Below are 72,089 nucleotides of genomic sequence, written 5' to 3' on the forward strand. Positions count from 1 at the left end.
GATCTTCAACTAGCACAAATTATCAATCAAGCATGCATCCCCTTCTCCCTAGCAACTAATCTACTCACTAATCATGGTGTAACTCAAGAATAAATCACTAGAATTAGCATTGATCATCATTCTAAATCAAAATCAAGAGAAAACAATATCAACTACAATATCCAAATCAAATCCAAGCAATTCAAACAATCAAAGATGAAACTAAATCAATCAAGTAAAGGGATGAACTAGAAGAAGAAATTCTTACTAACATTAATGATTGAAAATGAAGAAACCCAAGCACAATTGATCCAATGTTGAAATACAAATCCAATACGAAGAACTTCTCGCTAACTGCTCTCTCTAAAACTAAGCTAATGAAAATTATCTAAAAAGTTATCTTCAAAAAGGAATTACAAGTGTATTTATAGGCAAATAAGGAAAACGGGATCCCCGCGCCCTCTCTAGTAAACCCCGCGCCCACGGAAAAATGGGTACGGAAACCATAACAAACTCCGCGGGCTTTCTGGGCAACACCCGCGCCCGCGGGTCTTCTAGCCCGCGCTCGCGACAAAGGCCTCCGCGCCCGCGGCAAGAGCGCGGCGAATCCCCTACTCACAAAGGGTGATCAGAGTGTCGCGGTCTCACTTGTATGGAGCGGACTCTCCAGACTACCCGCGCCTGCGAGGATCCTACGGCCAGACCGCGGAGATTTCCTGGTCGAAATTTGCCAACTTGGTGCATACGAGCCCGCGCCCGCGACCTTTAGTACCCGCGCCCACGGCAGACTGGCAGGGTTTGATGTCCTCTCCAAGCCCTCTCCATGCCCTCTCTGAGCCCTCTCCAAGCCGATTACTTCCTCCTTGCTTAGTCAATATAGCCCATCTTGATCCCCTTTCAAAGACAAATCCTAGGTACCTGCAAGAACAAACAACTGAAAGGAATAAAAGGGAAAAAGAACCAAATAAAAGGAAAACACGAAGAAAACACGAAAAACACAAGGAAAGAAAGAAAGAAAGAAAGGAATTAAAGGAAAAAGGACCAAAAATAAGATAAGAAAGCATAAAAAGGAGATGAAATCATCCTTAAACACTACCCTATGAGTGCCATAAATGACACTCATCACTCGTCCACTGAAAATGCGAAGATATCCTTATTCTTCCTTAGAACCTCTATGAGGTGCACCCCCACTACTACAAAAATGGTCAAAGAGACCCAAACAAAGAGACCATTTTATTCAATAACCGGTCTCTTTGATTCAAGAGACCCAATGTTATAAATAACGGGTCTCTTTGTTATTACCTTTGGGAGGGGAAAATTAACTGAGACCCTTGATTGAAGATAACAGGTCTCTCTTGATTTTTTTTTTTAAAAAAAAAAAGATATTAAAAGAGGGACCTGTTTTATTAAATAATCGGTCTTTAGATCTAAAACTTAAGACCACCTATTAAGTTAGGTGGTCTCTTGCCTGTTTGTTTTTTTTTTTTTACGACATATATCATTTCTCTTTTAATCCCCTTTACTCCATGAAATCTGCTCCGTTAGATATGACCTTTTTTCTTTGAAATCAACCGTTAGATATGACCTCTTATTTATTTAATTCGCTCTCCTCCTTTAACCCTAGCTTCCAGCCTCCCCATTCCCCCCTTATTTTTCTTGTATGGTTGAAATCGCTCCTTCCCCTAATTTTCATATGCAACCAACTATCTCCTTCATCCATTCTCTCTCCTCATCTCCGCCCAACTGTTGCGAACAACTCCACCGCATACCTCCTTCATCACCGCCTCGCGGTGGTAGCTCGCCATTCCCTTCCGATTAAAACACTCAGTACTCTCTCTTTGGGTTCTAAGGTTTGTCTCTCTCTCCCTCCTTCATCTTATATTTCTGTATATTTTTCTGAATGTGTTGATTTTGGATTTGATATTTGTGTGTAATTTTCTTTAATTTTGTTTGTGTAATTTATTTGGCAAATTGTTCTAAAGTTCGAATTTTAAATTTTGGAGAAATTTTGGTGATAAGTTTATGGAGCGGACTGATGAAGTTTTCACTTTCTTTATTACAAAACTTATATTTTCGTTTGCAATCAATTATTAGATCAAAATCTATCTCAAAGTAACATACAAGTAGTTTTAAAATCACAATAGATTACCAGATCTCATCTTGAAAAGTTGTTTTATACTACCATCCATAGTCTATACGGAAGATTATATTGAAGTGAAAGTCTTATTTCTTTTCACAATTTATTTAATTTATCTTATTAATTTAAGAAATTTGTTTCAGTGAATTAATCGTATTTTTTTCTTAAGAAAGAATTTTGTTTAGCTATATACTTTTTCTTTCATTTTCTGTGTGTTACTGGGTATTAATGATTTTATCAGTTCAATTGGAATGAATAGTACTTTTTCTAAGGTTATTTAATTTCTGTGTGTTTTGGATTTCTGGATTTGAGGTTTTTTTTTAGGCGAAGAAGGTAGTTGTTGTTAACAAATTTTTAGGTTAGATTTTTGAGTTTTTCAGCTTTTTTTTATGCTAATTGCATCTTATGAGTATATGAAACATATGGATCAGTTCATATTCGAAGCTAAAGACATTGCCCAACACTCCAACATGATATGAATATTTAAAGCTTTCGCTGAAGATGCGTATTAGGATTTTTTTTTTACTTCGTACATATTTATGTAGTCTTTACCATATACTTGTATAAAACATTAAATGCAATAATAATTTTAAATATTAAATACGAGTATTAAATTAAATAAGTTTTTTTTATTTTAAATTGTCACCAAGAGACCCGTTAAGTTTTATAAACGGTCTCTCTTTTATCAAAAAAGAGACTGTCTAACTTTAATAGGCGGTCTTAGTTTTCTCAAAAAAGAGACCGCTTTTCTTCAGTAGGCAGTCTAACTTTTTCCCATTCTAGAGACCGCCTCTAATAAAGCAGTCTCTTAGCCAAAGAGACCACTTAGCTAGAGACCGCCTCTAAGGCAGTCTCTTTGGCTTTTTTGGACGGGTCTCTTTGGCCTATTTTGTAGTAGTGCCCTACTCCTGGATCAATGTCTTTTCCAATTTTCACCGTTCTTGAAGGGTCTCCTTCCGTGAGTTCAATGGTCACATGCTCCCCACTAGGAAGCGGTCTAACAATCTCTTCTTTTGCGGGCTCAAAGTTTTCCATGGCCAATTTCTGCTTATCCTATTCCTTATAATATTCTTCGCATTACCTCTTCCTTAACTTCCTTTCAGCATGCTCGGCGGGCCTTGGCTCTGAGTTTGGCTACTGCCTGGCCTTGGCGGGCTGCTTTAGGGAGGTTATGTAACATTGTTGAGCTGTTTTCTAACCCTCTTAGTTTCCTTGATTGCCCTTCATTAGTTGTATAAGCCATAACAAAGTGATAGGTGGAAACCAACCCGCATATCTTGTGGATGAGCGGTCTTCCCATGATCACATTGTAGGGTAAAGGAGAATCTATCACTAGAAATTCTGCTCAAACATCACGTCTTCTTGACCTTTCCCCTACTCGGACAGAAATTTCAATTATGCCATCTAGGTTAGGCCGGACCCATTAAACCCAGTAACTTCATAGCCTACCCTTTTCAGGTCCTTCCTGTCTAGCTTCAGCTCTTTGAACGCGCTGATGTATATGATGTTGGCCGAGCTGCCCCCATATATTAGTATTCGGTCTATCTCCTAATTTGCAATCCTCATTGTCACCACCAAAGGGTCGTCATGAGGATAGATTATACCTTTCTGATCGTACTCATCGAATGTAGCTCGTGGCTGCGGGGGAAGGGGTGGTCACCTGCGCTTCTCATTGTAGTTTATCTGGTGTATCATTGCTCGTAGGTCTGCTCGCGCTTTGTTCACGGTTCCGCCATGCACTGGCCCCCCGCTAATCACATAAACCCTGGCCTCCGGCTTACTATCTCTGTCTCTATCTTCAGCGGGGCCTCTATGACCCCCTCTGCGGTCACGGCCTGCCCTGTCTTACTCTCTTTTTCTGGAGGAGTCAAAGTGATGTTTGAACTGATTTATGTATCCTCTTCTTACTAGATCCTCTATGTTATCCTTCAGGTGCGTGCATTTGTCGTCAGTGGTGTGGTCGTGATCCCTATGGAAGTCACACCACTTGCTGGGGTCACGGTTCCTATTGACCATCCTTGGGGGCCTTTTCCACTTGTCGTCAGCTTCGTTCATGCTGAAGAGAGACCTCGAGTGAGTGAGCAGGGTGTATTGATCGAACCTTCCAGGTCTTCTCCCTCTTTTCGGGTCTAACCTACTCACCCCCACGGCTATATCCGCCTCTCTGCGACCTTGTTCAGCTTTGCTGGGTTGATCCACTCTGGTCGTGTTTTCATCCTAGGCGACTTCTGCCCGCTTAACTGGGTCATTTGGCGCCTTCCTGCTCGGCATTTCTCTGTCAGTCTCATTCCCCTTTATGAACTCATGCGCTTTTCCTAGCGCTTCAACCAGCGTCTTGAGTCTCTTGTGTACCATATACGCTCTGAACGGCGGGCTCGGTAGCAAACCGCTCTGCATCGCCAGTAATCCTACCTCCTGGCTCATGTTTAGAATGGTTGTTGCCTCTTTGTTGAACCTGGTGATGAACTCTCTTAGGGGTTCGTCTTTCCCCTAAACTAACGACATCAGCTTAGTGGTCATTTTAGTTCGATCCACCAGGGTAACGAAATGCTCCATAAACATCCTTTTCAGTTGGTTGTAAGAGTACACGGACCCCTTTGGGATGGCTCCGTACCACTCGGATGCCAACCCCTCCAAGGTTGGTGGGAACGCTTTGCACCAGACTGAATCCGTCATAGTGTACAGTACCATATGGTTTTTGAATGCTGAGACGTGATTCTTAGGTGTGGTGATCTCATTATATTTGCAGCTAGGCATCTTTAACTTCTCCATTGGTTCTTCTAGAATCTCCCTACAAAATGAGGAATCATCTGGAACGACCTGGATCCGCACTCGCTTCTCCCTGTCCAGACTTGGTCCTTGCTCAGAGGCTGGTGACCTGCTGCGAGCGACCCGTGTCTCTGGACTACCCTTAGCCCGGGCTACCTCCTCCACACTCCATTCTCAGTTCAGGTTCGGAGCCTCCAGCTCTAATACTTTCTTCCTCAGCTGGACGAGCTCCTTTTGCTCTGGGATGAGAGCTATGGGTACTACCTTTTTCACCGTTGGCTCCGTAGCTATTGCTGCTGGCGATGAGATCGTTCCCTTACCAAGGTTGGTAAGGACTACCGTCATCGCTGCTAACTGCTCTTTACTGCACTTAGAGAGGTTCTGCTGAATGGCTCACATGTTGACGGGCTACGATTTCTCGGTTACTTGTGTTGAAATGATAAGTTTGTTGTTCTTTCCTGTCAATGGCATTTCGAACTTGAAAGAAGAACTGGATCCCAATGGATCGACTGGTTTCGCCGCTACTTTGGTTGCAGCAGAAGTCGGTCCCATGGGGTTGGATTTTTATGAGATGGTGGATTTAGGATTCTCGACAGATCCTTTAAATTGGATCGGCTGTTGCTACTGGTGTTTTTTGTGGTGATTGGTTGGCGTCATTGGCCTTAGGTATGGGTGTTTGCATGGCTTCATCTCCGGCCATGGTAGTTTATCAACTAGTCCCTTACTCAGCTGGTGAACCTCAGGTTAGATGATCCTTTCCCCTCCTTCTAGCGCCAATGGTTCTAGGTATGGATCCAAGGGTTTTGCTGGGTAAGTTGGGTCCCGTTCACAATCTACTCAAGGCAACACACGTAAACTGCCCTCGGTGGTGGCTCAAGGAACCCCCCTCAAATGCCTAAGTTAGAGAGTGTTTTAAGAGAGAGAAAGTGTACTTGAAGAGATATAGAATGTGTAATAACTTGTGTTTCTTACCCCTTTCCATTGTACTTTTTCCTCTATTTATAGGTGTACGATCTCCTTTATGAAAAGTCTTGTCAGGTCAGCTCTGCGGGCTAACTCTATCGGGCTGGTGAGCCCCTCTTAGTCTTTCCTTTGGCAATGAGTGCACACCCCGGGAGCTGGATGATAGTTTGGCGGGAGCTATCCTATACAGTTTCATCAGGGAGCTAAAAATCGAAGACATCAACAGAAGGACTTGTAGCATCCTTAGTAACAACAGTAGCATCGGCATCAGAAAAAAAGAGCAGAACATGCTTAGCAGAAGTTATGGGCTTCGCACCCCAGTAGTAGTAGTCTCAACCTCCTTAGAGGGAAACTTAAGAACACTGTCTGCAAAATCATTAGCATTATTTTTTGAATCATCCAAAGCTTGATTAAGTGGTTGCTTTGCCACGGAGGTCTGAGGTACCTCCTGGCCGAAAGTCGTAGAAGGTTGCTTCTTAGGAGAAGCACCTTGCGCCACTAACGCCTCAGACCCTGAAGTAACTTCCTTGGGTGCAGGACGAGTACCACGACAACTCCCAATAGTAGAAGAGGAGGGTTTAGTCTCAACACGGTTAGCCCCTGCGCGGTCAGTAGTTGTCTTAGTACCGAAGACAGCTCGTAGCTTAGCTAGAGCTAAGCGCACCTCCTTCCGAGAGATAGCATAAACCTCCAAGTTATCAAAAAGCTCTGGGGTATTATTAGGGGTGGCGGTAAGTGGGTCCTTCCAGTTGTCAGCCAACTCAAGAATACGCCTATCCAGCTTGTCATAGCCTTAAATTCAGGAGACCAAGAGACAAAAAAGCATAAGGAAAAAGAAAGAAGAAAGAAGAAAGAAGATAAAAGAAGAAAAGCATTCATAAAAGGCACAAAAAAGAAAAACAAAGCTTACCAACCTCATGTGTGGAGCACAAACGCATGACAGAGAGCTGCTCATTGCCTACAATGTACAGGGAGTTAGGCAGCCAAATCTTGGGAAACTTTGCATCACCCGCTCCCGCTCCCTACAAAGCATCAAAGGCTTCAATCTCACAAGTAGAATTAGAGGGGGAAGCGGTAACCCCAGCCATGTTGGTGCGAATCTTCCAGAATTTGTGTGGCATAGCAAAAGAAGAAGGCACCTTAACTTATAAAAACTTGCCACTCCAGTCCCGAAAACGACCAAGCTTCGGGTAGGATAGAACTCTGCCCTCCTTGGGAGCCACATAGTACCATCCAGACTCATAACCAGAAGTAGACCTTTTCAGGCTCATTAAAGACATAAATAGGTCCAGAGACTCAGGATTCCTCTGAAACCGCAGAAACCACAGCAAGCATATCAAAGTATGCAGAGAAGCGGGGTACTACATAGCAATGCAGAGGTTGAAAGCGCGAAACACCTTATCCAGAGTGGGGTCAAGGGGAAACCTCAAACCCAAGTCTAGATGGGAGGCAAACACTGCAATATGATCCCCGGGGGGAGAAGACTGCTTTGCACCCTCAGTAGGAAGAACTAGCTCATAGCCTTGACTAAACCCATAAAATTTCTACCCCACAGATGCAAGATTCAACCTCCTTGCATCCTTACACCAGTTAGAATCCAACACACAGTTCTTGGGACCATGGCATTTGTCATCCATATAGAAGTCAAATTTTCCCTCCTCAACAAGCTCAACCACATAAGTAGGCTGACAATCATAAAAGACGCACTCACTAGGAGACTCAGCCATTCTGTCCGAGGCAGCAGTCGGAGAGAGAGACAATGAAGTTGTAGCAGCATTCCCACCATGTACTACATAATGGTCAAACTGATGCATGTCAGCCATGTGATCAAGCCAAGCAAAAGAATTTAAAAGCTGAACATGGGGAATGAGGCTAACAAGGGAAACATCAAGGGGATTAGCCTTGACCATGTCAACCAAAATCTCATGGCGCATCGCGCACCTCCTCAAACGGGCGACTACTACCCGGCTTAGAAGGAGAATAAGAAGTCATGGCAGTACCCGCCCTGCTCGCAGCGGGGGGACGATCAAAAAGCATAAACATTTTAATAGGAAGTGGGGAAGAAGCAAAAGAAGTAAAAGGAGTGTGCGCAGAGCGCTCACCTGAACGAGAGGACTCGGAAGAAGAAGAGTCTGACTAGGTGGCCGCGCGAGGCTCACTCATGTTCAAACTGTCAGAAGTGTCAGACATTATAAAATCTACAAAGACAAAAAAGCCCCCAAAGAAGAAGAAGAAGATAGGGTACCAAAATTAAAGATTAGTTTATGGGACAAAGACAATGGAAGAATAGGAAGAAAGAATTGAGAATATAGATACAACAACAATAAGGAGATAAAATTGGACAACGGCAATTAGATAACGACAATAAAAAAAATGCAATTTTGTGAAGGAAAATGCAAAAAGAAGCAAAATTGGGCATCTACATACAAGAAAAGGTACAAAGTTAGTACCTTTATAACAAGAAGTTGTAGAAGAAACAGAGTACAATACCAATGACGACCCAAGAAACCCAACAGAGAACGGAGTTTCAAACTACAATTAAAAAAAAACAATTCAGCGAAGAAGAAGGATAAAAGAAAGAAAAAGCAAACGCAACAGCAAAGTAAAGCAAGGACAAGGATGAAGAAAGCAAGAACTTACCAAAACAATGGAGGAATGACGCGCGTCTGAGAAGAAAATGAAGAGCAAAAAATTTTAAGTGAAATAAAGAAGGCAGGGAAGATGAAAAAATGATGATGGTAAAAGAAATGAAAATGGGGGACAGTGAATTTAATACGGAGTAAATGGGCGGTTGGGCAAGAAGTAAAGCCAAACCGCCATGTCACTTCAGTAAAATTAGTTTGATGGCCCGAATGATCGACACGTGTCCCATGCATGCAAACATTTTTCTCGTCCAAAAAAAAATAAAATAAATAAATTCAACGGGAGTGATTGAAATTCCTCTCTGCAAGCTCGTCATTTCTCAGACTTCAGCGGGAGTGATCGAAATTCCTCTCCGCAAGCTCGTCATTTCTCAGCCTTCGGTGGGAGTGATCGAAATTCCTTTCCGCAAGCTCGTCATTTCTCGGACTTTAGCAGGAGTGATCGAAATTCCTCTCCGCAAGCTCGTCATTTCTCAGACTTCAGCGGGAGTGATCGAAATTCCTCTCCGCAAGCTCGTCATTTCTCAGACTTCAGCGGGAGTGATTGAAATTCCTCTCCGCAAGTTTGTCATTTCTCAGACTTTGACGGGCGTGATAAAAATCCCTCCTTGCAGTCTCGGCATGCCACCAGACTTGATAAAAATCCCTCCTCTAAGTAGCTCACCAGTCACCAGACCCACCACCAAATACATGTAGTTGATTAACCAATAAGTTAACTGAAGTGTTTGGTGGTGAGTCGGTGACTGGTGAGCTAAAAGAGTGGGATCCGTATTTCCACTAAATAAGGTCAATTTAATAAGCTACTTAGAGGAGTTTTTGGAGAAAATACGAGTTTTTGTAATAAACAATTTTTGTCAATCACATACATTTTCGTAAATAAAATCAATAAGTTTTTCCTTAAAAATAAGCTTCGCAGCCCAATGATGACTGGATAAGGTTGTTAATTTATTAACCAAAATGTCATTTGTAACCCGGGCTTCCTCGAGTTTTTGTCATTTAGCTTATTGAAATATAATAAGTGCATTGATAAGTAAACCCTCAATTGAACCAAAAAATTAATATAATAAATATGTCAGTGTCCTTATTAGTCATTTTACACATTCCACAACTTTAAGAAATTAATTATTAGCGAAGCACTTTTATACAATTAATTAGTCAAATAAGACAATAATTAAGTTAATGATTTAGTACAATCAATTAGAGAAAATCGGCTAGCACATTCGAGTTCAACTTTCAGCTTTTCACCCTTCATGACCAGTAAAAAAATGCATAATTAGAAGTTGGGCTCATCTCAATACAACACTTTTTATACACACTCGGGTGGTAGATGCACCCAAAGGTAGATTTTTGCTCATTTGTTCTTTTTTTTTTTCTCATATTATGGTTTTAAAATCTTAGTATGATTTAGGTTGTCCTAAGCAAGTGTGTACGATTAATCGAAGAACAGAGATTATCGATACTCTTGGTATTAGAGAGGTAACGAAGCAGGAGAAATATTTACGCCTTCCGACTATCTTTGGAAAGTCGAAAAAAACTATTCTCTCCGTCCTTTTATTACATGCCTATTTCTCATTTTGCACGGGAATTAAGAAAGTTTAAGATTCTTTAAAGCTAATAATTGTTAGTATAAATATGCATGTGGGGTTAGAGAAAAATAGAGAGAAAGAAAAGTGGTTGAGAATTAGAAGAGAAAAGTATAGGAAATTGATGTTAAAGTACAAAAAAGAAAAAGAAAAAGGATGACAAATTATAAAAAAGAGAACAATATTGTAACAAAATACAACCTATAAATAGAAACAGACATTTAATTTTGATGACCGGAAAAAGGAATACACATGCATGTAATAAAAGGCCTAAGGGAGTATTTTGCATATAGCCTCACTTTTAATCCCACTAATACATTTTTAAGCATTTCTTTCTCCTCATGGTCCAACTCCTACTTCCTTTATTATTTCTTCCTTCACATCTTAATATTCCATTATCCGAAAAACCACTCTACCTTACTACTATACATACACTCTATGTATTTTAAACTTCCAACATGCAAAAGCAAAAGTGCCCCTTAAACAGTGGGTTGAAATAGTACTTATATAAATATAATTATGTGGAATCTTATTATATAATTGTGTGTATGCATGTTTTCATGATATTAGATAACATTTTATAATGTTTACTTACTGTTAGTTAGATATTTTGATTGTTGAAATGCAAGTAGGCAATCATAACTCCCTATTCTTCTTTTTCTTATTATCGCATCACTTTGACTGTTGCTTGTTAGCAATTGTAGTATTGATGCGGATCAGACCACTAGTCAAAAAGGCACCGAGTTCTAATAGTAAAATAGCAAAAACGGTCGTTAAAAATAGCAAAAACGATCGCTGAAAATAATTGCGACCGTCGACGGTCGTAACATGACTGTTGTTATTCTCTTGGTCACAAAAAACATAATTACGAACGCATAACAGTCGCAGATTAATTGCAACCAATTTTATTAATTTCAACGACCGGGTATTAAACGGTCGCAACTAATATTAATTGTGACTGTTATTCAAAACGGTCGCAAATCCGTAAAATAGCGACGGCCTAAAGCGGTCGCTAAAAACTTTTTTAAAAAAAAAATCATAGTGGCCAATGTTGCAGTACTACATGTATCACAATTTCCCATCCACCACCACTTCCCAAACTTCTCCACCCACCTCGCATTCTAACCACCGCTGCCTACACCCTTAAAACCTTCTACCCACCACCACCGCTTACCCAAAGCAATCCTTAAACCCAAAAAAAATTTAAATTTATTAATAAAATTACACCCTAAAATTAACCAACAATCAAACTCAAAATCAACAACAAATTTCATGAAAATAATCCACAAAACTAGATCCTAAAAGCCCACGAGGTTCATGAAAAAACCCGAAAAATTCACGAAAAGCCCACACAATTCACAGTAATTATACCCTAAAAAAACCCACAAAGTTCACAAAAATTCATAGAAAATAATCGAGAACTCAGAAACAAATAAAAAATCTAAAAAAATTGAACAAAAAACGAACAAATTCTAACAAAATCAACGAAATAACTCAGAATAAAACAAAATTCAAAGAAATTTGAACAAAATTTCGAACAAAAAAAGATAAAAAAAAATTCAAACAAAATTGAAAATTCAAACAATAAACGAAATAAAACCACAAAATCGAAAATAATAAAAAACAAACAAAATTTTCAGAAAAATCAACATACATTTCCCAATATATCTTCCTCTTTGGGTTTATATAGTCATATTCGACCATGAAAAATCTAGATCTGGAATTTTTATGGTTGAATTTGACCATAAACACCAAACTTCGCGTGTTTTTCATTACAATGGGCATGCTTGTAACGGTGGCTACTCAATTTGTTCATGTTGAAAAAAGGAGATGAGAGAGAATAAAAGAGATGAAAGAGAAGGAGATGAGGGTCATGAGAAAAGAATAAAGAAAGAGAAAGATGGAGCTAAATGAGGAGAGAGAAAGAGAGAGGAGGGGCGTGAGAAACAAGGAGATCAGATGAAGGAAAGAGAAAAGAGAAAGAGAAGAGTGTAAGAAACGGCTATCAAGTATCAACAACATAATTAGGGTTAGGGTGGGTTGGGCACCGCCCTTTTATACCCCATATTAAGTTAAAAAAAATAACTCTTGCAAATTGCGAGATTTGCGACTGTTATAAAAATTGGTCGTAATCTGCGACCGTTTATAACAGTCGTAATAGAGTTCTTTTTTATATATATATAATTATTTTGGACATGCATTTTTTAAAATAATAATGGTTCAAATACCTTTGTGACCATTTATTTGGTAAAAAACGATCGCAATCTTACGACTTCTTAAAAAACAATCGTAATATTGCAACCGTCTTAATCGGTCGCAGATTTCAAATTTTGCGATCGTTTTATTGATGGTCGTAAAAATACGGTCGCAATTTGACTGAATTCTAGTAGTGAAACCAACTCTTAAAATTTTGACATTTTACATATGTAAACTAGACAAGAAAATATTCAAATTCACAAAAAGAATTATCTCAAAAACCTTTGTTTTGAAGGAGAACTAAGCAAAATAAATCTTTAATTTGGACAATATTTATTTGCGTTGCAAATTAATTCATAATCTTTGGGAAATTTTGATTTTTGCTACCTATCAGACACATCAAATTGAATTTTGCTACCTATCAAAACTTTTATTTTATTTTGGTACCTAACATATGCCCTTTTTTTAAATTTTGCTACCATTGATCGGAATCCGTTAAGTGGGTCCATAACGACACGTGTCGTGTTATTATTGGCCAAAAAATTAAATAAATAAAAAATAAATAAAAAAGAAAAAAAGAAAAACCTAAACTACCCAGCCACCACCCCCGCGCCACCACCCCCTTCCACCCAACTCACTGCACCCCTCCCCGAAACCACCACCCGCGTCGCACCATCAGCCCCAACCCACCTGAACCCTCCCCCTCCCTTTCCCGCAACCGCGTCGCCCCCAAAAACCCAAAACCCTCGTCCCCAAAAAGGGTCAAGAATCTGGCCTTAAAAGGCCGAAATCGGCCGGTTAAGGCCACTGAGCCCCTAAACCGACCGATTTCGGCCATTTGTGGCCAGATTAGTGGCCGTGGTGGGATCTAGGGTTTTAGTTTTGGTGGTTTTTGGGGGCGACGTGGTTGCGGGAAAGGGAGGGGGAGGGTTCAGGTGTGTTGGGGCTGGTGGTGCGACGCGGGTGGTGGTTTCGGGGAGGGGTGCGGTGAGTTGGGGGGAAGGGGGTGGTGGCTGGGTAGTTTAGGTTTTTCTTTTTTTTTTTTTAATTTTTTTGGCCAATAATAACACGACACGTGTCGTTATGGACCCACTTAACGGATTCCTTAACGGATTCCGTTCAGTGGTAGCAAAATTTAAAAAAAGGGCATATGTTAGGTAGCAAAATAAAATAAAAGTTTTGATAGGTAGCAAAATTCAATTTGATGTGTTTGATAGGTAGCAAAAATCAAAATTTCCTAATCTTTGTGAGTTATACAGGGGATTCAAGATTTGAAGGTGACAAATTTGTAATACTTTTAAATGAAATAGAATGTTTGAAAAGGATATGACTTTCAAACAAAAAAGAAAGTCTAAGCTAAAACATTAAATTGCAACAAGTATTTGTATGGTTTACACCACCATGAAAGGCAACGCTAAAGAAAAATAAATTTTAGGAATTTTTTGTCAAAAACTACCAATTCAAGCACGTGTTTTGAAAACAACTACATATTTTATTTTTTAATTAAAAAACTACCTTAAAGTTGTGAAAAGTTTAACTAATACTACCACTCTAACAATTTTGTCTAGAATCTCTAGCATTTGGGTAACACTTATTATCATTTTTTTTTACCTTTATGAAGGGTAATATAGTCAATTTAAAGTGGAACCTACATACCTTTCTAGCTTTTCTTCATCCTTTAGAGTATTCAACAGAGACACAACCGAGCTTCCACTTTATTTCTCTTACCCTGAATCAAGGAGGAACGACTTCACATATTTTATTTTCGGATGCAATGTGGGATAAATAAAAAGTCAAGCATGTGTTAAGATGGTGTTTGTTTAAGAGTAAATTACTGGCCAATGAAGGTAAATGTGGTTACGATAACATTTCGGTGGTTCTAACCATTCATTAAGAAGCTTTCACTTGTTTAAATCGGGTTTTTGGGACCTATGCTCAATGGAAATGTACATTGATTCCTTTAATTTGGTTAGTCTATTACAAGAGGGGATTTTACAAGACATTCAACTCACATGGACAATTCAGGCAATTCATGACTATAGTTGTACTCTTCGCAAGGTTGATAGAAATTTGGTGGCGGATGCTCATAATAGGGCTCAACTAGCAATCCGACTTGCGGTCACTTTTGAGGATGTTTTGTAGTGTAAGTTAATATATTTCTCTATTTTTTTTAATGTAAAAAATAAAAAATAAAAATCAATAAAATAAGGTTAAGTGAACAAGCGTTAAACTAGTATTTGAATGTTTAAAAAAAAAACACACACACTTGTATTTGAATTTAAACCAAGAGATAATCAATGGTTTTGATCCAAAATGCTTTAGAAATAACCCCCGGCCAGATTAGTCCCTTTAGATGGGGTTGAACAAGTTTTTTTAGACTCTTTTCCGCAAGGGATTTTATCTCTTGTTGACTTGGATGTAACTTGATTTCTCTTAATATATTCCCCATCTTGTCTTCAAAAAAAAAAAAAAAAAAAAACAAACCCCACTTGATACTTTTAACATTAAACTAGCTTTTTAGACCGTTCAATGCACGGGTTGTTACTTGGGTTTATTATTTCATATATAGGTATGCTTTTATACAAAGTAATTGTTTCATTTTAAAACTTAAAAGAAAAAAAGGGTGAGGGTAGAAATGTGAAAGAACATGAAGGAATTTTGTTAGATATATATACATGAAGAATGTGGGATATGAAATGACATACTCCGTATTAGTTTAAATTATATTTAAAGTCTAGGAGATGAAAAGACAATTTTTATAATAATTCATATATTTATGTAATGTGTATTAATTAATTGTGATTTGGGTATTTTTATACCCGGCCAGGTGGCCCAATCATAAAGTGCCACGTGTCCTTCGTATAGGTGCCATTTGGACCTATGGAATGATGACACGTGGAGGGTGGACTCTTCTCCGTCCTACGTGGACTGAAGGTCCAGCAGGGACCATTCAGGTGGCGACACGTGTCACACAAAAAGTGCTTCAAAATCCTTTGGGCACAGTGACACGTGTCACTCAGGCATTGGCCCTGGGATGGCGGCCTTCTAAGGCCCAAATCCCGAGGCGCCGCAAAACGGCGTGACCTAATTACTAGGTCACCAGATTCTAGGAAGGCACACTTTTCAAAAGGACCCTATAAATAGGGACATTATGTCATTTATGACAGAGAGAGAATTTTTGACACGCAATACGAGACAATACGTCACTTACCACAGAGCTGTCGTTTTCAAGGAACACACAACACTTTACCTGAGCTTGGAATCCAAGCAGATAACTTTACTTTCGCACGTTTTATTTCCGAACGTTTACTGACTTAATCTTCGGAGGCGGACCACCGACCATCCGGCGGCCCGTTTGCTTTGCAGGTATAGGCATCCTCAGTTGAATCCAGTTTCAGTGTTGTAACTCTCCCGAGGGACAAAAACCTCCAAAACATTTGGCGCCGTCTGTGGGGAGAGTACCTCTGAAATGGCTTCACAAGAGCTTGTACCAAATTCGGAGGCCATTCGGCCTCCAAATGATGTACTGGTCCAAACGGACCATAACTCAGGTGACGACGCTAATGTCGAAACCTATGTGGATCCAAATGGATCCCTCATCTCTAAACGCATCCGCAGTAAGGAACGGCTTCCCCATGTTTAGGCAGGACCAAGCAAAGCTGCTGGTCAGCCAAAGAAGCCCTCGGGGCGGCCGGTTGATCCTTCCCAGGCGGCAGGATCAACTCCCGTCACTCGGGATGAGCTAATGTCACTCATGAGCAGTCTCAGGGGTGAAATCAAGCAGCTCGCCTCAAAGAAGTCGCCTACTCCTAGAAAGGAGCAGTCGGCCAAGAAGCCAGCCCAATCTGGCAAACAGAAGTCGGTCAGGGACCGTCAGCCGACTCCTCATCCTGCTCCTAAGGAGAAGGCCAGGTCCCAATTTGACCTTAATCAGCTCCGTTTCCCAGAAGCGGGCGCAAGAAAACCCATCCGGCACATACAGCCGGATGGTAGCAAGAAAACGTTCTCTGACGCTCGGCAATATATTGAGGAGAGGAGAACTCAGCAATCAGAGTCCGCTTCGACGTCGACTTATCATGATAGCTTTCGGAATACCTCTGTGAGGTGTTCCCAGTCTGTACATGAGACTCCAGCAAGCAGCCAAAGGGTTCAGTCTGGGCCGCATGTTATTCAGTCCGCCCAGTACATGGCACCGCCACTGTACCAGGCGCCAGTAGTACCTTACATGCAGCCTACCCTCTACGGGGGACAGGCGGCATACGGCTATCAGCCGATGGACTGGCAGCTTAGGCTGCAACACCTTGGAGATCAACCCTCTGCTTTCTCCAGAGAAATAACTGAAGCCGTGCAGCCGGCTAAAGTTAAAAACGTTCTGGTTGGGGCCTATGACGGGACCTCCAACCCAGAGGACCACCTGTTGGCATACACCCACCTCATGTATTTACAGGGGTTGGATGATGCCGCATGGTGTCGTTGCTTTCCAGCCACCCTGAAGGGCATAGCCCAGCAGTGGTTTGGCAACCTGCCGGCTGGCTGCATAAATAGCTTCAAGACGCTTGCGTTCTTGTTTGCATCAAACTTCTCTATGAACATCCCTGCCAAAAAGACAAGTCTTGACTTGGGCAATGTACAGCAGGGAGATAGAGAAGGTTTGCGATCCTACGTCAGGCGGTTCAATCTGGTCCGAATCCAGATTCATGGGCTGTCTGATGAGGTCGCCTTCACAGACATCTTTAAAGGTCTGAAGGACGGGTCTACTTTTAAGTATGAACTCGTCCGCAAACAAATCTTTACCCTACAAGGAGCCTTGCGAGAGGCGGAAGCCTACATACAGGCGACCGAACTCTGCTCCTCCAATAAGCAGTCGGACCATAAGAAGTCCGACCGGCAGAAAGAGAGTCGGCCTGCTCAGCCGGCTCCTAAGCCAGAAGAGAGCAAAAAGAAAAAGCAAGTCTGGGCCATTGATAACTCTGATCAACCGGCCCAGAAGAAGAAAAAAGAGTGGAAACCGTACGTCCCAAGGTACGAATTCCACAAGGACTGCTGCTCCATCCTTTTGGAAATTACGGATCGGCTAACTCTTGAAAAGCCGACTGCTATGAAAGGTTCCGCTGAAAATCGGAACAAGAACAAGCATTGTCATTTCCATGAGGATGTTGGCCATGACACGAACGACTGCTTTAGTCTCAAGCGGGAGCTCGACCGTCTGGCCGATAAAGGACAGCTGAAGTCCTATGTGAAGTCCAAAGTGACTTCAAAAGCAAATCCGGGGCAGTCCAAGAAAAAGACTCCCCAGCCTGCTGTGAGTGCCGAAACAGATGAAGAACCGGTGTACACCATAGCAGGCGGATTTGCCGGTGGTGGCCCGACCATTCGGGGTACCAAGGACCATCTAAGAAAGATGGTCAATTCTGTTGAGGAGGGGGATACAGCTAGCACATCCACCTTCCCTAAAGTTGTCATCACCGAACAGGACAGAGGCAAAGTCCGTCGGCCGCATGATGACCCTGTTGTCATTGAGTGTAAAGTCGCCAACCAGCTGGTTGGCCGAATTCTGATTGACACAGGAAGTTCCTCTGACCTCATCAGCCTCAAATGCTTGTCCAATCTCAAGTACAAACCGGATAGCATGATGGAGGTCACCCACACCTTAGTTGGGTTTGGGGGAGGACTTGTGCACCCAGTCGGACGAATTGACCTACCTGTCCGCCTGGGAAGCAGAGGAGACGGTCGGCACATGACCATCCGTTTCCTAGTGGTTGAAGAGCTCATGGCTTACAACCTCATCTTTGGCCGACCCACTCTTAATGAGTGTAAGGTCGTCATCATCCCTGCTCTCATGCTACTCAAGTATGAGAAGGATGATGGAACAGTTGGTTCCCTTAATGGGGACCAAAAGACGGCTCGAGAGTGTTATCTCTCGGACGTCAAGCCTGCGGCCGCAGCATCCGGCCGGGGCAAGCAAATGATTGACCTCGACGATGTCGAGGAAGAACAGTCGGCCCCACCAGCCGAAAAGAAAAGAAAGACTGATCAGCTGGTGGTGGTCAAAAAAGAAAAGCAATAGCAATCACTGACTGGGGAACGGTCGGATGATCTTCGTCCCCAGCCTGCTGGTGAACACATTGATATCCCTCTGGATGACAGCCGTCCAGAGCGGACTGTTAAGGTGGGGACGATTGCCTTTGCAAAGCTGGGTGAAAACCTTCACCAGCTGCTCAAGGAATTCAAAGACATCTTTGCCTTTGAAGTGGAGGAGATGCCAAGCATCAGCCCGGATCTCGCTGTCCACAAACTCGCCGTGGATCCTAAAAAGAAGCCCATCCGGCAAAAGAAAAGAAACCACGGCGAAGAAAGAAGTCAGGCGGCAGCTGCCTAAATAAAAAAGCTGTTAGATGCCAAGTTCATTCGGCCGTGCAACTTCCCTGAGTGGGTAGCTAACGTTGTGTTAGTAAAAAAGCCGAATGGAACTTGGCGGATGTGTGTTGATTACACAGACCTCAACAAGGCATGTCCAAAGGATAGCTATCCACTTCCTAAGATCGACAGTCTGGTCGACTCAACAGTCGGACATTCCCTGATGAGTTTCATGGACGCCTATTCAGGCTTCCATCAGATCCCCCTGTGGAAAAAAGATCAAGAAAAGACGGCATTCGTCACTGATCAGGGGTTGTTCTGCTATACGGTGATGCCGTTTGGTTTGAAGAATGCGCCTGCTACCTTCCAACGAATGATTAATACGGTCTTCATTAATCAAATCCAAAAGAATGTAGAGGCGTACATTGATGATATGATAGTCAAATCCAAACAGCAGGCGGATCACCTTGCTGATCTCCGAGAAACATTCGCCACACTCAGGCGGCACAAGGTCATGCTTAACCCAAAAAAGTGTGTCTTTGGTGTTGAGTCTGGGAAGTTTCTCGGATTTTTGATTGACCAAAGGGGAATAGAGGCCAACCCTGAGAAAATACAGGCGGTGATCGACATGCAGTCGCCCCGTACTATGAAGGAAGTGCAAAAACTAACAGTTTGTCTGGCGGCCCTGGGGAGATTCCTCAGCCGTTCAGGTGACAAGTGTCTCTACTTTTTCCAGGCAATCAAAAAGAAGACAAACTTTGAATGGGGGGATGATGCAGTGGCGGCCTTTGCAAGGCTAAAAACTCATCTACACTCTTTGCCGAGGCTTGTCAGCCCTTTGCCTAAAGAGAAGCTCTTCATGTACTTAGCCGTCTCTGATCATGCCCTCAGTGCTGTCCTCTTAGCTGAAAGAGACGGCATCCAGCTCCCGGTGTATTTCATAAGCCATGTTTTGAGAAATGCGGAGCTTCGGTACCCCATGGTTGAGAAATTCGGCCTTGCCCTTTACATGGCCATCAAGAAGCTTAAACCTTACTTCTTGGCGCATGCGGTAGAGGTCTATACTGACCAACCGATCAAACGGCCACTCACAACCTTGGAGTCTTCTGGACGAATGCTCAAATGGGCGATTGAAATGCAAGGATTAGAAATCACTTACGAACCAAGGAAGGCAATAAAGGGACAAGCATTCGCTGACTTTATTGTTGAAATGACAAGGCCGGTTGTTCAGGACAATACTGACCAGGTTTGGAAAGTGTATGTGGATGGGAGCTCCACTGTGAACGACTGTGGTGCGGGGATTATCTGTCAATCTCCTGAAGGAGATAAGTACGAATACGCACTACGGTTCAAGTTTCAGGTCTCTAATAATGAGGCCGAGTATGAGGCCCTGCTGGGCGGCATCCGGTATTGCAAGGCGGCAGGGGCGAAGAAGATATCCGCCTGCTCTGATTCTCAACTGATCGTACTCCAAGTTAATGGAACGTACGAGGCCACTCATCCGGCCATGATAAAATATTTGCAGGCGGTCAAGAGTGAAGTTGGGTCACTTGAAGAATTTCATCTAACTCAAGTGCCCAGGTCTTCAAACAATCAGGCGGATGCTCTGTCCAAGTTGGCATCATCTGCCTCCTGTGAAACGCCTCGGTCAGTCTTCTGGGAGGTCATGGGAAAAAGAAGTATATCTGAGGAAGACCCCATTGGAATTCTTGACCGAAGCTCAACCTGGATGGACAGCATCCGGGCCTATCTTGCAGACGGCACGCTCCCTGACTCACCACGGGAGGCGGCTGTTCTAAAAAAACGAGCAGCTAACTTCGAGTTGCGACAAGGAGAGCTCTTCAGGGCTGGCTTTTTGAAACCCCTGTTGAAGTGTGTTACCCCTGAAAAGGGGAAGGAAGTTCTCGAAGAGTTGCATTTGGGATTCTGCGCCTCCCATATAGGCGGCAGATCCCTCGCGGCCAAGGCCAGGCGGTTTTACTTTTGGCCAACTCTGGAGTCGGATGCCATGGAAATGGTGAAAAAATGTGACAAGTGCCAAAAGTTTGGCAAGCTCATCCATCGTCCGGCTACAGACCTGACGGCCATCCACAACCCAATACCCTTTGCCAAATGGGGCATGGACATTCTGGGGCCATATACAACTGCACCAGGCGGCAAGCGCTATATATTGGTGGCTGTGGATTACTTTACCAAGTGGATAGAGGCTGAGGCAGTCAAAAACATCAAGACTAAAGACGTCATTTCCTTTATCTGGAGGAACATAATCACTCGTTTCGGGGTGCCCATGTCTATGGTTTTTGACAATGGTCCTCAATTTGAGACGCCTCAACTCAAGACTTGGCTGGGAGACCAGGGGGTCTCAAGCTTCTTCGCATCAGTCGGCCGGCCGCAAGCAAACGGCCAGGTCGAAGCCTTCAACAAGTTAATCTCAGTCGGGATTAAAAAGAAAATTGAGCGGGCTGGTGGCCTTTGGGCGGATGAATTACCACACGTCCTTTGGTCCATCAGAACGACTGCTAAAGGGGCAACGGGAGAAACCCCATTCCTAATGGTGTATGGTGCAGAAGCTGTTCTTCCCATTGAGCATTATGAGCCGACCCTTCGAATCATGTTGTATGATGAAGAGGCGAATTGGGAGGCCATGCGCCTAGCATTGGACTCACTTCCAGAGCGCAGGGGCAATGCTGCCTTGCGTCATGAGATATACCGTCTGAGAATGACTCGGGCATACAACAAAAGAGTACACAAGCGTCCTCTCAAAGTGGGGGACTTTGTGCTACGGAAAATGGAGGCAGTCGGTAGGGCGAACGAACAGGGAAAGCTAACCCCAAATTGGGAAGGCCCCTACCAAATCTATGAGGAAGTAAGAGACGGCACCTACCGCCTAGAAGACCCAGACGGCAGGAAACTGCCCAGAACTTGGAATGTAGACAACTTGAAAAAGTACTACTTCTAAGTACGAATGTAAAAACCTCAATTTTGTAAATCTCACGTATTGTTGATGAGAATATGCCTTCATTTCCCAACTTATCTTTTTATTTAAGTTTTTAAAGTATCGCCTGTACCAAATACAGACGGCCAATATGTTTGGAAAGCGTCTGTCCCAACAGCAGACGCCCCAATCCCTCTGAAGAAGCCGATTGTTTTAGAACAGTCGTTCCTACTAAATTCATCAAGTTTACACCAACACTTGACGAATATTTACTTAATCATTAAAGAGGCATAAGGCCAGATAAAATCATGAAGAGGCCCATGGCCGGATGTTAATAAACAAAAAGAGACCGAATGGTCACAGTCTGCTCCAACATGAGCATGACCGTCTGCTCCAACATGAGCCAGACAACCAGCGACGTCCATTTGGGCGAATTCGTTGAGGAGAAGCATCTCCAATTTGGGTGGCACATTGCTCTACGAACATATCAAGCGGCCCTACCGAATGCTAAGGCAGCATTCGCAGTCGTTTGTTTTAATCGAAAGTGAAATCTAAAAGACCTGAACTTTCTGTCTAGCGCAGTTCAGAAATGGTCACTGTTTCATAAGTAGAGGCTAAGCGAGGCATAAAGCCGGATGCGCCTGTTATTGCTCAGGGGCAAAACAGGCGGAATATTTGATTAATATACAAGTTAAGTTAACTACTTAGCACTTATTGAGGCTATTGGCCGGATGACGCCTGATCCTTGTCTATGGGGCAAGACAAACTACTTATGCATTTTATCTCAAAGAGGCCTATGGCCGGAGGCGCTTGTTTTTTCTTATGGGGAAGAACAGGCGGAGGTTTACCCTTAGCAAATTAGCTAAGTTGGAAATTTGAGTTAGTTCGAGCCAATGGCCGAATGAACACTTATGTTTGCCAATTCTGGATGGACGTCTGCCGCGTGGTTTGGGGCAATCACCATAGTGATTGATTGACTTAGAAACCATGCATACTCTTCTAAGTATCAAAAATTTCTAAGTCAATCAATCCAATAAACCGAAACCACTCGACATCCGTCCAGGGGCAAGAACATTCGCATGGTAAACAGGTTATAATACTTAGCCAAAAACATGCAATGAAAAATTAAAAATGCAAAGGACAACAATATGGATAACTTCAGCCAAATGGCCGAATGATTCAAATTAAAAAGACCAATCGTCACCAGACGATTGGTTAAGATTGTTATCTGGCAAAGCCAGAAAGATTGTCAAATTACCCGACCCCTTGGTCGGTAAAGATACAAATACTCGGCACGCAGGCCGGAAAAGAAAAGTACATGGCCATTCGGCCGTAGAAAAGCATAAAAGCTTAAGTGATCAGGGGAGAGCCTCTTCAGTGACAGCCGGCCTGTCGTCCTTCGGCTGCTCTTCATCCTTTTTCTCTTGCTCCTCCGCCTGATCCTCCTCCTCGCCACCAGAGGACGACTCCCCAGAAGAGTCGGACCCAGAACTTTCCTCGGCCTCAGCATTCTCAGCCTCTTCAATAAGGCGAGCGTCGAATGCTTTGCTGGCTTCGTCAAATTTGGATTTCCAAATCTGATAGTCCGAGTCCGGCTGTACAACCGCCCAAGTGTCCCGCATGATGGCTTCATAATCGCTCATCATTTGCTTAACAAGAGCCTCTCTCTCTTAATCAGCCACGGACTCAAACTTGGACTTCAGCTGATGCTCCTGGTTGCTGAGGCGCTGCTCCAGGCGGCCCATCTTCTGCTTGGCTCTCTCGGCCTCTTCTTTGGCATCTTGAAGAGGCTCGAGCTTCTCCTTAAGAGTTGTAATCTCTTTCTTAAGGGAAGTGATGCGCAGGCGAGCTGAGTCCAGGTCCTTCTTCACCTGCATATTGGCTTCCGCCTGCGAATACATCATATCAAGCGTCAGATACTCATTCTGAGCAATATCAAATTGAGCTCGATCCAAGGCGGACTCGGCCCGAGCTTTAGCGACTGTTACCTCTTTGGATTTCTCCTTGAGGGGTTGCCTGAGCCCTTGGACGGGCAGCATGGCCTGCAAAAGAGTCGAATGGTTAAAACCAGGCGAAAAAAAAAAAAAAAATTTGCTTGAGCTAAGACTCATACCTCGCAGAGGTTCCCCAAGATGTCATCCAAGTCAAGGGTGCCGACTCCTCTGACAGACGCCTTGTCGTCAGGATCAACCGCCCTCAGCATGGACTTGGCCATCTGGACTACAGTCGGCCTCTGCACAGGAACTGAGAAGGAAAGAAAGTTAGAAAAATAACTCAAGTACATCTAAATGGAAGAACAATAGAGGCGAATGGATTTTACCGTCGTCCTTCTGTTCCTCCTCTCTCCCCAGGCTCCTCTTCTCTCCTGCTGAGCCGACAGCAGTGGTGGGTTGCTTAAAGCCACCCTTAGATGCCCTCTGGGCATCCGGTTTGCTGATCTCCTTTTCAACTTCGAGAGAAGAGGCGTCTGGGCCCTTCTTGGGCCTATGAGCAATGTGCTTCCGGCCGCCCTTACCGGATGCGCTCACATCACCCGCCCTAGTCTTTTGGATTTTAGGGTCGGATGGTTTTGAAGGAGATTTGGAAGGCGCACCCTACATCAACACAAGATAAACGCAAGTTAGAAATCATTCGGGCAAATTTAATATTGGTCAGAAATGAAAGTATAACAATTTTCTACCTTGGAGGTGCCGCCAGTTTTCTGCTCGTCCACTTTGGTGTGAGTGGGTACTTCTGCCCTGTTTAGGACATTTGACCTGTATCGAGCAGCAGATACAGCCGGCTTCCTTGTGGCTGAGAGCTTTTCCATTGCTTTGTCTGCAAAAATGAACAAGTGATTAGCATCATTAAACAAGTACTGAAGAGCAAAAGCAAATTGCATATAAAACAGACGGCCGACTACCTCTCGGCATCTCAGAACTTAGCCCACAAGCGGCTAAGAATGTCCCTTCTTCGAACCACTTGTACAAAGGGAGATAGCATTGAGGGGTGACCTCCTTGTCCCCCTCATCATTCGTCCACACGGACACGGTAAACAACCCTGCGTCCATGATCTCCTCCTTTGCCCGCTTGGGAATAGGCGGCAATGCGCTCCTGCCTGCTAGGAGAGGTGGATCCTTATTCCACCTGTTATACTTTTGGTTCAGGCGGCTGTCGGCAGACTTGACTATGTAAAATTTAGTCCTCCAGTCTTTCCACTTGTTCTCTTTGCCAACAGCCATCATGTACCCCTTGCAAGTGGTCAAGGTGTACCAGCCTTCACCACCCCTAGCAGGCGCCCTGCTCAGATAGTGCATGTGGGCGAACGCTTCAAAGCTCGCCTCCACCTGCACCATCTCACAGGCGGCAATGTACCCCAGAATATTGATCCAGGAGTTGGGTACAAGTTGCCAGATACCCAGTTGGTATCCGTCCAAGATCCTCTCCACGGCCGGATGGAGAGGGAAGCGGAGGCCAGCCTGGAAGGCCGCTTCATAGCAGCCGAATGCTTTGTCTTGATAGCTGGCCAGGCTCGGCCAGGTTATGGTGTCGCCCTCGTTAGGGACCGACAAAGTGTAGCCATAGCCTAGGACGACCTTGCGCCTAAAATTGGCAAGGCTGGATGCCATGGCGCTCCGCCTGCCTGGCGGAACATGCTGATAGTAGGGGGCTCTCTCCAAGCGCCTGGAAGCACTCGGCTCGGCCCAGCTTTCCCCCCTATCCACTGCCAGGGACTCTCTGGCAGAATCTATGTTTGATCTAGCCTCCTCTGAAGTTGCGGAGGCATTCTCTGAAGAAGATGACGAGGCCGACTCGTCATCAGAGCTCTCATCAGAGCTAGGGGACCGCCGACTGGTGCCAGCGGGGTCCTCCCCTAGACTCTCTTCCGGCGCCTGTCCAGAAGGCCCGGGTTGATATTCTTCATCCGCCTCCCCCAGGATTCCATCACTGGTAGTTCCACTAGATGTGGGCGAATGGTAATAGGTGGGGGTTGGAGGAAGATAGGAAGGGCTGTCAGGGTGTTCCGACAGCTCACTTTGAGGCACTCTTATTGAGCCGTCTGAATAAACAGTCGACCCGTCCGAATGGTAGAAAACTCCATCGGAGCTACACTGCCTTGCTGTTCTTTTGGTCCTGGCCATAGTGTCCTGCACAGACACGGAAACGGTCGGATTCGGAGAAGTTCGCAAAGCAGGGTCTTTGGCCAAGCATTCGACACTGCTAGTTCTAGATTCAGCCGTCCCCGGTGACCGGCTGATCACTATCCTACGCCGTGCCGCATGCAATTGGGGAGCCATTTTTTCGAAAACAAAGAAAAAATGAAGAGTAAAAAGGAAATACAGGCGTTACCTTTAGAAGAAGGGAGAAAGACGCCTGGTTGACTAAAGAACGGTCGGACTGTTGGCCGAGTGTCGGATGCTTGAAAAACGCTTAGGGAATTTTGAGATTCTTTAAGTCAAAAAGTCCAAGATTCTCCAGAGCTTCGCCAAGGTGTGAATCCAAAGGGGGGGGGGGTCAAACCTTACTATTTATAGGGGGGTAAAACCCTAATTTTTTCCCTCCAATAATTTTTGAATCTGACCACTCAGATACTGACACCTGTCACAGGAGTCACGTGCAATGCACGTGACCCCTGTGAGGGGCAAATGATTTGGGTATTTTATACCCGGCCAGGTGGCCCAATCATAAAGTGCCACGTGTCCTCCGTATAGGTGCCATTTGGACCTATGGAATGATGACACGTGGAGGGTGGACTCTTCTCCGTCCTACGTGGACTGAAGGTCCAGCAGGGACCATTCAGGTGGCGACACGTGTCACACAAAAAGTGCTTCAAAATCCTTTGGGCACAGTGACACGTGTCACTCAGGCATTGGCCCTGGGATGGCGGCCTTCTAAGGCCCAAATCCCGAGGCGCCGCAAAACGACGTGACCTAATTACTAGGTCACCAGATCCTAGGAAGGCACACTTTTCAAAAGGACCCTATAAATAGGGACATTATGTCATTTATGACAGAGAGAGAATTTTTGACACGCAATACGAGACAATACGTCACTTACCACAGAGCTGTCGTTTTCAAGGAACACACAACACTTTACCTGAGCTTGGAATCCAAGCAGATAACTTTACTTCCGCATGTTTTATTTCCGAACGTTTACTGACTTAATCTTCGGAGGCGGACCACCGACCATCCGGCGGCCCGTTTGCTTTGCAGGTACAGGCATCCTCAGTTGAATCCAGTTTCAGTGTTGTAACTCTCCCGAGGGACAAAAACCCCCAAAACAAATTGAATATTATTTTATTATGGTAGAAATGAAACACTTCATTTTCCTACTTGAATTTGCAAGTTGTAGAATGCATAAAGACATAAACATATACTACGTAAACATGGGCAACGGGCCGTGCCGTGCCGCCGCGGACCGTGCCTGGCCGTGCCGCGGTGGTGGGCGTGCCGTGTCGGCTTCGCGGCGGGCCGTGCCTAAATTTGGCACACCCCAGCCCACGGCACGGCACGGCCCACGTGCCTGGCGGGCCGTGCCGTGCCGGGCCGCGGGCCAAACCGTGCCACTTTTTTTTTTTTTTTTTTTTTTTTTTTTTTTTTTAAATGAACGTAAAAAAAACGATATATAAATAATTTTTAGCACAACTTAATTTTATATAAATAATGTTATTAATTTATGTTTATGTTAATGTTAATATATTTTGTTTTGAACAAACTTTATTTTAATTAAGGTTATAAAAATTATTTATCTAATTATGTTTAAGTTTATATAAATAATTTTATTAATTTAGCAAAAAAACAACAATACATATAATAAAAATTAAATTACCGTGCCAGACCGTGCCACGTGTCGTGCCGGCGTGCCGACCACCGTGCCTCGTGCCGTGCTCGTGCCGATTCCCAGATTTTTGTTCACGGCACGACCTACGGCCCACAGGTGGCCCGCCGTGCCGTGCCGGCGATCGTGCCGTGCCGGAATCGTGCTGGGCCCGTGCCGCCCGCGTGCCGTCACGGCCCATGCCCATCTTTAATACTACGTATATTAAGGTAGGTGACATGTGGCATATGAGGTGATTAAATTAGTGACTTGTGAATTGTGATGCCATGTGTCATGTGAAAAATTTGTGATTTGTGTTTTAAATAATAATAAACTATTGATATAGATTATATGGCCGAGAATACAGCATTTCTTTTCCCCTGTATTTTTCGCAATCTGCTTTTTTGGCACCAAAAATATCCTGACACTTTCAGACTCACTCAGCTCAGCATCTCCGTCTCCGACCTTTTTCTCTCTTCACCCACTCTTTCTCATCGCCGTAGCTCGGTCTGCTGACAGAGAGGATGTCAATTATCACTACTTCACCTCGATACACTTTCAACGTACCAAAGTTACAAGATCATTTCAGAAATAACCCAGAAAAATTCAGCCAATTTCAGGTGAACCCATTTCAATTTCACTTTTGTAGGTCACAATCCCACAAAATTTGTAGCAAAAATAATAATTTAGTGTACCCAATTACTGCTTCAAATAGTAGCACTACAATAGTAGAACAATCTCCTAAAAACCAGTTATTTAGAAGCAATAATCCTAAGGATATTAATGTATTGATTGTAGGTTCAACTGGGTACATTGGTAAATTTGTTGTAAAAGAGTTGGTTAAGAGGGGTTTTAATGTGATTGCTGTTGCGAGAGAGAAAAGTGGGATTAGAGGAAGATATGGTAAAGAAGAGACTCTTAGTCAATTGAATGGTGCTAATGTGTGCTTTTCTGATGTTACTAATTTGGATGATTTGGAGAGGAATTTGGTGAATTTCGGGGTTGATTCGATTGATGTTGTGGTTTCGTGCCTAGCGAGTCGAAATGGGGGGATTAAAGACTCTTGGTTGATTGATTATGAGGCTACTAAGAACAGTCTTCTTGCTGGAAGGAAATTTGGGGCTGTTCACTTTGTGTTGCTTTCTGCAATATGTGTGCAGAAACCCCTTTTACAATTTCAGCGCGCCAAGTTGAAATTCGAGGCGGAATTGATGCAGGAAGCTGAGAGAGATGAGGGGTTTAGCTATAGCATTGTGAGGCCTACCGCGTTTTTTAAGAGTTTGGGAGGGCAGGTTGAGCTTGTGAAAGATGGCAAACCTTATGTGATGTTTGGGGATGGGAAATTGTGTGCTTGTAAACCAATGAGTGAGCCTGATTTAGCTTCGTTTATTGTGGATTCTGTCTTAGATGAAAATAAGATTAATAAGGTTTTGCCGATTGGAGGGCCAGGGAAAGCACTTACGCCATTAGAGCAAGGAGAGATGTTGTTTAGACTTTTGGAAAAGGAGCCAAAATTTATCAAAGTTCCCATTGAGATCATGGATATTGCTATTGGTGTTCTTGATTTCCTAGCTAAGGTTATCCCATCTTTGGAAGATGCTGCAGAGTTTGGGAAAATTGGGCGATATTATGCTGCTGAGAGTATGCTGGTTCTGGATCCTGAGACTGGAGAATACAGTGCTGATAAAACTCCAAGCTATGGAAGAGACACTTTGGAAGAGTTCTTCCAGAAGGTCCTTACAGAAGGTATGGCCGGCCAAGAGTTGGGTGAACAGACAATATTTTAGTTGTTTTTGGATCCTTCAACTTCATTGCTTTATTACATATAAATGTACATCCTGTTCTTACCATTTGTATAACTATATGCATTTGCAGTGATATAAACTTTTGACTGATTGACTATTTTGTATTGCACGACCTTGATGATACTTAGACCCTTTCATTTTTGCTTCTACAGTTAATTGAATTGAGTTGATACATTGACATATTTTACATTCACTTTCTGAATCCACCAATGAGATGTGTCCTAATTCTTGCTTCAGCATTACAAGTTATGGCTGAACAAGTCACTAATCTCCATAATCTTATAAAACTCATTATCATATCTATAACATGTAGTCAATTGGAAGTTAACTTATTTTGTCTTCATTTAGTGTCACTTGTATTCACTGACAAATTGATTTGAACCAATCCGATTCAAGACAATGTGTCCAGATGTGCATTAATTGCACCTGATAGTTTGATACACAGAAGCTTACCTAGTTGCAGTACATTGGGAGCTTTGAAATAAGTGTTCAATATATGGAGCTGTATTCATAGTGGAATTTCAGGTGATTGAATTTTTTTGGCTTATACTGTAAGGACCTTCATCTTGGTTCTTTAATTTGCCCTTTTCATCTTTATTTTGTGCTCCTTTTACCACTCTTCCCCACCTGGCCCTCCTCCATTATCACCAGAATGCTAGGTACTCAACTGTTGACAGCATCTTTGGGCACTGCCACTAATTTCACTTGAAAGCTTCTGATGGATTGATTATCGGCTTCTGGTTCTGCATAGATCAAACCCTATGTTTGACAGTAGGTAAGATTCTTGACAACTTTTTTTGGCCTTTGTATGCTTTATAGTTCACAGCCATAGTTTGATTCCTGATGGTCTCTCCTATTTTATGCTTCCTTCATAGCCAAACTATTGATTTTGCAAAAGATTCTACTAATGAATGAGGAACACAAAAAATTGTTTAAATATACATTGTCAATCTTTCTCTCAACTCATGTTGATTCTTATTCAACTTGAAAACTCATACAATATTCAGGGATTATTGAAATAGCATCGTCTAAAATTGTAGTATTGTATGAGTATTTCAGAACTAAAAATCTAGATACTAGAGCACGGTAGAAGCTACGTAACAAACTAAGACCTATGTCTTAACAAACTTGCTAAATTGCTAGGCAAGAAGTAAGTGAAAATGCCATTCATGTGAAGGAAATCTCTTAAAGGCTAAACTTAGTATTATTTTTCTGTCAGCTGCTGCTGTCATGTGGCCCAAATGCAACACGGTCAGGATTTTTATTAAAAAAATAAATAAATTGGAAACTTTAAATTTACTGGACAAAGGTGAAAACCTAAGGAACCTTGATAATACTTCTGAAGTATATTTATAAACATCTATTGAAAGAATTCGAAATGAATCAAACGTGAAGGACATTTCAGTAACTTCTGGTCAGGCATTCTGTACAGCCAGATTACTTATTCAATACAGGCAGCATTAAGGTGCTGGGTGGTTTGATTTTTATTTAGGTGATCTGCACGATATATAATTAGCTGATACAGATGCTACGGCAGTTAATCCAGGAAGTGCAACAAGCAACACCCAAGGCAGAAGCTAATGGTTACGTATTTTGCAGCAGGTGTAGTGTAATTTTGTTAACTTGTTTTGAGCTGCATGGACCTGAATTATTAGGAATGGGATATGATTCAAGACTCAAAGATTCTCTTCGAGGTCTGAGTATCCAAGTGAATGTTTCCCAAATTGATTGTTTAATTGTGTTTTTGCATCATGCGTTAACTTGTTTCAATTTTGCTGGCTGTGCTAGATACTTTAGGTCTTTGAGTGCACTATGTACACATGTAAGCGGAAACTGGTAGACTTGTTACAATCCTCTGAAACCATTGAGATCAGTGGTCATGAAGGGACTCTACTAACTATTGATGAGGTCGTTCAGGTGCACTATGATCGCTTTTAATCCTTTCAGTTGCTTGCTATATTCCAAAGGTTTGTGGATTTTGATTCTGTTGTTAAAGTTGTACAGTGATTATGATTTGTCCTCATAAATTATAAGCTGCCTGTTCATTTAACATTTTGTATGCTTTTACTGTTCCTTAGTTGCGAGAGTTGGCTTTGGCTAATGTTGGTACTACAAGCGTGTTGATCTTGTAAAGAAATTGTCAGTTCTTTTGCTGATAATGCTCACAGACCTGCGGTTTTCTAAGGGTTTTTTTTTTTTTTTTTTTTTTTTTTTTAAATATTTTTATTCTCAGTCTTTGTTATATTTTGCTGATTGTTTACCTCTTTTGTTTCCCTCTATTCAGCTTAAACTCATTTCAAACAATGATCCATAGGACCATAGTCAGATCGGATTTCCTAATTAATACGAAGTATAAGGGAAAAGTTTCATTGGTAGCTTTATACTTTTGACTTCTAATTGGTAGCCAATTTTTTTTTTTATCAATTATCAATGGTAGCCCTTTGTTTTTTACTTTTACATTTTTACTTTTACCTAAAGCGACATTAATGAAAGTAGTTTTAAAATTCTGTTATATATTAACTTAACTATAAATAAGCATTCACTTCCCCACCCCCCCCCCCCCCCCCCCCCACCCCCCCAAAAAAAAAAAAAAAAAGGTTAGGCATTCACTTTCTTGCTCATCCCCCACCTCGATCTTTCCTCAAAACTGTACCTTTCCATCATTAATTAACCTCATCCTCCAAAAACATCCAACCACCACTATCACCGGCTCAAAAGAACCTAAAGCCTGCACAAAGAAAACCACCAGCCCACAAATGTTCCAATCACTCTTTCTCCTCCCTCCAGTGCACTCTCCTCTCATCCACCACCAACTCCCACTGCAAACTCCTTCCCTCCCACCCAAATTCCAACCTCACTCTTGATTGGGGCTTATGGAATTTTCAATTTGATGGATAATTAAAGTTGGAATGCAGAATGGAGAAGAGAGAAGTGAAGAACCATGTTGATTAAGGGCCAACTTTGAATAGTGGTATTTGTGATGGAGAGAGTGATTTGTGGTGGTGGTGGGGAAGCTTGAAGTTAACCATGGTAGTTGGAGTTCATAAATTATAAGGTAGGCAAGAGAAGTTAGAAGCTTAAAGTAAGCATTTGAGTTGAGATGGGACTGAGAACAAATTTAAAATTTTAACCTAGCTTTTATGGCAATAATCTGGCACAGTGGCATAGGGTGGTAGTTGAATAAATATTTTAATGTTTCTTCTTCTTATTCTTCTTATTATTTTTTTAACAAAAAAGTGGTTGCTCACAAAATTTCTCTTTAAAAGATTTTTATTTTTATATTTATTTATTTATGAACCACTCTAGTCTAATTTCCTTTCTTTATGAAATTTTATAAATAAATAAAAAAAAAAAAAAAAAAAGTTCTCCATGTAACAAAATTTTGTTAGTCCTACAGCTTTACAAAGAATATCTTACTGATTAATTCAGAATACAAGCTCTGGAAACAATCATCTGTGCTTTCTATAATTGTGTACATTCTTAACACCTGTCCCCACCCACCAATAATGGTATTGTACTCCAACAAAAACTTATTCACCTTTTGTGATAAAGAGATTGGATTGGCGCCCAACTTTGAGCGGCACCCCAAAATTTTGATATGCCCTTATCTCTCCTCCTAGTCCTGCTGTCACAATAACCAATCCCCATGCTCTAGCTTGCATGGTATCACTTCCATGGCTTCCACCACCATCAAACCAAGACCAACCTGGCGCCCATGAAGGTGAAGATGAGCCAAGAATGGAAAGTGAGTCACCATACCTTATTGATCCACCAGAACATGAGTCAAAAGAACTGTCCACCCCAGATTCTGTTCGGGTAATCCGAGCAGGATCTGCTTCTGGACTATAAGGAGGCTTTTCAACATCTAAACTGTTCTCACTGTTGTTGCTGTTGCTGCTACTGTTGTTATTGCTGCTGCTGCTGCTGCTGCTGTTGTTGTTGCTGCTGTTGCTGTTATTAACATAATCATCTTTATTAATGTTGCTGTTATTTATGCTTTCATTGTTGATGCAGCTGCTGGTGTTGTTATTGCAGTTGTCATTGTTCACAGTTTTTTCTGCTGTGTTGTTGTTTTTCTTGTTAGTTGGCAAGGGAGGAAGTTGTTTCTTGTTCTTGTTCATGTCTTCTTTCTTGGGCGAACTGGTAGCAGAGGCTTGTGTTTTTTTTGAGTTCTTCTTAGTGTGCAACTGTATTGTGGGAGGTTCAATTTTGATACCACTCGGCCATGGGATTGCCACAGATACATCTTTACACTGGAAATACTCGTAGGAACTTGTGTCGATTACATTTTTGGTTTTACCACTTCGGGGCTCTTCTCGCTTCCATACATAAACATTTGAATCTTCACTCCCACATATTACATATTTTTCATCTGGACTAAAAGAAGCAGCAATTTGACTGCTAGTATTTCGAAATCCTGCCATATATGATACATCATTCATTCTTTAGCATTTACTGCGGAAATGTCAGATGATGCAGTTGAAATAAAGTTTTCAAGGCATAGGGGAAATACCTCCTCTAAACTTTTGGATAGATTCCGAGCCATCAAATATTCGAATTCTGGAATCAGCAGAAGTTACAAGAACTTCGTTTGGGTTATCTGAGGCAAACTGATCAAATCAAGAAACAAGTTATGTTATCAGTCCAACAAACCACAGATCAAGGTGAGAGAATATGCTCATATATGATGGGTATGGGATCAATTCTCATAACAAAGGCTAGGGAGAAGGTTGAGTACCTCGAAACCAGTTATCTTCTTTGGAGTTTTCTTTTTGTTATGTATATCAAATTGAATTGTTTGATTTAACTTCCCATCTGTAATACCAAAGAAATAATAATTGAATGATTATATTGATTCTGACTCAAAAACTAGTTAGGCTTTGGTGTTACACTGCATGCCATAAAAACAAAATAAATAAATTGACGTTTTGTTTAGTATAACAGCTCATACCGGAAATATTGTACATGCGACAATTTCCTTTGTGAGAACCTACTACAGCTCCCTGCAGACACAAAAAATATCGGTGCTTAGCAGCGTGTTTAGGTCTAAAGACTCAGAGCTGATAGATATCCAATTGCACATTGCAAATATTACATGTTCAAGGTATGAAAATGTTCTTTTATCATTAATAAAAAAAGAAATTAGGTAAAACTAATTATGTGCAGCATTAAAGAGAAGAAAAAGGGTTTAGTTCAATGGTTTTAGGGACTACTAGTAGTCTCTATGGTCATGGGTTCAATCCCTTTGACCAAAAAACATATGATGGCAGATTCTAGTAGGGAAGAAGATAAAATTGATCAGGACCTGGCCATCAGGAGTATAGCAAGCAGCAGTAACCATCTCATGGAGATCAGTCCAGTCAACAACCCGTCTTCCGGGTACATTCCATATCCGAACCTTGGCATCAAGTGAGCCGCTTATGAAATATTCATCGTTCACAGGATTAAACTGTATACATGTGACTGGAAAAAAAAAAAAAAAAAAAGTCATAACAATCCCATAAGTTAGCTCTTAATAAAATACAAATAATGCTAAGTATATGATCATATAATCGAATATACATTCTTTACCATAGTCATTGTGCGCAAACAGCTTCAAACAGGCCCTTTTCTCCAAGTCCCACAGTCTTACAGTTTTGTCCATTGAAGAAGAAAGCAAAAACTAGAAAAAACCAAAACGACCTTAGAATTATAGTTTATTTACCCTCCAAATTACAACATTTAAATGAGACTAAGGCCCTATTTGGTTTGATGTAAAAGGTTTTCATGGAAAATAAATTTTCCATTTTTTCCCATTTTTCTTTGTTTGGTTTGTTAAGGGGTGGAAAACAATTTTTCCAAGGGTGGAAAATTCCATCCTTAATGATGGAAAACATTTTCCTTCCCAAAACAAGGGAAGCCACATTTTCCTTTCTCCTCCTTACCGCTTTTTTTTCTTCCCTCTCATTCATCTTTACATTTCCACTCTTATTTTTTTATTTTTCTTGTATGCAACCAAACAAAGGAAAACTAATTTGCAATTGTGTTTTTCCTCGGGGCCTAATATTAAACAGATTTTCCTTATGAATTAACAGTACAGAAATATGCTGATACATACCTGAGATCTAGACCAGGAAAGATCTAGCACATCATCCAGGTGACCTTTAAACGAACAAATAGGTTCATTCGAGAGTGCAAACACAGTCTCAGGCAACTGAACATAATCAGGCATGGTACTTCCTCGACGACTCCCTGATCTCCCTTTCTTCTTCTTCTCTAATGTAGACATGTCTGGTGCCTGGTCAGGGGACGGACAGAACACAGGATGAACCGGTGTGGAATTAGCACTTTCCTCAGGTGGTTTTAAGGAAGCTATCTCACATTTTTGAACTTCCCATACATGAATCACCTTATCCTCCCCTGCACTTGCCAAATAGCGCCCATCGAAATTGAATTTTATGGTCCAAATTGATCCTTGGTGAGCCTGTATCTCCTGGCAGAATCTCAATGCAGTCAACTCCTTATACACCTTCCCCTGCGACCTCACCCTCACCCACTCATTGTTTTGCGCACCATTTTTCACACCTTTCTGCGGCTCTGGTGAAACTGGAGTAGGAACAGGAACAGGAACAGGAATAGGAGGGGGTAGGAGCTGCTCTTTTTCCAGTGCAACCGTGCCTAAACCAGTAACCGAGTTAGCCACTTTGTTGATGTTCTTAAGGAGAGAAACTCCCCTCTTCTTGCTATACCTAAAACTCTTGGATAAGTACGCGTTGACACTACTTTTTCTTTCGAGGCCGGCTTCATTACTGTCAACACCATTATTCCGTCCCCTGTTTTCTCTTCTCATCAACTCCTTCACCACCGGGGAATACCCCACCGATTTTTCGAACTCCTCCATTGTCAATTGCCTTCCTGTTTGAAGATCACTTAGCCTGTTCCACATTCCATCTTCTGCAAATTCCTTCACAACAAACTCTTTTCCTGTATCTAAGTTTTTTATCAGAAAGAATGCTCCTAATTGCTCTCCACTATTCGTAAGCATACGGCTCTTTGGCCTTGCTTTCTTAGTATTTTTTGCACTGCTCTTTTTATTCTCGTGATCGTTGCTTTGGTGGGTGGTTGCGGCTGAGGTAGAGGTAGAGGTGGACGCGGTGTCATTAGTATTGTTATTTAACTTGCATAAACGAGAAAAGGGTACATAACTGGATAAAGTTCTAGTTATCCTCTGTTTGGAAATGGTTCCAATTAAAAGCTCTTTCCTTCGTTTTGTCTCGAAAGAGAATGGATCAATGTCGCCATCAGATCGTGACCTGACCAGAATAACCGAAGCATCCGGGGAAACAGACGCTGTGGAATGATCTTCCTGATCATTGGTGTTGTCTGTCATCAATGACGACGTATCTCTGTGTTCTTTATTCTCTCCTTTTTTGCCTTCATCATGAGGCAAAGGCGGAGTTTCAACAGCTAGGAACTTCTTAGAGATAGCCATTGTCCTAAGCTTAAGAAGTTCCTTGCTGCTGTTTAACCCCATCCCTTGCAGCAGCCGACGTCTACGTTCCTGTATAGACGTCGGCGCTGCCATCCAAATGTCATACTCCTCCGTGGATGGCAGCGGCAGGGGAGGGGTGGGGGCTGATACAACATTATTCGTGTGTTGTAGGCCCCCCTCCGACGATGATGATGAAATGACAGACGCAAAGGACATACGTGGGTCCTCAAAGTCTTCGTCATCATCTGAGTCATCGTCGGAGTGCCTCATTAACAAGTCCATAGGGACCACCGTGGAAATACGGTTGTTGGCGTCGAAGAAATCATCGTCATCTTCGTCATCGTGGCATCCTAATCCATCCCAATTCATTGTCATTGTTCGTTTTATATCCATTTTCGAATCGATAGTAGTAATGGTAATGGTTACGATAATAATGATCAATATAGTTGTTCATTTAGATTTGATGTGGATAAAATCTTGGTTTATCAAACTAAAACGGTTGAATTTTGGAGAGGAATGTAAGAACAGCATTTTATTTTTGTTGATGTGTTTGTTTAATTTCTTTTTTTGGGAATAATTTTTGTTTGTGTGAGAGAGAAGAAGGGTGTGGAAAGAGAGTGGAAGGGAGAAAAACAAGGAGAATATTGCCTAATTGTCGTTACAAGAAGAATAATAATTATGGGTATGATTTTAGTACATCAGAAAATGGAACCTACAAATGATTAAATGCAGTATTCAATTCAATTCATTGTCAATTGGGTCTTTTAGTTCACAACCAAGAACATGTCATCACGTCTTAACGCATATTATTATTGAGTTCATTAGATTAAATAACATATTTTTGGTTATATGAATGTAGCTATGTGAGTATGTGGCCAAACATTCTTTTTTTTTTTTTTTTTTTTTTTTTTTTATTGCACCAAATGTAACACTTTTTTTTATTGCCCATTCATGGAATTTTTTTTTTTTTTTTTTTTTTTTTAATGATTGATTTATACAAGGTTGTTATTAATCTTAAGGGTTGACATGTTTACTTTATATGACAAAAGCAATACATTTATATAAAAAATGCTTATGTACACGTACCTTTTGTACAAAACCATTATGTTAGAAAATCTATAACAACACTTGGTGGCAATTTTGAAATAAGCTTCTCTAGAACTTCTTGAACCATTGTCACCTTTTGTTTTCCAAATTCTTCCATTTTCCTCACATGCTCTACCTTTCGTTTCTCATACTCTTCTTCAATCTCCTTTCTCATATCATTTAATTGTGATTTTTCAATTTCAGTAACTTCGGCTCTCAATGAATCCATAACCTCTCCTGGCACTACATAGGATACCCTTGAAGTCCTCTTTCAAATCTTATTAGTAACACCTTTACCATAAAGTCGTTGACGCCCAACATACTCGTTACCCATAACAACTAAATAAGCATCCTTAATGCCACTTCCATCTTCAGGGGGACGATAATTCTTCATTGCATCCTATAAAGTTGTATAATAATTGCACAAACATTACATAAAATAAGGTATACATCAGCTCCAAATAAATGCATAAATACTTAAGTAAAGGATGATGATTTAAATTAACTTACAATTTTTTTTTTGCTGTACCTTCATATGTGTTAGCATATGTTTTGTTTTCATCTCTCTTACGAGTACGCTCAAATAGTTGAGCTAAGGAAGGATACTCCTTATTAGGATCTTCATTTTTCTGTTCAATGACAAATAAAAATAAATTCAGAGGTTGGTGCACAATGAATGAGTTTACAATAACTTTAAATCAGTCAATTTCAGTAGCTATAATGACATAACATAGCCTATAAAAAAGATAAAAAGTTAAGTGACATTCTACCATTTCTTCCCGTATCCTAGCAAAACTTTTTGGCCCTGCATTGTGCATATTCTTCTAAGACTTGCGACGTATTTGATTTGCTAAAGAGCGTTCCTATGTATAAATTGAAAGCAAAGCATTACTTGAAAAGATATGTTAAAGATATGTTGTTGATAATGTTAACTACTTAGCAGTATAAAATTGGCTACCTGCTCTTTTCTCTTGTTCCATAAAGCTAACAATAGTTTGAAATCATTATCAGGAATACGTTTAGGTCGATTCTGCCATCTGGTTTTATTGTCCTTGTACTTATAGAAATGTTTTTTTTAATCGACATTTATGTATCCTCCATGCAGCACCAATGGTTTTTAACACCCACTCCTTTCCTTCTTCAGGAACATTGTACTTTGTCTGAAAATATTGTATATACACATTTCATAATTTAAATGTATATATGAATTTATAATTTAAAAAGTATAATAAAAGAAGTGTTAATAACTTACCAAAACATACTCCCACATCTTCTCTTTGTTGGGTACATAACACCAAGATTTATATATCAATGGTGCAGAACCATAATCACGAGCAATTGTACCTAAGAATCGTGAAAACTCGCCTGGTATATCTTTTTCAAATGTAACAGGTCCAATAGGTTGTACAAAGTCATTCAAAATAACAGCTTCACGTTTTTCAAAAGGTCGCATATGCACTTTATGCATCATAGTAGGTCCTCTTCTATTCGCATCTGCATTGTCCATACTCATAAATCATATAATGTTAAGCGAATTTGCAATCAATTACATGTTAACTACTAAGCTAAATTAATCTTTTGATTCTCACTCGTTGTTTGGGACTTCACGAGAGTCAATTATACTATTTTCAACTTCATTACATCCAGATAAGATGTCATGGTAAGCACCATTGCTTTCTTCATGGTTGTCACTTCCTTCTGTTTCACATTCTCCTTCCATTTCTTGTTCTGTGTCACTTTCAATTCCAAGTACAAGCCCTTCTTCATCACTCTCATTCGCACCAACTTTTCACTCAGTTTAAGCCATAAAAAACATGAAAACCTATGAGTTAGGCTGAATTTCACTTAATTTCATCTTAATTAAATAATCAGAAAATTCAAACAACTTTTTTACTTGCTGGAATCAATGGATGATTTATATTGCCCAACAATTGATTTTGCGTAATGACATGGGGTACTGAATTCTCTTGTGAAAGCTCTTCACGAAGTTGATTTTGTGAAGATTTTTTCTGTAAAATGAAGTCAGCTACGCTAGGTGCATTTTTCCTGCCACGATCACCTCGTCTTTGTTGTCTAGTAATCGTCGCGTATTTCTTCATCATCATAGGTGGTAGATACTTGTGGGATCAAAATTTTCCTTGAGTGACCTGATAAGAGGTTAATAAAGTAAACTGATCATTTCCTAAATACGAATAGGACATATAATATACAGAAAAAAAAAACGTAGTAACTTTTATGGAGGCTTACCACCTTTTTTGGAGTCATGACACTTTCTTCTTCTTGATTTTCTTCATTACTCAAATCCAACTCAGGGATATAATCTCCATCTTCCTCATTATTATGAATAGGCTTGAGTCTTTTTTTTTTCTTTTTTTGTTATTTCCATTATCCACTAAACTTGTCAATGACTTGACAATATCTTTTATTCCTGATTGCATCAACCTTGCTTTATTTTCTTGCACTCTTAACATTCTACTCCTTTCGTACGAGTTCATATTTTTCTCCATGGATCGCTCCTTGCTTCTTTTACCTATTCAAAATCTGTACAAGATACTAGATTCAGTCATTCAGGTCAAATGATATCATTAGAGTAATCTAACAAACTTAAATTTAGGAAATAACATAGGCATTTTAAGAAGCTAGCATAGCAAAAGCTTTCCTACCTTTAAGTAAAACAATACAATAAATATATATATACATATATACATTCAGTTGATATCATATATTATTCATTAACATCCTCATCGTCATCTTCAGCTTGCATCCAATCCCACAATGTGTCATCATAATCTGAATCATCATGAATTTGCTCACCTATACCATCATCAAGATCATCTAAAGTTGCTTTTGCATTCATCATTGTAGGTGCTAAATCTTCCCTTGACAAATTATTAATTTCATCTCCACTTTTTTCCAAAGAATCCAATGAATCTAAACCACCATCACAAGGTTCACTCCAATATAAATTTTCAGCATCCACATTGTCTCCCTCATTATCAAAAAAATCTCTCGGGACTGCATTCATAACATAATTCAAGCCATGTTTAACAGAAACTTGATGCACTTGAGAAGACATAACAAAAGGATCATTTACAGAACAAAACTTGTTCATATTTACACAAGGAAGTCCATATTCATCCTTTTCCACCTGATACCACTCACATCGAAACAAAACAACATGAAACTTTGACCAATAATTCAACTCAATTATTTCTAATATGGAACCATAGTAAGTAACATTTCCCATGATGGGATTTTTATCCCTAGAACTTGCAAAGCTAGGAGTTAATGTTGTCAAGCTAACACCGCTATTCTGAGTCTTACATCTACCATCACGTGATTTGGTGTAATATCTGTACCCATTAGCATAAAATCCTGTATATCTTCTTGCTGTAGCACTAGGACCCTTAGCTAGCAAAAAAATATGATCTGGGACATTATTACTTTAGCTTTTAACCACTTAGCATGGCTGTGGTCTTGTGCTTGCGCCCATTTACTTTTTCTTGATTGACAATGGATATAGACTTCATGTTCACTGCATACAAAAGTATATTTGTTGTTAAAACAATCAACATTATATTAATGGTTAAATATTATTAGGATGAATAAGGGAATGACTTTAACTCAGTGGATATACTCCTTAACATTTTCATTGTCTGAGTTAAACAATGCATAGCGATGCGTTTGTTCACTAGATTAGGCATCTAGAGTGAATAACTTGCCTTTCCTTTGCCGTTTTCCACCTAGTGGATGACCCACATTTTTTTAAAATAAGAGCATTTGAATCAGCATTATTGAACACAACATCAGAGTTGTCTAAATATTTATTAAGTCTGTTCTTTACTCTATCACCCATATATCGTGACAGAAATACCAAACATTCATCCAGCCAATACCCTTCTGCGATAGAACCCTCTGGATGGCCTCGATTGCGAACATATGACTTCAATCTCCATAAAAATCTTTCAATGAAATACATGATTCGCCCATGTACTGGACCTCCAAGTTTAATTTGATCCACTAAGTGGACAGGAAGATGCACCATAATGTCAAAAAATGATGGTACAAATATCCTTTCAAATTTACAAATAGTTTCAAATATTTCAGTATGAAGGCGTTGAAGGTATTTAAGCTTAATAACTTTGCTACATAGCTTGCGAAAAAAAGCACCCAACTTAATAAGAGGAATAGCTACATGCTTAGGTAATAATCTTCTAACAGCAACCTGAAGCATATAGTGTAATATAATGTGAGCATCATGACTTTTATAGCCACTAACTTTTCTTTCAGAAGAACGCACACATCGAACTATATTCGATGCACACCCGTACGGTACCTTTGCTTGCTTTAAGGCTCGATAAAAGATGTTTACCATGCTTACCATCAGCTGAAAGTTGAGGATGCAATTCTTTCTTGAATCCCAGTTCTAAAAGATCAATTCGACCTTTTACATGATCCTTGGACTTTCCCTTGATATCCAACAATGTCCCAATCACATTATCACAAATATTTTTCTCAATATGCATCACATCAAGATTGTGCGGATATAAATTATGCTGCCAATATGGTAAGTCAAATAAAATTGGCCTTTTCTTCCAATGAAATTCTGGGTCATTTCTCTTCTTTTGAGTTTTCCCAAACAAGTTAACAAAATCAATGAGTTCTATGTAAACCTCAACACCTGTTTAAGGTTTTGGAGGAGGTCTCTTCTCAACTTTCCCATTAAAGCCCTTCTTATCGTATCGCCAAGGGTGATTTGCTCTTAAAAATTTTCGAGTGTCCATATAGCATATCTTCTTACTATTTTTCAAGGATAAATAAGAAGTATCATGATTACAGCAAGGACATGCATATTTTCCCTTAGTTTTCCATCCTGAGAGCATAGAAAAACCTGGAAAATCACTTATAATCCACATCAAGGTATCATGTAGTTGAAATGTTTGATTTGTAGATTTATCATATGTTTGAATTCCATTATTCCACAAATCTTTAAGCTCCTCAATTAAGGGTTGCATATATATATATATATATATATATATCAATGTTATTACCAGGAGATTCTGGACCAGGAATTAACAAGGACACCATCAAGTATTCTTGCTTCATAAACATCAATGGCGGCAAATTATAATTGACTAGAACTACAGGTCACGTACTATGTGCAATACTCATTGTGCGAAAAGGATTGAACCCATCACTAACCAAACCTAACCTGACATTCCTATGCTCTTTTGCAAAATGAGGATAATTTTCATCAAATTTCTTCCATGCCAACCCATCAGCAGGATGTCGTAGATTTTCATCCTTAAGACGCCCTTCAAAATGCCCTCTCATGTTTTCAGCTGTCTCTGAACACATACACAGCCTCTGAAGCCTAGGTTTCAATGGAAAATGCCATAAAACCTTGGCTGGAATCCGAGATTTTTTCTTAGAAGATTTTTTGCTTCCATCTTCATCGTTTTCATCTCGTTGTTTCCACTTAGAGACATGGCAAACATGGCATTCCTCATCATTTTCATTTTCTTTCCAATACAACATACAATCATTCGGGCATGCATAAATTTTTTTGTAATCGAGCCCCAAATCCCTCACAGTACTTTTTGCGCCATTAAAGTTTGCAGGAAGTTTAGCCTCTGGAATGACCTCTTTGAAAAGTTTTATAATGTCATCAATTGCTACATTACTAAGCCTATGAAGGGACTTTATGAGAAGAAGTCTGACTATAAAAGACAACTTAGAAAAATTCTTACACCCAGGAAACAACTCTTGCCTACCTTCCTCTACTAATTTATAAAAATTTTTGGCCTCCTTGTTAGGTCCTTCTTGGAAACTATTTGTCCCATCTATCGTTTCTCTAAATTGATCGTGCAGTAATTCATTAAAATCAAATTTTTCATGCATGTCTTAGTCATGTTCACTTAATACATTTACAAATTTCTTTGGCAATGGCTCTTCCCCATGAAAATTCCAAACACAGTAGTTAACAACAAACCCCTCTACTTTCAAGTGTTCAAACACTTCATTTCTACGATACCAATATCGATTTTCACACTTCTTACATGGACATCTGATTTGGCTCCCTCAAGCTGCTTTAGCAAATGATGCATTAAGAAAATTAATCACACCATTTTCAAACTCAGGAAAACGTCTAGCTATATACATCCAACCTCTATCTTCCCCCATTACTCAATAATGTTATGAAATTATTGAATAGTAGAGTTCCATAAGTCTTTGGTTCACTAAATAATTATAATTTAAAGTAACACACCTACATTTTAAAACTTTAATTTCCAGAAGATATATCTAAGAGAATTTAAAAATGCATATAAAACATCTCTAAGACATTGATAAAGTTTAATAATCAAACAAGCCATATAAGCTTAACAGATAAATTAGCAAGCCACGGATAATTTAAATAGTAAACATGCACAATAATTTGAACAACAAAATATAGTAACTGTAGGAAATATTTCAAGCGTTAATCCCCTAGCTTGAGCCCCACTGTGATCATACACTAAAGTACAGTGGCGTCCAAAGGGAAAGAAGATAGAGCAAAAGAGTCGCCAACAAGTTTTTTAGGAACTTGTAAACCGTTCACAGGGTTACACCCCTTAACGATCTAAGAGATCGTCAACTCCATAAGGTCTTGAACCAAATAGGGTTCGGGGATGAAGATACAAATCCAACCTAAAAGAGATTGAACCCGCCCTAATAATAGGCCTCTACTTTATTCAGATCGTATTCATGTGCGCTTTCTGATTAACATGCACTCAATAGGATTAACCCTAAACCTGTTTATCTATGTTGGTTGAATTTAATGCACAAATAAATCTATTATTGGCGATCACTTGAATTATAATCAAATTAACCCTAAACAAGATTATTGATTATCTTATTAAGCGTGATTACAAGTACAAATTCCCTTTAAATATGCATAAAATGCGTGATCAAGCAATAAAAATATATATATCAAGCAACATAATAAATAATAATAATAATAATAATAATAATAATAATAATAATAATAATAATAATAATAATAATAATAATAATAATAATAATAAAAAACATGTTAATATTAAAGCATAGCAAGATCCTAGGCATGATACTAACAAGATTAATAACAAACCATAGCATGTCACTAAAAAATAAAAATCAAAGCTTTAACCCTAACATGATACTAACATGAATATTAGGAAAGAAAATAGAAGGCATCATAACAATCATACTTAGTATTAAAGTTACCCTAGACATGATACTAGGAATGATAATAACAACCTAAGCATGAACTCTATATCATAATATCAATAAAAACCATTAAAGTAATTACTTTGATGCCTCGTACCTCTTTCTAATAACAAAATACACACGTTAGTAACTTCAAGGAAAATAGTAAACAAAGAAATAATGGAAATAAAGATTTGAGACCAAACCCTCATAAATTAAACCTTTCACGTCTAGGGCGAATACAACTTTGAATATGGCTAGGTGTTTCTAAATCTAATGAATGCGGAATTTTGTATTTGAGAGAAGGCTAGTTTAGAAAAGAGAGAGAGTAATCAAGAAAATCTTGATGAGAGTTGGTGAATCAAAACGGAGTTTTTACGACGTTATTTATAAAAAAAATCGGCCAAAAGATAAAATATCAAAAACAGAGTTCTGACGCAAAAAACCGAATTGACGCCAGATGCTGACCTTAGCGCCAGGCGTCAAGTCTAGCGCCAGGCGCCAATCGTAGCGTCAGGCGCTACAGCTGGCGTTTGGCGCTGACTTAGAAATCCACGCGTTTTCTTAAAATAAGATAAAAATTGTCGTACAGGAGGATAAAATCGTATTTCCCTCAGAAAATGTTCTTTGATTCTAATTAAAACTCTAAAAAGTCAATAAAAGTCAATTTATCAATGCTAATTGAATTAGGAATGAAAAGAACCTTCTAAAAGAATCCAAAAGACTAAAACCATTCCTAATTATATTAGGAATGATAAATCTATATTACGCCGTCTCCTAGATCATTGGGCCGCATATAAGGCTCAAACCGGGCCCAGTTCAGTAAATTGGCCATAACTTTTCAATATGCATCGGAATTGGGCTTATAATATATCGTTGGAAAGCTCTTGTCAAGCCCCATCCAACTACACTACTATTTGACCCATATCATGGACCAACCAAATTAGATTGACTGTTTTCTTAAAATAAGTTTTCAAAAACAGAGAGAAGAAAAGAAATTAAAACTATCCGCAACACTAGACTTTCCACACTTTCACTTCATTCGATTATGATTCGACGTGAAAGGTACTCATCACTGGGTTTGGTTTTGAGGAGACACAAATGGGTGTCTACAGAAGTCCCCACTTTGATTGAGTTTGGAGAAACGCAAGTTTCAAAAACAAAAGTCAAAGTATCGATTGGGACGTAGAATGATTCAGAACGTTATGCGATCCGGAATCACTCTTGTAACGCCGATACCTGCAAACTAGCGTTAGTTAAACAGATAAAAGAGTTAAGAAACGCGTATCTTGCACCGTCGAGCACGCGTATCTGAAAGTAACCGATTTGCTGCTTTTTCTGTTTTGATGACCTCCTGCCAAGAGAATGCCATCCCGCTTGAAAACTGCTACGCTTGTAACTGCTTCCAATATAGAAGATTGCTTCGCATGAAACGATTCTCTTCCGCTTTGATAATATTCCACGTCTAAGGGAACACTATCAAAGATTGCTTCGCTTGAAACAATCCTCTTCCGCTTAGATAATATTCCACGTCCAAGGGAACACTATTGAAGATTGCTTCGCTTGAAACAATCTTCTTCCGCTTTATGACCATATTCCACGTCTAAGGGAACACGATCGAAGACAATTTCGCTTGAAATCACCTTTAGTTGTTTGTGACAACTCTCCACAATCTAGGGAACGCCATCTTGTTGTTTCGATGTTCACTCGTCTCTGAACAAAGAGCTTCTTTTTTTTTTTGGATATGTTCACGCGCCTCTGAACAAAGAGCTTCCTTTTTTTTGGATATGTTCACGAACCTCTGAACAATAGAGCTTAAAATACATGTCCACGCGTCTCTGAACAAAGAGCTTATTTTTTAATCTTCTGAATGATGTGTCCACGCGTCTCTGAACAAAGAGCTTGATAATAGGATGCCCACGCGTCTCTGAGCAAAAGAGCTTGAAAGAAATGTCCACGCGTCTCTAAACAAAAGAGCTTTGATGATATGCCCACGCGTCTCTAAGCAAACGAGCTTTGAAATACATGTCCACCCGTCTCTGAACAAAAGAGCTTTGAATGATATGTCCACGCGTCTCTGAACAAAGGAGCTTTGATGATATGTCCACGCGTCTCTGAACAAAGGAGCTTTGATGATATGTCCACGCGTCTCTGAACAATAGAGCTTTGATTATATGTCAACGCGTCTCTGAACAATAGAGCTTCTATATTTTTTGGATATGTTCACGCGTCTCTGAACAATAGAGCTTGAAAATAGGATGCCCACGCGTCTCTGAGCAAAAGAGCTTGAAAGAATGAAATGTCCACGCGTCTCTGAACTATAGAGCTTTTGATGATATGCCCACACGTCTCTGAGCAAAAGAGCTTGATGGAAATGTTCACGCGTCTCTGAACAAAAGAGCTTGAAAATAGGATGCCCACGCGTCTCTGAGCAATAGAGCTTGAAAGGATTGTCCACGCGTCTCTGAACAAAAGTGCTTCGATGATAATATTCCGAAGAAAAATTTCCGAAGACCAACGCTTGCCGATCTCAAAAGCTCTCTTGAACTTTGCTTTTGTTATGCCAGTACGTCGGCGGTTTGCTACTTGTGAACCATTATGTCCGTGATAAGCCAACGCTTAGGCGCTTTAAGCTAAGTGAAGCGATCTTTCGTCAGGTCGATCACTTATTGCGACTGTAATCGAACCAACTACTTAATCATGTCAAATTGCTTATAAGGGCTAACTGGCGCACCAAGGAACCCGAAATTGTTGTATGAGGTCGAAATCACCTTTCTGAGAGGCTTCAAGCTCTGTCGCTGCTGAAATATCTCTGGCACAAAGAATTGGATCTGTCGCCAGACGTTGGGATCTAGCGCTAGGCGCTAAAAACTATTGCCAGACGCTAGATGTTGTTATCTGGCGCTGGAGTAGGGTCTTCCCTATTTTGCTGCATCTGTATTTATTTTTTACTATAGAACTTTGCTAACCTCTTTAATTATCTTAGGGTTGACCTAAGGTTTAATGTTGCTTGACTCATTGACTTGACACGACTCAAGGTATAAACTTGACTCACTGTGATTGACTCGAGGTTGACTCGACTCAAAGTGAAATGACACGTGTGACTCATGACCCGTGTGTGCATAGTGTTGAAAATTTTCCGTCATTTTTGTGGAGGGTACCGACTTTCTCCTGAAAAAGAAAGACGCGAAAAAAGAATTGAAGTTTTTGAAGGTGCATGTTGAATGAGCTAAGTCAAATGTTGTTTGATACTATCTCTCAAGGTGCAAGGATTAATCCATCCTATGCTATCTCAATGGTTGACTCAATGATGAAAGTATTTGGGTAACTTAGGCACGGAGGCTAAGCACTTCATACTTCGTGATGCAATGACAATTATGAGTGATGTTGGGCATTTTGACATGACAAGGCATGCTTCAGTGTTATGTTAAGATTTCATGACAAAGGGTTCCTACGGGAAGTATATTTGGTCATGTATCTGTGCAATGTATGAAAGTAATACTAAATTTAGGCCGCAAGAGCTAAGTGTGTGGAAAGGTATTATTATTAGAAGAGTCAAACAATGGTGACTCTTAGGCTAGGTAAGCTAATGATGTAGGGATCAAGCTCCCAAGTCTAGCTCTAAACGAATAGGGATGAGCACAAGGGATCCCTTGATATGATCATGGTGTGAGTGTGTGAATGTGAATATGAATGCATTTTTATTACTGCCGCACCTTGATGTGAGCTTGCCTACGTATCCATTAGGAATCAGGCTGAACGTAGCTCTAGCCGAACTTCGCACAAGAGTGTGTATACCTCAAAAAGGTATTTTTAAGGGTTGTAATGTGGTTAGGCTAAAGGTTATAGAAGAAGGGGATAAAGGCTCAAGACCCTCGATAAGCCCTCAAGGTGTGCAACCTTGCTTTTGAATCTTTATATTTTTATGCTTGAGGCTTGCTTCTCTTTTTTAGCTCTCTTTTCTCCTTTTTTTTTTTTTTTTTTTTTTTTTTTTCCTTTAGCATTTATTTTATTTTTATAAGTGTGGGCAATCTCGATCATGCGGTCTATCACTCACTTGGCATTCATGTTTCTCAGGCACGATACCGAGCACTCGATAAGAGACGCAATCTGAGACATGTTCATATCAAAGACATTGGAACACTTGCCCTTTTGTACACTTTTATTTATTTTTTGCTTTTTTTTTTTTTTTTTTTTTTTTTTTTGCTATTTTAATCTTTTGAAGTCACTCAAGCTTTTGAGATTGCATAAGTTACACACTGTCCCATCCCAAGGTTAGGTAGATATGGGTTGAAAAATGAAAGGTCTATCGCTGGACAAGGCTTAAAGTGGTTTATGAAGAAAATGATTGTATATTTGAAGGGTGAAAGGTAGTATGATGTGGCTACAAGGGATGCCTCAAAATCTCAAATCATTGGTATACCTTGTGCTTAATTCGACAATGATTTTGTTTTTTTTATTATTTATATATGCAATGTGATGCTCATATGTAAGAGAATAAATGCTCATTTTATTAAAAAAGGGGAAAAGAAAGAATCTATAAAATTAATCTAAGGGAAAAGGAAGGTGCCTATGCTAGACTTATTGGGGAAAGGATAAATAAAAAAAAATAAATAAATAGGTCACGAAATCTTGTCGTTGAAGCTCGCCTCTTGCCCCTTGGCTTATCATCACTTGGTGTTCTTGCCGACTGGAGGTATTGGAAGCCCGTTATTGTCGATCAAATATTGGATTGCTTCCTTTAGCTTCCAACAGCTCTCAGTAGTATGACCCCTACCTTGATGGTACCTGCAGCGTACATTTGGGTTCCAACTAGGCAATCTCTTCTCAAGTGGAGGATCTTGAATGGGTCCAATAAGAGTAATGAGTCCCTTGGCATGGAGTTGATCAAAAGCATCATCGTAGCTAATTCCAATAGGTGTAAAATCCTTTTTCGGTTGCTTTCTAAATCCTCGATTATCCATGGCTAGGATCTCACTAAGGTCGAAAGTACCAACACTATTACTAGAGTAGGTGTTTTCGGAAGAAGAAAGATAGTCGTTCTTCTTTCCTTTACAGCCACTATTACTATCGTTACTAATCTTGGCCTTCTTGTCGCGCGGAGGAACATGAAGGAGATTTGAATTAATGAAATCTTGAACACGATCCTTGAGGGCGAGACATACTTCGGTGGTATGAACACAACCTTTATGGTATTGACAATAGGAATTTGGATGTAATACCCGAATATTTTATGATTTTATATATAGTTTATACTTATTTATTAAATAACTTTCCTAATTCCATAATTTTTATTTTAGAGTTTGGAAAGTTTTAAAACCCTATTTTAATTTAAATAGGACTCTTTTTATCAACAACTATAAATTATCTTAAACCCTAATAAAGTTATTGTATTTGATAAAAAAAAAAGGAAGAAAGGGAAGCCGTGGTTTTATATATCACCTATTTTTCTCAACTAGCGAATTTAGTCTTATATTTGTGTGTAAATCAACTTTGTCAGTTGAGTGCTTACTCATTTTTGATGATTTACTCTTGTTCCCTAATCGTCATACACACATTATCATTGTGAATATATGGTGATCCACTTCTTATAATCAATAATTGGTACGGTTGTTCTAGCTATTCTGCAACTCACAAACTTGAGTTATTCGATAGGTAATCACCCGATCGTAATTATTTTTTTTTATTTGTTTGATTATAAATTGTTTGTATTAATTGTACTTCGTATTGTTATGTGTGAATTTTATAATTTGTGAATTATATATGATCATAATTTATATATATACATGATTAGTGTGTGGTATAATATGACTCTGATTGCCGTATTATTTTGTGATATTGATTGGTTGTGTTATTTTTAGGGTTTTTAATGTTGTTTCTATAGGGAGTATTGTTTCAAGGTTTTAGGGTTGTTAATGCAGAGTAATGTTTTTGGGTTGAGATTTGATGATATTTGGGTTATTAGTATTTTTTTTGTAAGAATTGAGATATTGTGATCGAATTGTTATGTTATTTGGGAACATGTGCCAATATTGAGATATTATAAATTAATTTGTGAATGGTTATTTGATCAATGTGTGAGATCAAAAGGTTGAAAATTATTTATTTTGTTATGGGTTTGAGGCTCGGCGTTATAGACCTTAGTCCTTGGCATGTTGGTAATGAGATAATGATCATGAGTTAAGAATGAGGTACAATCTTTATTATTTATTTTTCTATGGTCCCCTACAGTGGGAATTGACCCGTATGTGGTCTGGTTCAAGGTGTTTTCTAGTTATTGGGAGTATTCAAGTTTTTATACTTGTTGGTTTTATTCGAATTACCCATGTCCAAGGCTAGGTATAGAACAATGAGCATGGCACACTTACGGGATAAAGAGTTGAGTAAAGGTTTGTATTATTATTCGAGGTTGAGTTGATAAAGGTTATTTTCAGAGTACAATGTGTTATGTAGTTTTGAACTACATTATTTAATTGAGCTAGTAATGTTGATTATCCTAGACTAACTTTGTGAGAATGGAGTCGCGCCCATTCTTGCATCGCGCTAAACTTTTATTTCAAATGGTCATTTGGGACCTGGATTGGACAACCTGGTCTATTGCTTACTCCAAACTAAATTAAATTTATTAAATTGAATATGATGAGTCAAGTGTTTGGAATTGGTTAGTAAGTATGTTGAGTCAATTGAATTGTCTAAGTGTGGAGACTTGATTAATGAATTCGTGTTGTATGTTTAATTACTTTAATTAATTGAGCATGCTAGGTTTGGTACGTTGTAGCTTGTATGTACTCAGCTTTGCTGATTGCGTGCTTTTGTGTGTGTTTTCTTTTGGTCATGGCCTTCGCCTTTCAATGACCCTGTGATGATCCAATTATTACACTTGTATTATTGGGGAGCAGTATGCACAGGTTAGCTTGATGATGTGAAGTTAAGGGATTTGACAAACGCATTGTCAAGGGATTGGTGTGATTGAGAGTATTCGATTCTTGTGTTGAACTTATTTATGCTTTGCTATTTCGTTTATGTTTTGGATTTTTAATATTGGTTTGGTTTTAAATAAGGGCCTTATATGGTTCCAATTTGTAAGCTTTGACTTATTCGTTTTCTAAATTGTGTTATTTTAAATACTTAAGTTTGATTTTTCCGCTGCGATACTTTGATAAAGCCTTAACGTTTTAACACGTGGCGGTAACATGTCAATGGTTCTCCACTATTTTATTTAAAGTAAGTGGTTTGAAAAAGGGAGAATTATTGGGGTGTTACATTGGATCCCAATTGGGAAAATGTTTTTCAGATGGAGGGTCTTGACTGGGACCAATGGAGTGAATAAGACCTTGATCGTGAAGACAGTCAGAAGCTTCATTGTAAGTTATTCCTATTGGTGTGTATTCTTCAATGGTCCGTTTTGGCCGTGGCTTAGGAGCATTGAGTTCTTCATTAAACCCTTGGCGAGGATTTTATTCGATGACCATCACCCGATTTGCTAATCCTTCTACCACGTTTAAGAGCATGGCGACGATATCTTGCAATTTTCGAATATCCTCTTTTAGACTTGACGAATCTTCCCTGGTATTATCTAAGAAAAGACTTTCATCCTCCCCAATCATGGCCACTTCATCGAGAGAGGTTATATAAGTTGTCTCGATCATGGGCTCTCCTACAGGTGTGATAAGAAGTGATGGATCGAAGGATGTTTGATCGTCTTTGATGGCTAGAATCTCGGAAGTTTCATTGTTATCAATCAGATCTTGAATAGATTCTTTGAGTTTCCAACACTCCTCAGTATCGTGACCCTTTCCTTGGTGATATTTGCAGTGCTTATTAGGGTCCCACTTGGGTGGCCTGGCTTCTGGAACTGGATCTTTGATAGACCCTATGAGCATGACTAGTCCTTTGTGGTGTAGCTTCTCGAAAGCTGTTTCATAACTCATACCAAGTGGGATGAACACTCTTTTTGACCTTTGGATTCGCGATTTAGAGGCGTTCGTGGCATGTACCTCATTAATGGGAGGGGAAGAGGAAGGATGGTCGTTCTTCTTTCCTCTTGCATTACTATCTTTCAGAAGGTCATCTTCAATGTCAATGCCTATATTATAGACAATCTTAAAAGTATTCAAATTGTGTTGGTATTTTAAGTGCCTTGAATACTTCCCTTGGAGATTCTTGATAAACATCCTCACAGATTCTTTTTTGATAGGAGCCTTGACCATATTAGCGGAAGTTTCCTTCCATTTGTTGAATAAAGAGGTGAACCCTTCGTTTTCTTTTTGTTTTAACATCTCGAGTTGTCTATGGTCTGTTTCGTCTTGGATGTTGCACTTATATCTGTCTATGAAAGCGTTTGCTATGGACTCCCAGGTGGAGGTTTTTTCTTTGTCAAGGGAAAAGAACCATTGTTGACAAACGGTCTCGAGAGATAGTGGGAACAGAGAGGGGAAAACCTTCTTATCGATACCCTTAAAGCTCATTATAGTTTCAAAAGCTCTTAGATGAAAGTAAGGGTTATCTGTTGCCTTGAATTTAGGGATGTCAGTGGCGTTGAACTTATGCGGAAGAAGTTCCTTTTCCAGCGAGACCCCTTGTGAACTAATGCCCTAAAGTTTATAGTCACTAGATAGCTTGCTCAAACTTTCTTGCATAAGGTTCATTTGGTGTTGCTTCACAGGGTCATCAATTTTGAGGGTTAAAGCCTTTAACACCTCAGTCACGTCATTAAATTGACTCCTAAGTTCATTGACCTCTTCTTGACTTGCCATTATCTTTTTAGCCTTCATCTTTTGATAAATTGGTTTATCAAAAAGTGAAACTTGAATAAAGAGGTTGTTCTTGATTAATCGCCCTTCTCTCCTCGACCAAGTACTTTGGAAAAGGAATTTGGGGATATTTATTGTTAATTAATTTGACTCAAACTTTATTCAACATGCAATGGATGGAGGAAGTGAAGAAAGATTGGAATAAAATGTGAAGAAAAAATGATATAGATGGAGGGATATGAAGAATTAGGAATAGAATGTACCCCCCAACTTAAATGACGGAAAAAACCGACTCATGCATGAACCTAAGACATGGTCATGGTGATATGTACTCAAAGTGTGTGATATGACTAGTGAGTGTAGGTGACATGTTAAGACTCGTGTTATGACCATGGGACTTAGTGCCTAGACTCAATTAATGACTTAACAAAGTATTATTGACAGTTTATTTAACCGAATTAATTAGCAAACTGGTTAATTAGACACTAGGTGGTGACTCGATCAATAATCCGAATTGTCGTCAAAACGACAGGACTGGCGTCGCACTGTGTAGTGTAGCGCCAGACGACAGAGCTATCGCCAGGCGCCACACTCCACAGAGTGGCACTACAGCTCATATTTTGGCGCCAATGCTGGAACATCCATCTGAGACTGTTTTCGGTGTTATTAATCAACAGGGGTATGCCTAAAGTCGTACTAGGTCAATTCTGATTAAAATATTAGACTTTATTTATTCAAATTAATTAATCAATTAATTAATTAGGCAAAGTTCTTTAAGTCATTAATTTATTAAATCTCAACACAAGTTAAACAAACAGTTCAGAAAACATATATATGCACAACAAATAATGCACAATTAGTCAACTAGGCACAATATGATGCAATGAGTTTGCAACCTAACCATGGCTCTAGCTCTCTAAAGTTCGAGATATGGTTTGCTTAATAGAGGGTCCATGGTTAATTGTCCGGATGCACCGCGCGGAAGCCTAATCGTGAAGGGTTGGCGCGAGTGGATGGGACACCGCGAGTTTAGAAAAAACTCGCTTCCATGGTTTGGTGAATTTAACATTCTCGGATGTACCCTTTGTTGCTCAGAGCGTTCAATCAGGTAGATGGAGCATGAATTCCCAGAGGGTTATGTCCATATGTAGAACGCATATTTCTGGCTCGGTATTGGAAGAATTTGGCGCCAGCAGAGGTTGGCGCCAGGATTTAGCTGCAGCGTCTGGCGACAGAGCTGTCGTCTGGCGCTACAGTTAAATGTCTGGCGCCAGCTTCTGTTCGCTGACGCTAATTCCTACATGCCTCAACAGATTTTTGTGCTGGATAAAATTTTCCAGTTTCGCGCAGTGTTATTTCGGTCCTAGTTGTGAAAGATATTTCTCAAATTTCCTACGTGTAAAATCCTATGTTTTTAACTCATTACGAATGGTCTTTCCAATGAGATTTTTTTTATGCATATGACAATAATGTTAATCAAAATTACGCACATGAAATACTTAGAACGTTTCGAGTCTCATCCATTCATTCTAAATCATTGCCGAAACAAATTCAGAAATTAAAATAGAAATCCTCCCCATTGGAGTCGCCAAAAACTGTAGGGAATATTTCAAGCGTTAATCCCCTAGCTTGAACCCCACTGTGATCATACACTAAAGTACGGTGGTGTCCAAAAGGAAAGAAGATAGAGCAAAAGAGTCGCCAACAAGTTTTTTAGAAACTTGTAAACCGTTCACGAGGTGAAGGTTACACCCCTTAACGATCCAAGAAATCGTCAACTCCATAAGGTCTTGAACCAAATAGGGTTCAGGAATAAAGGTACAAATCCAACATAAAAGAGATTGAACCCGCCCTAATAATAGGCCCCTACTTTATTCAAATCGAATTCATGTGCGCTTTCTGACTAACATGCAATCAATAGGATTAAACCTAAACAAGATTATTGATTATCTTATTAAGCGTGATTACAAGTACAAATTCCCTTTAAATATGCATAAAAAGCGTGATCAAGCAATAAAAATATATATATCAAGCAACATAATAAATCATAATAAAAATAATAATAATAATAATCATGTTAATATTAAAGCATAGTAAGATCCTAGGCATGATACTAACAAGATTAATAACAAACCCTAGCATGTCACTAAACAATAAAAATCAAAGCTTTAATCCTAACATGATACTAACATGAATATTGGAAAAGAAAATAAAAGGCATCATAACAATCATACTTAGTATTAAAGTTACCCTAGACATGATACTAGGAATCATAATAACAACCTAAGCATGAACTCTATATCATAATATTAATAAAAAACCATTAAAGTAATTACTTTGATGCCTCGTACCTCTTTCTAATAACAAAATACACGCATTAGTAAATTCAGAAAAATAGTAAGCAAAGAAATAATGGAAATAGATATTTGGGACCAAACTCTCAGAAATTAAACCTTTCACGTCTAGGGCGAAGACAACTTTGAATATGGTTAGGTGCTTCTAGATCTAATGAATGCGGGATTTTGTATTTGAGAGAAGGCTAGTTTAGAAAAGAGGGATAGTAATCAAGAAAACCTTGATGAGAGTTGGTGAATCAAAACAGAGTTTTTACGACGTTATTTATAAAAAAAAATCAGCCAAAAGATAAAATATCAAAAACAGAGTTCTAACGCAAAAAACCGAATTGGCGCCAGACGCTGACCTTAGCGCCACACGCTAAGATTGGCGCTAGGCACCAAGTCTAGCGCCAAGCGCCAATCGTAGTGTCAGGCGCTATAGATGGCGTTTGGCGCTGACTCAAAAATCCACGCGTTTTCTTAAAATCAGGTAAAAATTGCCGTACAGGAGGATAAAATCGTATTTCCCTCAGAAAATGTTCTTCGATTCTTATTAAAACTCTAAAAAGTCAACAAAAGTCAATTTATCAATGCTAATTGAATTAGGAATGAAAAGAACCTTCTAGAAGAATCTAGAAAACTAAAACCATTCCTAATTGAATTAGAAATGATAAATCTATATTAGGCCCTCCCCTAGATCATTGGGCCGCATATAAGGCTCAAACCGGACCCAGTTCAGTAAATTGGCCATAACTTCCTCAATATGCATCGGAATTGGGCTTATAATATATCGTTGGAAAGCTCTTGTCAAGCCCCATGCAACTACACTACTATTGGACGCATATCATGGACCAACCAAACTGGATTGGATATTTTCAAAAAATAAGTTTTCAAAAACAGAGAGAAGAAAAGAAATTAAAACTATCCGCAACACTAGACTTTCCGCACTTTCACTTTACTCGATTATAATTCGACGTGAAAGGTACTCATCAATGGGTTTGGTTTTGGGGAGACACAAATGGGTGTCTACAGTAACTAAGAGAATAAATTATAAATTTTAATAAAAAATTAAGATCTTGATGTGTTCAATCTTACTTGCAATAGTCAACAATAATGTACTTGCAAGTTTGTAGCAGTTGATTGCCTTAGCCTTCAAAAGCAACCTTTTAAGCTTTGTTGTCTAATTTGCAACTTCCTATTATTGAAAGAAAAATGAAAATTTCCAATCAAACATCATCAAAGCTATATAACATAAACAAGAATAGTAATGTAAATATCATTGTCATTGAGTAGTAGTAGTAGTAGTCCATACCCCTTACACATTCGTCCCCAAATAAAGTTATCATTTCAATAAAAAATCTTATCGTAAATTTGTATTTTCACTATATCTACAATTTGATATAATTCATTTAACACGCAAAACCCACTATCTTATTATTTAAAAATTCCGTTTAAGTGTGCAAATCCCGATTTTCCCACTATCTTACTTTTTGATTATTCACCTTTAATCTATCAAACCTCACATTCTTTATTATTCAACTTCTGAAAAATGTGAACAAAAGTCAATTGAAACTTTTATTTAAGAGCGAAGCAAATACCAAAGTTTGCTATATATACAACCACGTGGGGTCTTTTTTTGTTCATTTTGAAAATTATAACTCAAATAATGATCAAATGAGCTAAAAAAACTAATAACTTTGATACACCTTGCACGTACTTGTACATGATAATATTCAAGAACTATACTTCAAGATTTCACATTTTAATTACCACCTTGTATGGTAGGAATCAATAAATTAATACTATGTACTCCCTGCATCCTGAAAATACTCACTAACAGAGTAAATAAATAAGAGTAAGATTTTGCTAATAGCATTTCATAATCATGAATAACAATACCATCATCATATTTCCAAACACACATAAACAAAAAAAATTCTACTCCGATCCTTTATTTTTCTTATAGTTGAGTAAAAAATAACAAACATGACTAAGATTTGTGTCGCCAACAAACATGACTAACCTCCATCAAACTCGATGAGTAAAAAGATTAATAAGAACTTCTAACATTACACCATTAGTTAATAAAGGGGATATATACTAGGATAGTTCATCACGTGCCTTACACAGTGGGATTTTAAGCACTATAAGAGACGATTATAGTAATATCCTAGTATATTGTAAAACTAAGATCCAATCTTCATTAAGGTGTATGTATATATTTTATAATAAATCACAATTAACCAGAAATATATTGTAGTATTAATTAGTGTGATATTAAGCCCATCAACTATTAGATAGCCAAATATATATATATATATCAAACCGGTTATTTATGTTACAGTAGAATGATACTCCATAATTATATTAAAATAAGTGTTTGAGAATTAACTACACCTTAAAACATTTTAAAAGCTGAAACCATTTATAAGCTATTTAAACCAAAGAAACTTGTACAGAAAAATAATGGGTACTAAAATGGACAAAGAATTTAGTGCTAATTATCACATACAGTATATCTAAATCTCACCTTCAACTCAATTTACAAATGAGTAACGAAAATAAGAATGCTAATTTTATTTTATTTATTTATTTATTTATTGACAGGTAGAATGCTAAATTTAATGCAATTAATACCCCTAATTATCATATATAGCTTCAAATTTAGACCCTTGTTCAATCATTTCAATTTTTTACTTCACCCATTGAGAAAATTGAGAACCAAAAAGCCCCAAGAATCGATTAATCCTAATTAACCAGCAAAATCATATATCAACAAAGAGAAAACTCATAAAAGAACAAGGGTATAAAATATACCTCAAAAAATCATAGCGAACTTGCGAAATTAAGATACGATAAACAACCCTAGCCCAAGAGTTAGCAACGAAGAGGCTACTGCGGAATTGACGAGGCTGTTGGCGGTGGAGAGAGAATTTCTTACTAAGACAACAAACAAATTGCTTGAGTGGAGTGAATTCTTACTACTTTACTATTGAACTTTAGTATGGAAGAAGAAGAGAGTGAGGGTGCCTTTAGAGGAAGAGAGAGAAAGGATGTTTCTAGAAAATAAGTGTGTTGTTGTGCCTAGGACAATAGGACTCTAGGAGTAGGTGAGTTTTCAATTAGTTGCCATGTAAAATTAGATGCCCGCCTAATTTTTCATTTTTTTTTCAAAAGAACTGCTTAAAAGAATTTGGCTCCTCTAACAAGTATTATTATTAACACAACACTTATTGAAAGTGTTGCACATTTAGATAAAAATTGCAACACTTATTTAAAAGTGTTGCAAAAAAGAGTAATATGCAACACTTTTAATATAAATACTATATATAGCACATAATTAGTCACAAAGGCAACATATGTAAAAAGTGTTGCACAAAAAGTGTTGCACTAGGCTAGTTATGTAGTAGTGGATTATAAAAAAGGTAACTTAAATAAATTACAAAATATATTAGAATATTGATAAGGGGCCCACACTTATTGTTAAATGAGACTCAAAGTTGAGTATCTAAACTTAGCAACTTTCTTTTGGAGTTGCTAAGTTTAGGTACCAACTTATTGGTATACATTGTAAAAAATACTATCCCTCTCTCCTAAAAATACCCACTTGAGTTTTACCATTGGAGAGGGCCTAAGAAGGATCCAATTTCCTTCCCCTTTTAATAAACCAAACTAGTGAGTAACCCGGGCGTTGCCTTAATGCCCGGGCTAACTTCTAGTTGTTTCAATACTTTTATAGTATAATATTATTTAGTGTGAAACATTAAAGCATAATTGATTATTTACCTAGATGGTTAAACAATAATGTGTCTTCAAAGAGATCAAGTGTTCTAGCCTTCTCATCTCCTTTATTGGAGAGATTTAGAAGGAAAATGAAAGGTCAGCTTGCGAAGGTGTTCAACATTTGACGATTGCAAAGAGAAACTAAAATTAATTAATCAAAATTACATTAAGTTTGTTTTTTTGTTAATATTCTATTTCATACCTAACAATTTAATTACCCTAACACGCGGAGTAGAGTTCTGTTTCTAGAAACAAGTGGTGTCATATGTGGGGATAATAACAAACAAAAAGCTATGGTAAACACTAGGCGTTTCCGATATCAAGAAGGTACTAGAAAAGCTTCGGTTTTTCGGATTAACATAATCATGTAGTCGAGGAGATTATACCCCAAGCTCAAAGAGATCCCGTAGGAGAGGTGACTAGCCATCATGTAGTCATTCATTGAGATTTGGAGCAGTTGGCAGCCCAAATCAACAAAAACCTTGAAGAGAGCTTGGGGGCACTAGTCAACTAGGTAGATGGCAAGGTTATTTGGGGAACGATCCACAACCTAGCCCTTAGCCTCAATTGTTCCAACCCCATCAAGCATCCTCTTGCCCTCAGCACCAAGAGTCTCATCGGTCGCGACCACACCAATCTACTGTAGTCCGACGAGAATCAGGTCAGCCGAGACGACCAAGAGATGCTAGAGAGATAATCAATGACCGAAGGCTGAGGGAAGGAACTTTGTATGCACACGAAATAGTCAACTCAAGGCGGGAAAATTATAAGGAGGAAGATGATCCACCTCAGAGAGGTCGAACTAGAGTTGTTCTCAGCATGGCTCGACCAGGTTCTGTAATAATTTAGCTAACTCAGCTAGAAAAAAAATTGACATAAATGTTCCATTTTGCAATTTTCACACTAAAAAAATAACTAACTTAACATGAAAAACATGACATTTACATTATTTTTTGGCCAATTTTGAGCTTAATTTGAACCCATAAAGGCCCCAAATGACCCATAAAACCTTACCCGAATAATTTATATAATAAAAAAATGACACACAAATCAAGATATTTCTAGATAGACTAAAGTAGGGCATTTACATTATTTAATTGCTAATTCCGAGCTTAATTTGTACTCACAAAGGATCAAAATGACCTCTAAAACCTTACCCCTATCAAATTGCAAAGTTAAATGTAACGATACACAAATCGAGTTATTTCTCGATATGCATACGGGGCATTTACATTATTTTTTTGCCAATTTTGAGCGTAATTTGAACCCATAATTACCGTGGTCAAAATTAAATGTTATTTTTATTTAAAATATATAATTAGAAGAAATGAATCATATCATGATACGTTTCATGATTAATCCTAATTATTAATGGAGTTAACGACCGTTAGTCATTAAAAACATTTGGTGAATTCTGTAAAAGCTCGGTGATATTTAGTGAATTTGTGAAAACTTCATCCCAATTGGTGATATTTTGTGAAAATTTCATGCCACTTGTTGAATGTCGTTAATAAACATGTAAATAGTGAAAAAATTAAAATATTGCGATTATTACAAGGAAAATTTGAATTTTAACACCACAAAGAAGCATGAGAATGGATTTTCACACTACCAAAAAAAATAAAAAATCTATTTTAACACCACTTAAAAAGTTTAACATATGAAATTACCACCTAAATCTAAGTTCTGTTAACTAAACAGTTACAAGGGCCCACTCCAACAGTCACGATTTTTTATTTCCCTTTAAGCAACCATGACATTCCCCATCTTCCCCCATTTGACAATTAATCTGATACTTGAATATGTAGATTTTGAGCAAAATTGCACGACTTCAAAGAGGGAAGTGCTCGATTACAGCAAAGAGCAAGAGATTGAAGCAACTATTAGGTATCTATGTACATAATTAATTGTGAAAGTAGACAAATTAGAGCCCTAATTGAAATCCTTTTGTGATGAGCATGATATTATTGCCAGGAACAAGGAAAGACTTGTTGTTCAGGATTTCAATCAACAAGAAGAAATAGACTATGAAGAGACATTTGCTCCAGTAGCCAGGTTAGAAGCTATTCGTTTACTCATTGCTTTTGCTGCTTATATGGGATTCACGTTGTTTCAGATGGACGTTAAATGTTCATTTCTAAATGGATTTCTAAAAGAAGAAGTCTATGTGGAACAACCTTCTGGATTTGAAAATCCAGAGTTCCCAAACCATGTCTATAAGCTTGACAAAGCTCTATATGGGCTGAAATAAGCTCCTAGAGCATGGTATGAAAGACTGTCAAAGTTCCTATTGAAAAATGATTTTAAACGTGGTAAAATAGATAAAACCTTGTTTTTAAAATCAAATGGAACTGACATATTAGTTGTACAAATTTATGTTGATGATATTTTATTTGGTGCAACTAATGAATCTTTGTGCAAGTATTTTGCTGACCTAATGAGTGGAGAATTTGAAATGAGTATGATGGGAGAATTAAACGTCTTCCTCGGATTGCAAATCAAGAAAACTAAAGAAGGAATCATGATCCATCAACAAAAATATATCAAGGAACTGATCAAGAAATACAAGCTAGAAAATGCTAAGACCAATAACACTCCAATGGGTACATCAACTAGATTAAATGAAGATCCAACTGGAACTTGTGTTGATCAATCTATGTATCGAGGTATGATAGGTTCTCTACTTTATCTAACAGCTAGTAGACCTGACATATCTTTTAGTGTAGGTTTGTGCGCCAGGTTCCAAGCAAACCCAAAGGAGTCCCACTTAAAAGCAGTAAAGAGAATTCTTAGATACTTAAAAGGAACTGATGATTTGAGTCTCTTCTATCCTAGAAATGACTCCTTTGATTTAAATGGCTTTACTGATGCTGACTATGCAAGTGATTTGGTTAATAGAATAAGCACTTCAGGTATGGTACAATTTTTAGGACCTTGTTTAGTTTCTTGGGGTTCCAAGAAGCAAAACACAGTTGCAATGTCTACAGCTGAAGCTGAGTACGTGGCGGCAGCAGCTTGTTGTTCACAAGTACTTTGGATAAAGAAACAGGTTAGAGATTTTGGTATTTTTTTTAATGTGTTTCTATTTACTATGATAATATAAGGGCTATATGTATTTCTAAGGATCCAGTTCAACACTCAAAGTTAAAACACATCCACATTAGGCATCACTTTCTAAAAGATAATGTGGAGCAAGGGAATATTAAGTTAGAATTTTGTCATACTGAAAATCAAATTGCAGATATTCTAACCAAGCCCTTGAGCAGAGAAAGATTTAAGAAATTGAGATTGGAACTTGGGGTGATCAAGCTGAATTGATTGCTTCTGAAGTTCCAAGATATGGCAAAGTCAAAAATAATGTAAATAGAGCAAAAAGAGCATTTAACACAATCTTGGTGTGCTAAACATAGCTGAAGTGTCACCGTTTTTAATTACTGGAGGTAAGTTCATTAAAACACTTAACTTTATAAGTTAGTAATTATGTACATTGCACATGTGTAGAAAGCGTGTTCCAATTGCGTGTTTTATTTTTCAAATAGTTGTTTTTGGAAATTAGATGAATTTGGAAAGAAAAAGAATTTGGCAAATTCTTCCTGTTAAATTAAATTTGGAAAATTAATTGAATTTGTTCAATTAATGACTGAATAGTAAACCACTTAAATTCCCTCACACCGCTTCATTAATTATAAAAGGCATCTTTCACCCACCACTTTCACCTCACTGTCAAATCAAATTAACCCCTTTTTAGTAAAAACCCTTCTAAGCTTAAAACCATCTTTCGAAAACCATGGTCATCATTGCTGAAATTGTCTCATCAGAAAACTCTCAAAGCTCAGAATACACAATTCAAGAGGAAACCTCTCCATTAGCCATGGTTAACTACAAGTCCTCTTCAACTTCGACCAAAGCCCCTAAAAATCCTAAAACCTCATCGTCTAAACCTAAAGAACTGGAGAGTAAGAATGACCAAGATGAGTCATCTGTTTCAAGTGTTCTTCAAAAACTGAAGAATGGAAAGAGAAGAAATTAAAAAGGAAGTCACTTGAAGAGCAAATGGAAGAAGTTGACAAGTTTGCTCGAGGAAAATAATCAGAGGAAAATAAAGAGGATGATGAAGAAGGAGAAGAGATAAATGAGGGTGAGGGAGATAAAGATGATCACAACAACTCAGAAAAGGAGGAATTAGAAAAGGATGATGAAGAAGAGGAAGTAGCAGATCAAGACGAACTTGAATCACAAGCAGGAAGGTATGTTGTAGGTCATCGCATTGATTTAACTTGGTGTAGAAAGGCTAGGTTTCTAGAATTTCTTGATTTAATTAAGTTCCAGGAATGGGAACACTTGTTGGTTAAAGCCTCTGATAGTTACATGTACCCAATTGCTATGACCGAGTTTTGTTAGAATTTTGGAGTAAAATTGGGAGTTATTTCTAGTGAAATTGATGGGGTAAAAATTGAATTCAATGTTGAAACCCTAGGTAAAATTCTGAAAACACCTATTGTTGGATATGAGACCTACATTAAAGGGAAGGCTAGTGTGAAAGTTGGAAAATATTTGAATGGTGACATAGTTTAAGCCCTTGAAGGAAAAAGGGGGAAGAACATTATGAGTCATAATGATTTAAGTCCATTGAACAAGCTGTTGTTCAATTTAGTTAAGAAAACCATTCTGCATCGAACATCAAAGAAAGGAGAAGCATGTCTAATGGTCATGGCTGTGATATTTTGCCTGTCCAAGAAAATAAAAATAAATTTTCCCTCACTCATGTTCCAGCACTTGGCACACTGTGTTCCAAGTAAAACTAAAGTAGGATATGGAGCTATTCTGTCCATAGTCTTTAAAAGCTTTGGAGTGGTTCTAAAAGGCAAGTATGGAGGTTTAGAGGAGAAACTAGAAAATGTGATTAATGAAGAAACCTTGCTGGGGATTAGCTTGGAGGTGGTGGATGGAAAGGTTCAGAAACTGCAAAAGGGTGAGGAAAAGAAGGGAGAGAAAAAGAAAGAAAAAGTAACAGGAAAAAGAAAAGAGAAAGAGGTGACTGAGCAACCTGTAAGGAAGAGCAGGAGGATATCTGCTGGTTCTGTTCCTCATACAAGCATGGAACAGCCTCTAGAGCTAGATATTGAGGAAGGTATCCTTGATGGGCAAGTTGTAGAATTGGTGGATAGGATGGAAAGGGTTGAGAAACAGATGAAGGATTCTGCTGGAAAACTTCAAATGTTAAAACTGGAAAATCTTGTGTAGGAGAAGGGAAAAGAATTGAAAGAGCACAAGAAGCTTGTGTAGGAGCAGGACAAGGAATTAAACGAGCAAAAGAAGCTTTTGCAAGAACAGGAAAAAGCTCTTAAGGAACAGAAGGAGGAGTTCCAACAGAAACTCAAGAGTCTTGAGGATAACTTGGAAGCTTCTGCACAACAAACAAAGGAGGACTACAAGAAGATTTTGGAGTTTCTTGAAACCTAGCTTATCCTATTTTCAACCTAACCCTTTCTAGCCTATCTCTAGCCTAGCTAATTCTATGTTTTTCTATCTCAGTCATGAACAATTTCAATTTCTATTTTAGTTTTTGGAACAATTACTTTTGGTTGTAATCTTTTAAAAATTGTTCTGCAGGATGCTAAATCTTTTGGTTTTTAATGAATAGTTAGAACTTTGCCTATACTTGTGTGCATATGTATGTTTTGAACACTTATGCAGGGAGGTGGAACTTGCTTAAGGAAAGTTAGCAGTGCTGCCTTCAGTTTTCCACACTCGATGAATTGCTTGTGGGGCTGTGGCTAGATGCTTAATAACTTAAAAAAGCAGGACTTTTTGATGATGCCAAACAGGGGAAAAGAGGAAGCAGTAACATGAGCCAAGAAGACATAAAGAAGCCTTTAAACAGAAAGTTAAACCAAGTAGAAGAAGAGTTCTCTAACAAGAACTAAGTTCCCTAACAGGAATGTTCCCTAATAGGAACTTGAAGACAGCATGCTGAGGTGTCAGCTTAGACTGTGAGTGAAGACAGCAAGTTCCCTTAGGAACTTAGTCTGCGTGAAGCCCAAGTAACCTACCTATGATGAATATGGCGCAGCAATATTATTTAGTTAAGATTTTATCTTCTAGATTTATTATTAAATATTTTAAGTAGGTTATGCACGAGATTCAATAGAAGTGTGACAAGTTGCTAGGTAAATAAAGATAAAATTGGAAAAGATAAAAAGATAGATTTTATGAAAAGATTTTATTTAAAATTTGTTTCTTAAAATCGGTTTTAAAAAGATTTTATTCTTTTTAATATTTATCTTTCTATCTTATATTTCCGGAAAAGATTTTCTCTAAAGATGATTTACTTAAATCGTGTTTTTAAGATAAGGCAAGTTAACTTCTTTATCTTTTAGAGAACCTACTTGCTATACAAGTTGTACTTGTATAAATAGTAGAGATCGAATTGTTTTAGGCTTTTGTGAGTTTATGCGTGGAGAAATCACAGAGCTTTAATTGAGTAAGTTTACCAAGCTTCTAACCTTGTCATATTAGTTTCGGATATCGTGCATTGCTTGCCTATCATATACTACGTTTCATTACTTGTATTGGTTGGGTTATTTGGGTGTGTGTGTGTTTAATATTTACATGCAGTTTGTGTAAGCATCTAGTGTGAAGCTGAGAGTTTATGTACTTTGGGAGTACGAGTGAATCTAAGTGTGGTGCTTAGATTGGGTAGGATAGGGTCCTACTGCGTAGCAAGTTCATTTTGGAACTTGTGAGCAAAGGTCTGATTATAGTAGGTTGTAATTTGGTGTTTACCCTATTATAATGAAGTAGTTTGTGGTTGAAATCCCTAAGATAGGGTCGAGGTTTTACTTCCAGTTGGGCCTTGGAAGGTTTCCTCGTATAATCTGTGTGTCTTTGCATGTTCCTATAAGCATTATTTTAATATTCCACAAAAGTAGTCACTAGGAACTCACATTCAATTCACCCCCCCTCTTGTATTGTTCGTCTCAACTAACACTATGTGTAATGTATCCTAAGTTGTAATGAATTTAAGAAAAGCTTATGTTTGTATCATTTTTTTTAAAGATAATTTCTTTGAACAATGTTTGTACCTATTTTTAGAGATGATGTGGTATTATAAATGTATACATTTGATTGTGTCTCCCCAAAAACCAAACCCAGTGATGAATATCTTTCACATCATTTATCATCGAAATAGGTGAAATGTGAAAGAGTCTAGTGATGCACTTGTTTTTAATAAAATACTTCTTTCTGTTTTCCAAATTTTTTTTTGTGCCATATTTATGAAAAACGTACAGTCCAGTTTAGTTTGGTCCATAATATGGGTCCAGTAATTTTGTATTTTGATGGGGCTTGAAAATACCTTTCCAACGATATATTATCAGCCCAATTTCGATGAATAATGAGGAAGTTATTACCAAAATACTAAATTGAGCCCAAACCGGATTTTACCTACGACCTAATGATCATGTGGAGAGTCCAACGACTTTAATCTCATTTCTAAACAGGAATAATTAAAAGTTTTTATAAGTTTCTAAAGATTTTAATTATCCTTTTTGAAAAGATAAGATCAAAAAATTTTAAATAAAACACCTCTTTTTGAAAGTTCTAATTCTATTCGAAATGAAAGACGTTCAAATATGTTCATACATTATTTTTGTGCCTCATAATTTTTATCCTAATCTTATATTTTTGAATAGATCTTGAAATTATCTTTTCAATGATACATTATAATATTGATTTCGAGCTATAACGAAAATTGACACCCATCCACTATTTAGGAAATATCTTTAATTCTACAAAATATTTTAATCTGATTCTAATTGGGTTGGAAATTAGACTTCAAGAGCTTTTCAACGACATATTATATGCTTTATTCGGAATTCTGGATCAAAAGTTATGATAAAAACAAAATCCACAAAAAACTATTTTTATCGCGACGCGATAGTTTTAAATCGCCGTGATAATCTTATCGCACCGCGATCCTTATCTTGCCACTTCAAAAGGAATTTTATTCCGATTCGAATTCTAACTCTTTTCTAATCGTTTAAGTTTGTGTTTCTCTATAAATAGGGTCTTTTTCCTCCGTTTTTACTCACTAACAATCATATCATTTTATTTTCTACTCTCTTACAACTAGGGGTGTCCGTTCGGTTTTCGGTTTGGATTTAGTCCAAATCCGATCCAATCCGAAATATAATTCGGTTTGAAATTTTCCAATCTGATCCGATCCAAATTTCTCTCTTGATCCAATCCGAATAAAAATTCGATTATTTGGATCCAATCCGAAAATCCGAATTATAATACTTTATTTTTTAGCGCCTAATACAATTATAAAAATAAAGCTTTACTATAAATAAAAGTCTTCAAATCATGATTAAAATAAATAGTTCAACATCAAGTCATTAATTAATTAATAAAAAGTCTCTCTAATTTATTTTATGTAGTAGTAAGTATTTGAGCTAAACTTCAAAATATACAGAAATCCATATTTATACAAGCTTAATTTTACAATTCGGTTTTCGGTTTGGATTGGATCCAATTAGGGTCAATCCGATCTAATCCGAAAATCCAAATTTCCAAAAAATCTCAATCCGATCCAATCCGATTTAAAGTTCGGATCCGATCCGAATTGATAATTCGGTTTGGATTGGATTGGATTTCGGTTTTTACCTGAATTATGGACACCCCTACTTACAAATAGAAGCTTGTTCTTTCTCCCTCTTTCTAATCCTTCCCTTTTCAAAATACGACACCGCATTCACGAGTCTTAGAAGCACCTAACCAACCTTGAAGTTTCCTTCGCCCTAGACCTAAAAGGTAGATAATTTCTGAGGGTTTGATCCCATATGCGTATTTTAATTATTTAAATTAATTGTTTGGTTTAATATTTTCATTGAAGTTACTGACATGTGTATTCTTTTGTTAGAAAGAGATACAAGGCAACAAAGTGAGTAGTTTTATTGCTTTATATCTTTAGAAAGCATGCTTAGATTATTTTAATTCCTAGTATCATGTTAGGATGTTTTTATGATTCCTAGTATTATGTTTAGGGTATTAACTAATATTTCTAATATCATGCTTAGGTTGCTTCCTATTTCTTCTATCATGTTAGTATCATGTTAGGGATAAAGATTTGATTTTTAATGTTTAGTGACATGCTAGGATTTGTTATTAATCTTGTTAGTATCATGCCTAGGATCTTGCTAATATTATTCTGCTTTGAGATTGAATACTATTATGATGATTGTTGTTATCATGTTGCTTGATACATTGTTGTTATTGATTGATCACACCCTCTCTTGCAGGATTAAAGAGAATTTGTACTTGGAATCACGATATTTTATAAGATAATTAATAATTCTATTTAGGCTAATGTGATTTTAATTCAATTGATCGCCAATGATAAATTTGTTTGTGCATTAATATTAAACCAACATAGATTAAACAGATTTAGGTTTAACCTAATGATTGTATGTTAGTCAGAAAGCGCACATGAATATGAGAAGAATAAACTAGAGGCCTATTTGGGGCAGGTTCAATATCTTTTAGGTTGGATTTATACCTTCATTTCCCAATATCCAGTCATGGTTCTGGACCACTATGGAGTTAGTGATCTCATGGATCGTGAAGGGGTGTAACCTTCATCCTGTGAATGGTTTACAAGTTCCTAAAACTTGTTGGCGACTGATTTGCTCTAGTTTCCTTCCCTTTGGACGCCACCATACTTAAGTGTATGATCACAGTGGTTAGTGGAGCTCAAGTATTGGATGCTTGAAATATAATACTTATGAAAACAACACCTTGCCTACAAACATTAGTGAATTATAATACTTGTTTTGTCATCAAAAGTAGTGTTGTTGAATTTTTCAGAAACTAAGATATACCACTACATTTCATAATAAGTTAAGAGGCATCCATATAGGCTTACAAAAACTAAAAATATTGTTCAAGGTGTAGACATCTACTTTTGGCCTCCTGTCTTGACAAGAAGTGCAATGACGATAAATAAAACCATCTTCGTGTTGGATTATCGTGAAGAACACTTATGATAACTGATTGACTTGCAAGAACATACAAAAATAAGCTAGTCAAACCCAAAAGCAAAAGCATTAAGGTCCAATCAACTAAGCCCAATCATAATTAGGCTTAAGCCTGAGCTTAAACCCTAAAAATGACGAATTTAGAGGCGCCTAGGTTAAAATTAATACTGCCGTAGATAAATCCGCACACATTTTAATGAGTTGCGCTAGTATGGCGCGCGCAACTCACAAGGTTGCACGCAACTTCTAGTGATGCGCTTGCGGAAGATTAAGAATTTTATAAAAATATGAAATCGAATCTTACCATAATACCGTGTGCAAGATAATCTGTTGCGCTGCCTATAGCAGCGCAACCAAATCACTTGCGCTGTTCAGTCGCGCGCAACCCATTCAGATGCGTGTGACACCTGCTGTGGCAGAATGCTCAAAAACTTAATCGTATCCCTTCCCTATAAATAGGGGCTTAATACGAGGCTCAAATAGACAGAAATTAACCTAAAACGCTGGTAGAAATCTTGTGAACTTGTGTGCAACCAAACCCTCTTGTCCTAAACACTCACCCCTCTTAATATTTGTTACTACGGTGGAGGTTCCCGAACAAAAAGGAGTCCATAAGTGTTCTAAGCGAAAGTCTAGCAAAGAGAAGTGGTAAATTCCCGAGCACTTAGATCAATCACCTTTATTTATTTTTATTGTTTAAAATAACACTAATTAATTAATTAGTGTCGGTTGATCGCTTTAAATGGATTTCTAATTAATCACTTCCACATAGCATCTTGCGTTAATTAAGAATAGAATTGAAAAATTAATTGATGAGTGATCGCTTAAGCCAAGGCGAATCATTTTTATTTTGTTTTTCTCACAAACTTGAATTAAATAAAGAATAACGACTTTGCAATGTAATTCCTTCATGATCAATGTGTGTAAATAAAATCAACTAACTTAGTTTTAGGTATCACATTGCATATATTGTTTGGTAATGAAATATTGAAAAAAGGAAAAGCTAGTAGAGGTCGTATCTAGGGCTAGAATAGCGATTCCTCACTTAAAGGAGCATATTTTAGTACGCTCCCGAAATCATTTCTGGTACATGTAGACCAATTTGGGCATGGGTAAACTTACGATTCGTGCTAATTACCCCTTACACTCTACTTTGGAGAAAGGCATGAATGAGGTTATGAGTTTTCCTAAAACTCATTGGCGACTCCTACTTGTTTCTTAAAAAAAAGCTTGATGAGAGTATCATTTCTAATTCAAAGTCTCCTAAATAGTCAGGAATTCAAATCCTAATACACCCTAACAAGTGTAAAGTCCTAGGCTTTTAAAGGGTCATGGGCATCTAAGGAGAAGGATCCCCTACGATGGGAACACCCTTCTTACAATGGCGACTTCGCTGGGGACTTAGAGGTTACAAGATTAGTTCGTAGTTATGGTTCAAGGTTTCCAACACTAGGTTGCCTATGGATTGTAACGAGAATTAACTTGGATAATCTCTAGTTAGAGAGCGAGGCTCGAATGCATCATATCTTCCTTTTCACAAAAGTAAAAGCCAAACAAGCAACATTGGATCATGCATAATCATAGCACACTTTAACCTTTGGGGATTGGCTCATTGACTAGGGGTTGCCAACACTAGGCTTCTATCCAAAAATCAATAACAATCATCCCACCCATATCGCCAACAAAATGTTTGGAGGGCTATGTCATGAGTCAACACGTTGAGTGATTGATTTGTACGTCGTTCCTTAAGATATGGTACCTTTGGACACCCAAGCTTATAACCTTAGAATGACATTGTGTGAACCTTGGCTTATTGTATGTTTATATGATTACATGACTATGTGTGACATGTTAAGGTAGTTTTTTTCTTTTCTTTTTAGTTTGGTTTAGGTTCCCAATTACGAAGTTGTCTCTTCATAATGTTGATTCATATTCGAAGGGTAACATAAAAAAATCGATAAAAAATTAGTTAAAAAGTACAAAACAAAAAAAAACTGCTCGAAAAAAAAAGTAGCATAAGTAGGTGGCGTGCGCAACTCATTGAGTTGCGCGACCACAATCAACGCAAGAGATTAGAATGCGCACGCCTTCTATTATGAGCCTTTTTGATTTTGTGAAAAACAAATTGGCTCGTTCAAACAATATCTTCGTTGAAGAATTGTTTAAAGGCGATGTTATTTGTTCGATTATATCTTGCATTCTTTCCTCTTCCTTTTTCTCCTAAACAAGCGTAT

The 72,089-nt window shown here is 38.7% G+C and overlaps 1 protein-coding gene and 1 pseudogene across 2 annotated transcripts; one reads left to right on the top strand and one right to left on the bottom strand.

The window, feature by feature from the left end:
- The first annotated feature begins 1,592 nt into the window (after positions 1-1,592).
- Positions 1,593-29,259, top strand: LOC145598000 (divinyl chlorophyllide a 8-vinyl-reductase, chloroplastic pseudogene; annotated as a pseudogene). Its single transcript, XR_014103470.1, has 2 exons — positions 1,593-1,829; positions 27,802-29,259. The product of XR_014103470.1 is annotated as a divinyl chlorophyllide a 8-vinyl-reductase, chloroplastic pseudogene (transcript).
- A 3,433-nt stretch (positions 29,260-32,692) lies between these two features.
- LOC145571216 (uncharacterized) lies at positions 32,693-37,008 on the bottom strand. Its single transcript, XM_081630288.1, has 8 exons — positions 35,260-37,008; positions 34,725-34,824; positions 34,468-34,625; positions 34,114-34,165; positions 33,901-33,977; positions 33,676-33,772; positions 33,125-33,579; positions 32,693-33,016 (listed from the first exon to the last, which is right to left on the bottom strand). Exons 1-8 carry the CDS (start codon positions 37,006-37,008, stop codon positions 32,693-32,695), a joined length of 3,012 nt encoding a protein of 1,003 aa, XP_081486414.1.
- Positions 37,009-72,089: the final 35,081 nt, after the last annotated feature.

This window comes from Chenopodium album, chromosome 2 (assembly GCF_948465745.1).
Source record: "Chenopodium album chromosome 2, dcCheAlbu1.1, whole genome shotgun sequence".
In the NCBI taxonomy this organism is placed as follows: domain Eukaryota; kingdom Viridiplantae; phylum Streptophyta; class Magnoliopsida; order Caryophyllales; family Amaranthaceae; genus Chenopodium; species Chenopodium album.

What these genes read in the sequence shown, in the direction of transcription:
- LOC145571216 (XM_081630288.1), bottom strand. Translation starts at nt 37,008, where the DNA reads ATGACAATGAATTGGGATGGATTAGGATGCCACGATGACGAAGATGAC. An exon ending in GCTATACTCCTGATGGCCAG is followed by an intron (nt 34,166 to 34,467) that starts GTCCTGATCAAT and finishes TTGTGTCTGCAG; the next exon opens with GGAGCTGTAGTAGGTTCTCA. An exon ending in AGAAGATAACTGGTTTCGAG is followed by an intron (nt 33,773 to 33,900) that starts GTACTCAACCTT and finishes TGATTTGATCAG; the next exon opens with TTTGCCTCAGATAACCCAAA.